The sequence below is a fragment of the Lycium ferocissimum genome, chromosome 11, assembly GCF_029784015.1.
Source record: "Lycium ferocissimum isolate CSIRO_LF1 chromosome 11, AGI_CSIRO_Lferr_CH_V1, whole genome shotgun sequence".
In the NCBI taxonomy this organism is placed as follows: domain Eukaryota; kingdom Viridiplantae; phylum Streptophyta; class Magnoliopsida; order Solanales; family Solanaceae; genus Lycium; species Lycium ferocissimum.
The window spans coordinates 35,344,855-35,416,943 of record NC_081352.1 but is presented as its reverse complement, the minus strand read 5'-3'; the positions used below and the strand labels follow the sequence as shown (position 1 = coordinate 35,416,943).

Here is a 72,089-nt window from a genome sequence, read left to right as displayed (position 1 = left end):
TAAAGCCTTCTAGTTTTCTACTCCATTGGAATTTTTCTAAATTCAACTTAAGAACATAAAAACTTCGTCGGGATTATTAAAGTTCATAACAAAGGACGCGATTTGGAAGCACATAAAAAACTTATCGTGAAAATTGCATTCTCTGGAAAAAGGAAATATATATATATATATATATATATATATAAACAGATTCTGGAAAAAGGAAAAAAAAAAAATATATATATATATATATATATATCTTCTGTTAATTGTTCTATTTCATTTGCCATTTATTAAACAGTTTGTCAATTATTGACAAAATAAGAATGGAAACAAGTGCTGATGTTAATGCTCCTAATGGAACCGCATTTGATGCTGGCGCGACCGATTGGTACCATCGTCGGGCGTGATTTGCGGGGTCGACAAATGTTGCATCGTCGAAGCCGTCAAGCGCCGCACACGCGATGGCACCTGGGCAGAGAAACCAGGGAAGTTTTCTCGGGGTATCAACTTCAAAGGATGGCAAAGAAAGAATGTTCTCTCCGTCGACTACTTCCAGGGTACGCAGAAGTTCACAAATGAAAATCCTCCTCGCTACTAAAGAAGGAATGCTCGAAAACCGCTTTTATGATTGCATCGAGGCTTGGAAGCACGCGGATTTTTTGTGCAAAGGATACATCCTTAGTGCGCTAGATGATGATGTGTATAATGTCTACGCTTCGCCAAAACTTCAAAAAGAATTATGGCTTGCACTCACAAAAGAAGTATAAAACTCGAAGATGCATGTTTGAAAAAATTCGTGGTCGCCAAGTTTCTTGACTACAAGATGACGGATAAGAAAACCTGCTGAACCCAAGTTCAAGAACTCCAAGTCCTTATCCATGACCTTATTCTTGCCGAAGGTATGGTGATCAACGAGGCATTCAAGTCGTCGTGATTGAGAAGTTGCCTCCTTCATGGAGAGACTTCAAGAACTATCCGAAACACAAGCGTAAAGAAATGTCGCCGGGAAGATCTTGTGATTCGTCAAGATCGGGAAGATAATAAAGTTGAAAAGAGTCGCGTGGAAATTCAACGTATTATGGGAGCGAACATCGTTGAAGAAGCTCAAGCCTCAAAAACAAGAAAAGGAAGAAACCTTTTGGAAAGAAAGTAAGCTGAGCAAAACAAGAAAAATTCAAGGGAAATTGCTATAATCGTGGAAGAAATTTCGGCCACAAAGCCCAAGATTGTCGTCTCTAAAAAGGACAAAGGAAAGGGACAAGCCAATATGGTGGAGAAGAATGATGACATGGATGATACATGTGCAATGCTATCGGAGTGCGATTTGGTTGAAACCCAAAGGAGTGGTGGCTTGATTCTGGTGCCACTTGGACATGTTTACTGTACCAGTAAAGAAGCATTTGCAACCTATGCTCCCGGCGGGACCCAAGAGGAACTGTTGATGTGAAATACTTTAATGACAAGGTTGAAGGATATGGGAAGATACTTCAAGATGACAAGAAGGTGCCGACTCTCAACAACGTTCGCGACGTTCCAACAATTAGGAAGAATTTAGTTTCAAATTTGGACTACTCGTCAAAAACGTTTAAGTGCGTCTTGGTTAGTGAGAAAATTGTAATAAGTAAGAATGATATGTTCATGGAGTGGCTACCTCACCGAGGGCCTTTTCAAACTCAATATAATGGTTGTTGACAAGATTAATAAGAATTCGGCTTCGTTTACTTATTGGAGTCAAATGATTTATGGCATGTTCGTTAGACATGTCAACTACAAAACCTTGCGAAAATTGATTAATTTAGAAGTATTGCCTAAATTCGAGCGTAATAAATCAAAATGTGAAATGTGGTTGAATCTAAGTTTGTTAAACATCCATATAAGTCTACCGATAGAATTCAGATCCTTTAGACTTAATCCACACAGATATATGTGATATGAAGTCAATACCATCTCGCGGTGGGAAAAAGTATTTTATAACTTTTATTGACTATTGCACTTGATATTGTTATGTGTATTTGCTTAATAGTAAGGATGAAGCAATTGACGCATTTAAGCAATACAAGAACGAAGTGGAAAATCAATTGAATAAAAAGATAAAATGATTAGAAGTGATAGGGGTGGAGAATACGAATCTCCTTGCGCAGAGATATGTTTAGAATACGGAATTATTCATCAAACTACGCTCCCACACACCACAATCAAATGGAATCAAGAAAGGAAAAATCGAACATTAAAGGAAATGATGAATGCTTTATTAATAAGTCTCGGATTTACCGCAGAACTTTGGGAGAATTTATCCTTGCCCAATTGAATACTCAACAGTGGTGCCCACAAAGAAAATACAATCTATTCCATATGAACTATGGAAAGGAAGAAAACCCAACTTGAAATATTTCAAAGGTGTTTAGCAAAGGTCCAAGTTCCTTTGCCCAAAAGGGTAAAAAATCGGACAAAAACTGTGGATTGTGTTTTTATTGGTTATGCTACAAAATGTAAAGAAAAGGTTACGCTTTTGTTCGCAAATTCGACAATTTCGAAATTCATGTTAATACGGTAATTGAATCGATAATGCTGAATTCTTTGGAAACATTTATCCGTATAAAATTGAATCGTCGTCAAGTGAAAGATCTAAACGATCATGGAAGAACCAAAGGAAAGTACACCAAGTGAAGAGGATCAAGGCGTAGCAAACGTCAAAGGACATCTACTTCCTTTGGACCAAATTTTGTGACATTGTTGCTTGAAAATGAGCCTCAAACATTTAAAGCAGCGATGTCATCTTCTGATTCAACATTTTGGAAAGAGGCAGTCAATAGTGAGATTGAATCAATTTTGAACAACCATACATGGGAATTGGTTGATCTTCCTCCTGGAAATAAACCGTTAGTATCAAAATGGATTTTTAAAAGAAAAATGAAAGCTGATGGCACTATTGACAAATATAAGGCAAGACTTGTGGTCAAAGGTTATAGACAAAAACAAGGTCTTGATTACTTTGACACATACTCGCCGGTAAAAACAAGAATAACATCTATTCGGGTGTTAGTGGCATCAATGCCAGATATGTCTTGAAATCCATCAAACGGATGTCAAGACAATGCCTTTCTTAAATGGAGAATTGGAGGAAGAAATTTACATGGAACAACCTGAGGGTTTTGTGGTTCCTAGTAAAGAGAGGAAAGAGTGCAAACTTGTTAAGTCACTTTATGGACTTAAACAAGCACCCAAACAATGGCATGCGAAATTTGACCAAACAATATTGGCTAATGGGTTTAAGATTAATGAGTGTGATAAATGTGTTTACATTAAAAATACTCCAAATCATGAAGTCATTGTTTGTTTATATGTTGATGACATGTTGATTATGAGTAGAGATATTGCCGATGTAAATGCTACGAAGCGTATGCTTGCTAGCAAATTTGACGTGAAAGACTTAGGAGTTGCCGATTTGATCTTAGGAATTAGGATCCATAAAACCCACAAGGTCTCAAAGATTATCACAAATACACTATATTGAAAGTGGTACTTGACAAGTTTAAGTATTTAAATTTCAATAGTGCAAAGACTCCAATTGATGTAAGTTTTGCATTTCAAAAGAATGAAGGTGAAAGTGATTCACAATTGGACTATGCACGAGTTTTGGGAAGTTTGATGTATATTATGAATTGTACACGACCAGATATAGCATGTGCTATTAGCAAGCTGAAATAAGCATTTGTCCCTCATAGGTGGTGGAAAGAAAAGTTCCCCTACTTAAAAGTAGAAGCACTCCTTGTTGCTAAAAGGGTCAAGAAGAGGGTCTCTCCTCGCGCCGTCGTCGTCGCTCGGCTTCGGCCTCGGCTTCGAATTCGGACCAAAATGATCTGATTGATTGACAATCTTTTTGGACCAAAATTCCTTTAATTTTAATTTAATTAATTATTTCCAGATCCTGACCCGTTAGTGACCCGGATCCGCGTGTCTGACCCGCGACCCGTTTCTTTCCCGGATTAATTTAAATTTCCCTCCGTTTTATTTTTAAAACGAATTTTTTTTTCCGAAAGGTTGCAAACCTTTTCGAAAAGCCGCAAACCTCTTCCCAACCGTTGCATTAATGGCTATAAATTCCGGCTAATATTCGCATTATTACTTATGAATTTTTCCGATACTTTTTCTATTCTTCTACTCTCTTAAAAGTTTACTTCGCGTGATATACCGCTCGTTAATGGTTCGCCCGATATCGTAGTTTTTGGTACCAATACACCGGTGAGTGAAATCCTTCTATCCTGGGAGGAAATATTCCACATTCAACCTCGGGTACTTGAGAGGAATAATTTCCTTAAGGACACACTGTGCATTCAGTGGGCTGGATTTCTGTTCCTTAAAAAAATATTTTCATATACTCTTTCTGATTATTTTTCCAGATTTTGTTTTACATTGGTTTATACTTTCTGATTTTGTAAAGTTACTAATTTCTGGAAATATTACTAAGTTAATGCAGAATACAGATTGGTAACAAAGATTGGATATGTTATTTATAATTTAAAAAATTAAGTAGTTAAAGAATTTTTTGATAATAACTTTTTAACAAAATTGAATATTTTTATTTTTATTTTTAACTGTTGTTATTTATAAATTAGTTTATGTCTTTTCTATTTCCTAATATGTAAATCTTATTGTAAAGAAAAATAGACTCATACTAACATTCATGGCTATTTTAGGATGGAGGAAGTAACAATTTTTCAAAAAGAAAGTGAGTTTTTCTTTATGTGGTGGGGGTGGGAAAATTGTGGAGAATCAAAAGGATGCTATTGACTTCTGTTGATATTTTTCTCAGATTTCCAAAAGTTTGCTTTTAGTTGGGTTTGGTATGTTTGAAAGCAACTGAAAAACAAATAACGATATTATTAATAATATAAAGGTGGGGCGTGGGGTTTTATTTCTTTTAGCCACTCAAATTACAAGACTTTTGGAGGAAGAGAAATGAATTTGTACCTAAAAGAGAAATATAAAATGTGGTAGTTGCATTATCCAATTGAGATACTGAGATCAAGCATTGAGTAAAAGTCATAGGATTCACATTCTAACACACTAATTATGTACTGCATAATTAAGTATTAACAGATCCATCTCTCTCATAGATATAGCTATTAGGCATATGTAATTAGCTTAATTTATAGTGCCTATGTCCTTCATTATTGATTTGGGATAATACTACATAATTGCTCTGCGATTCAAGGAAATACATAATTGGATGCTTCTAATATACTACCTCCGGTCGATTTTAAAAATCAAATTAGCCAAACAAATATGGTGCAAAATAAGTGTGTGCTTTAAAATAAACAAGAAGCCAATTTTTTTTTTTTTTTAATTTACTCTTACTCCAATAAATTATCTATATAATTTTCTTGGAAAATTCGATCAAATAATAGTTTTTAATATTGATGAAAGATGAAAGAATTTAAGTCCAAGAATCCTTTGACGGTGAGCAGTCTACATGGTAGGTGTGGAAATTGAATCAGGTAGCCACTTGTATCCCCCGTTGTTACGTCGTGTAATTAGGCTCCAAATTATAGTTGATTATGAAATTTTCCCTATTTAAAACATATCCACCTTTTACAAACTATTTCAACTTTAGCCATCTTGACAAATTTCCAAGCTAAATCTGTTGCTACTGCTTAAATTCAGGTCTGAAATCGCACTTTATTGCAGCCTAACTTCATACTCGAAGATTTGAAGTTCAAATTTTAAAATTTTAAATTCAGCTACGCCATTACACAGGTCTGAAGTTGGGCTCCATCAATGCCTAACTCCAAAACCATACTTCTGAATTTGATCTTCATATATATATATATATATATATATATATATATATATATATATATATATAACCGTGCGTGCACGGGACAACGCATTAATTTAATTACTCACTTTAGTTAGTCTTTATGGTTTGTATATTTTGCAAAGGATACCGCGATTCTCCTTAGTGAGCAGAAAGAGTATATGCCAAATGAGGGGACAATTGAGACATTACGTTAGATCTAATTAACAAAGAAATTTGTAGAATAAACTCACCAAAATTAATAGCAAAGCTCTAATTTAAACAGGAAAAATTAAAACAAAATCTCAAATTCGAGTACCAACTATATGAACCTACCAAAGTTAAAGATTTTGTTTCTTTTCTCTTATTTTTCCCCTTAATTTCTCAATTATTGTTAAAATTTGTCTTATTTTGGTTATGTCCACCTTTTTTTATATTTAGTAAGTTGACAATTTAAATATTCTACATGTCAAGTTCATAATCACAAGATTCAAAGGATATTTTATTATATTATACACATTTTTAATTTAGAACCACAAGATTCAAAAGTCTATTTTTATTTCTTAAACTCCGTGTCTAGTCAAACTTAGACACTTAAATTGAGACAGATGGACTATATGTCAAATGAAGGAAATAAAAGGATAATTAAGACACTGTGGATACGTAGGGACTTAAAAAGTAAATACACAAGAGGTAAAATTAATGTTAAACTTATGAAATGTACACATGTTAGTCCTTGCTTAGAGTATGATTTCATGTGCTTTCTATAATAGAGTAATAAAATGAAGTGTAGAAGTAAAGAAGTATGATAACGTAAAAGTGGAATACACGTGTACAGAAAATATGTGACAAACCAAGTAGTAGTACTTAAACTGGAAAGAAAAAACGAAAGAAACCAAAATGTACACATATTAGTCCTTGCTTAGAGTACAATTTCATGTGCTTTCTATAATAGAGTAATAAAATGAAGTGTTGAAGTAAAGAAATATAATTGTCACACCCCGAACCATGGCCTGGGCATAGCATGACACTCGAGCCTTGCTTGCATGTGTCCGAGCGAACCTCATGGCTTGCTTGTCAACATAGGCATCAAAACAATATAATCTATATGATGCAATTTAAATGAATCATGAAAATGTAATTTGCGGAATAAAGTCTTGAAATTATCTCATAGCATGAAAAATCATGAAAACGTAATAGTCTGCAAACATGAAAGCATAACTGCCTCTGTGAACTAATATCTCGCTTCTATGAAACCTCTAAAACATGTCCGAATACAAACTACCAAGACATGGACCGGACTACCATAAACCGAATACTAACGGTACTTCATGTTGAACCCCGAGATTAGGGCTCACCAATAAGTCGATAATCGAGGTGATCCCATCGGCAGTGTATGCTCTCGAAAATCGGCATCCGCACCGTGAAGGCGGACTGTGGCAAAAAAAGACGTTAGTACGGTGAATAGTACTAGTATGTAAAACCTCTCCCCGAAATGAAGAAATAGGTACACAACATAGGTATAGGACATGAACCGAAATCGAATGTAACTTGAACATGAGCATGAAACGTGAGTAAAGTACAAAAGCAGTAAATCAATGGAAATACATGTATATAAACCGCTTGTAACGCGGGGAATGCTATAGTATAACCTATAACATGATCGGTACTTGCGTCTGCCAGAGCAGTAACACCAACACACTTGCCGTGGATATGAGATTTAAGTAATAATAAGCATGTAAGGATCAAACCGTAATGAAGGTGTTGCCTCATTTGAGACAACCCTTATCCTACGGTGGCTACGTAGTTTCGAAGGCTATCCGAGCACTTCGGTTAACTAAGCAACTCCCAAAAACATAAACATGATATAGTTGGCTAAGAAGCCCATGATCTTCGTGAAATAACTTGTAATCATGATTTCACGAAATAACTTGTAACATGATTTTATGAAATATCTTGTAATATGGTTTCATGAGATAACTTGTCATGGTCTTGCAAACATGTTCTTGATCCATGAGTAATAACAATAGTTCATAATTATATATATAATTGACTTGAAAACATGCTTGTAACTTGCTAGATAAAATCATAAAGTTTCATATAAATATAATGAGAACACATGAGGAAGAATTCATGATTCATGGATTAAGTTAGGGTTCCTAATAACCGTAATGGAAGATTAGGAATACAATAACGAATATAGATACAAAATTCATGTACATAAATACATAAATACGGGCTACCAATATGTTGGGTTTAATGCCCTAGGATTTGAACTTCATGGATATCAAGAAATGGAGCATGGGAAGAACGCAGAGAGATTCCCACATATGGATGGAAGTTCTACATACCTTAATTGCTCCAAAATCTTGAATTAAAGACTTGAATTTTGGAGAAGATTTCCTAAATCTTGATTCTTGAACCTTGAGATGGGTTTTCTTGAAAAACCCTAGATTAGGAACAATGATTTCTTGCTTAGATTATTAGAGTCTATATGTTAGAACCGAGTAGTAAGGGTTTGGATTGACTTACCTTGATATTTTGGATTGTTGCTAGGGCTTGAAATTGTGAATAATGAAATAAAATAATCAAGGCTTGAATTTATACAAAAGTGAGGCGGAAATTATATGGACATATTATACGGTCCGTATAATATGACCATATTTTATCATGGCTGAAAAATGAACGTCAGTTCGAGGTTTCATGACGACGACTTATACGGTCCGTATAAAATTATATGGGCCGTATAAGTAGTTCGTATAACATGACCGGGAACTGACCGCTCTATACTCCTTCGCAAAATAGCCATAACTTTTTGTATAGATGTCCCCTTGACTCCTATAATATACTGTTGGAAAGGTATTTCAAAAGGCTACAACTTTCATTTAGGAAGTTTTCCCAAATTCCTAATTAATAAAGGGATTATGGTCATTGGAAGTAAGACCTTCTACAAACTCACTTGCAAACATGCCCCATAGAGTAGCTTCCAACTTTGCTTTGCCCAAAGACATTTCTTATGACTTGATTAGTTTTCAAAACACTTCCTATAACCCTCATATTGGTTCCATTATATTATCATCTTATGAGTCAAACCTTCGCCCGATGCTACGAGGTGTTACAATAATAACGTAAAAGTGGAATACAAGTGTACAGAGAATAGGAGGTTGTTAAATGAAGTGGACCCACAATTGGAAAAAATGAAAAGAAACCAAGTACAATTGAAATAAGTCCAAATTTAGTGTACAACTCAGACAGCTTTTTGTACAATTTGTTGTTGCTGTAAAAGTCAAAAGTTCTTAAAGAACGTGAAAAGTCAAAATTGAAAAAGTAAAAGTGCACGGAGGAAATAAATGTGTCGGAGAATTATAATTGAAGCACATACGTGTATACATGAGAAAAGAATATTACTTGCCCACTTTCACTTTTGCACGTCCGTTAAGAAATCATAAATAAAAGATGTATTTTACTATCTTACCTCTATCTTTCTCCAATAAATATATTCTAATCAAAATTGACTATTTTCAAGAACATTTAATACTAAGGGTAAGATGGCAAAAAAATTAATTAATTTTATCTTAGTTTTGCAAATGAATAAATAATTTGGACATATATTTTTAGTAATGTGGCCAAGTAATATGGGACAGAAGGAGTTCGTACAACTCAGACAGCTTTTTGTACAATTTGTTGTTGTTGTGTTCGCCTCTCTTGGACACTTATATATATTAGAATTTTTAGTAATGTGGCCAAGTAATATGGGACGAAGGGAGTACTGCATTTATTAATTCTTAAGGAAAGTGAAAAGTGCACAAGTAAAATGCACGGAGGAAATAAATGTGCCAGAATTAAAATTGAAGTATATATATGTGTATACGTACGAAGAGAATAAATATTCGATGCGACATACAAGTACATAAAAAAGTAGTTGGTCAATCAATCAAGACAATATTACTGAAAGTGTAAGTTGTTATTATTGTAACGGGACTTGTAATGGGACCCACAGATTTAAAGGATAACTCCAACAAATGCAGCGAAAGTCTCAAATATAAAAAGCTAATGGGACCCACGCATACCAAAAAGCTAAAGTATAGCTTTTGGCAAACACAAGTAATAAATCCAACATGGACTTGGTTTTTTGTCCAAGAGTACAAAAGTGCATCTACAAAGCAATTTAGTACAGTTTCTTTAAAGCACCAACAACTCAAGAAAAGGAATCCGCGACTTTTGTAGGACAAAAAAAAAAAAAGTTGAACCAAACTAATACAAAAAAAATATATAACATAAATAGGATTCACGCACTAATTTAGTGCGTGAAAGGGACCAAACTGCAAAAATAACAGTTTGGCACCTACTCACGCGTAAAATTTGTGCGTGCTAATGAGCCTACATATTTTGTCAGATCTTTGTCTCTTCTTTGCTCTCTTTCCTTGCACCATCTTCAACCATTCCCTTCATTTTCTTCTTCTTATTAATTACTTTTCCTCCTCTTTTTTTTATTTTTTTTATTTTTTTTTATTTTTTATGGTGAACAAATAAACGGGTCCTTTTTTTTAAGTTGAGAATCAAAGAATATTGAGAACACATATATTTTTTGACGTTTTCGCACCTTTTATTCTTTTTAATTCTTCTTCCCGTTATTATTCTGACCACAGATGTTGGTCTATCTAATACTATTTGATTTATCTTTCTTCGTTTCATCGTGTATAGTTCATTTGGGGTCCTAATCAAAATGACTCAATAAAAAATCAAGTGAACCAAAATACCCCAAAAAAAAAAGTTACGGAGACTTGAGCTCGTTAAGAATCGCTTTTTAGCGCAGATTTTTACTACGCTTAAAGATTTTTTTTTTTTTTTTGCGCCAAGCGCGGTAAGATTTTTTATGCAATAGAAGCTAGCACTGAAAAAAAATTTGGTAAACTTTTTTTTTTTGAAAAAACTTTAGTGCTTTTTTTTCATACTTTGACCATCGATTAGTCGTGTGTCGAGACTCGAACGTTAATATTTTATATAAACACGATATTTTTTTAATACATAATGTAGAGCCCAATACGTATCAAGCGATACGATAAACGTTCGGATAGTCATTTTAGGGGTTGAAAGGTCCAAGTATGGAAAAAACACTAAGTTTTTTCAAACAAAACTTACTGCACCTTTTCAACCCCCAAAATGACTAACCGAACGCCTATGTATCCTTTATGTATTGGGCCTACATTATTGTACGCGAGAAAAAAATATCGGGTTCTATATAAAATATTGACGTTTATTGAGTCTTGACACACGACTAATCGTTGGTCAAAATATGAAAAAAAAACACTAAGTTTTTTTCAAACAAAACTTACTTCGGGCACCTTTTCAACCCCTAAAACGACTAACCGAACGTCTATGTATCCTTTATGTATGTGGGCCTACATTATTGTACGCAAAAAAAAATATAGAGTTCTATATAAAATATTGACATTTAGAGCCTTGACACACGACTAATCGTTGGTCAAAGTATGAAAAAAACACTAAGTTTTTTCAAACAAAACTTACTTCGGGCACCTTTTCAACCCCTAAAAATGACTATCCGAACGTCTATGTATCCTTGATGTATTGGGCCTACATTATTGTACGTTAAGAAAAAAATATCGAGTTCTATATAAAATATTGAAGTTTCGGAGTCTTGACACACGACTAATCGTTGGTCAAAGTATGGAAAAAACACTAAGTTTTTTTCAAACAAAACTTACTTCGGGCACCTTTTCAACCCCTAAAATGACTATCCGAACGTCTATGTATCCTTGATGTATCGGGCCTACATTATTGTACGAGAAAAAAATATCGGGTTCTATATAAAATATTGACGTTTCGGAGTCTTGATACACGACTAATCGTTGGTCAAAGTATGGAAAAAACACTAAGTTTTTTCAAACAAAACTTTGCACCTTTTCAACCCCTAAAATGACTATCCGAACGTCTATGTATCCTTGATGTATTGGGCCTATATTATTGTACGCGAAAAAATATCAAGTTCTATATAAAATATTGACGTCTCGGAGTTTTGACACACGACTAATCGTTGGTCAAAGTATGGAAAAAACACTAAGTTTTTTCAAACAAAACTTACTTCGGGCACCTTTTCAACCCCTAAAATGACTGTCCGAACGTCTATGTATCCTTGATGTATTGGGCCTACATTATTGTACGCAGAAAAAAAATCAGGTTCTATATAAAATATTGACGTTTCGGAGTCTTGATACACGACTAATCGTTAGTCAAAGTATGGAAAAAACACTAAGTTTTTTCAAAAAAAACTTACTTCGGGCACCTTTTCAACCCCTAAAATGACTATCCGAACGTTTATGTATCCTTGATGTATTGGGCCTACATTATTGTATGCAGAAAAAAATATCAGGTTCTATATAAAATATTAACGTTTCGAAGTCTTGACACACGACTAATCATTGGTCAAAGTATGGAAAAAACACTAAGTTTTTTTTTTAAAAAAAAAAAAAGTTTACCAAATTTTTTTCTTCAGTGCTAGCTATAGCGCAGTAAAATACTGCGCTATGTAAAAAAAAAAAAATTCTTTAGCATAGTAAAATACTGCGCTAAAGCAGTTAAGCTTTCATCTCCGTAACTTTTTTTTTTTTGTTGGGGTATTTTGGTTCACTTGATTTTTATTGAGTCATTTTGATTCCGGACCCCAAAATGAACTATACACAGTGAAACGAGAGAAAGATAAATCAAGATATTAGATAGACCAAGATCCTAGCAGAATAATAACAGGAAAACAAAAAGAAGAATTAAAAAAGAATAAAAGGTGCACCATCAAAAAATCTATATGTGTTCTCAATATTCTTGGATTCTCAACTTAAAAAAAAAGGACCCATTTATTTGTTCACCATAAAAAAAAAAAAAAAAAAAAAAAAAAAGGAGGAAAAATAATTAATAAGAAGAAGAAAATGAAGGGAATGGTTGAAGATGGTGCAAGGAAAGAGAGCAAAGAAGAGACAAAGATCTGATAAAATATGTAGGCCTCATTCACGCACAAATTTTGTGCGTGAAAGGCCAAACTGTTATTTTTGCAGTTTGGTCCTTTCACGCACTAAATTAGTGCGTGAATCCTATTTATGTTTTTTTTTTTTTTTTTTGTATTAGTTTGGTTCAACTTTTTTTTTTTTGTCCTACAAAAGTCGCGGATTCCAAGAAAAGCCAAATTACCCTTGAGGGATGAAGCAGACTGCTGTTCCGCACGATTTATGTTGCTTGTTCGTCCCATGTTCGTCCTCCAGCTCTCGTTTATAATATATATATATATATATATATATATATATATATACACCTTTCATATTAGTAGTCGCACTATCGCAATATAAGTTCTTGTGCTTTGATTTCGCTACTATCCGTTATTTTCTCGTACTTTGATTATCTTATTTTATCCGTGATAGCTACGCTCTTTGCAAATCGGCTTCATCATGGCTTATTCGCTTTCGTTATTTTCATTTCCATATCGCTTTAAATTTCTTGGCCTTATCTGACTTCTTTTTATGCTTTCTATTGAGCCGAGGGTCTTTCGGAAACAGCCGTTCTACCTTGATAGGAGTAAGATCTGCGTACACTCTACCCTCCCCAGACCCCATGTTGTGGGATTTCACTGGGTTATTGTTGTTGTTGTATATAAATAGCGATTCTAAAAGGCTTAATACATAGTAGCCCCTTAAACTTGTTAGAATATTTCATTTAGAGACTCAAACTAAGTCTTGCTCCAATTTGAATACCACAGCTACTAATAAAGTGTTCCCATTAGAAACTTCGGTTCAAATTTTGGAAAAAGCGTGTTTTTATTCATCTATTAGATAGTTAAGTCAACAAATGTCTTTACCCCTCAAATTGTTGGTCTTTAATTTTTGTCCTTCGCTTAAAAATATGGTTGAAAATACCACGAGGTTCTGGTTTTGAACTCCTGTTCGGTAAAAAAAATAAAAAAAAAATAGAGACACACAACAATTTCGCGAGGCAAGCCTTCGCGGAAAGTATGCCTTAAGGCAGAGGTTTGTCAATTTGCCTTAAGGCAAAACTCTACCTTATAAGGCAGTTTTTTTTTTTCTTTACAAAAGTTTGCTCGAATAGACCTAGTTCTACTACGAAACTTTGCCTTGCAATTTTTTTTTTTTACTGAGCTGGGCTTCGAACCCAGAACTTAGTGGTATTTAGGCGAAGGGCAAAAATTAAAGACCACCCCCGAATAAAGGCAATCATGCAAATTGCCCATAATTGTGTGCATTGTCCTCAATAAGCAATAAAACCCCATATACTTTCTACTTGAGGTTGATGCGTATAGTTAGAGGAAATGATATTTTTATGTGATTAACTTAACTACTTAATATAAGAATGAAAACACACAAAAAAAAATCAAAATTTGAAGAGAAAGTGTCTAATTAAAACATTTTACTAGGAATTGAGGTGTTAAATCAGAACATCGCTTAATTCAAGTGTCTGAATGAAATATCATGACAAGTTTAAGGGGTACGACGATGTGTTAAGCCATGCTAAAAACATTTTTTTTGTGCGGAATGCCCTTCAAAGGCACTAATCTTTAATTTTTGCCCTTCGCTAAAAAATCCCTTGGTTCCAGTTTCGAACCCCCGCTTTGTTAAAAATTTTTTAAAAAAATCGCAAAGTAGAGTTTGGATCCGCAAGACAGAGTTTTGCCTTCAGGCATGGCAAAACTCTACCTTACGACAGAGGTTTGCATTAAGGCATTTTTTTTTAAATTCAATTGAAAACTTGTAAAACTCTACCTTAAGGCCTAACTTTTGCCCTAATAGGCCTAATTTTGCTACGAAACTCTGCTTTGGATTTTTTTTTTTTGGATTGAGCCAAGGTTTGAACCTAGGATTTCGGGGTATTAGGCGAAGGTAAAAAATTAAAGATCACTGCCTTTGATGGGAAATCGTGAAAATGACTCTCCTAAAAACTGCTATTTGTGCACTTGGCCCATGACATGTGTAGATCAATCTTGTCATTTTGTATCTGGATTAGCTGCTGGGAAAGTTACATAACTACTAGTAATGAGTAACATATTTCATAATCTACAATTATTAATTATATTACATAATTTACAACTATTAATTATATTATAAATATAGGGTATACATGATTCTATACCATAAATCTAGAATGTTGCTATTAATAAAAGGCTAAAATTAAGGAGTTTCAAGAATTAGTGATAACGAAATTAAATATATATATATATATATATATATATATATATATAATATATATATATATATATCAAAACACATTAAATACTTTTCTAAAAATCTCCAGCATACTCAACTAGCATTCTAATCAATAATCAATAAACAAGTATATTATTATTTATATGATATATATTATACTACAATTATTTGAACAAGTATATATATTATGTATATTGCACTATTATATACTATGTATAATATTATTTGTTATATACCTTATACTTTTTTAGGTATATTTTAATGTACTTTTTTTATATCATATACCACATCTTTTCATCTACTTTTCTTAATATTAATAAATTTAAATAATTTCTTTTAGCCAAAAAGTTTGTCATCAAGTGGGAAAAAAAAAAAGAGGAAATAAAAGGCAAAAAAAATTCTTTTTAAAATGGTAGATGGAATATGAATGTGAAGTTGATTTTGTTTTGTTTATTTGGAAAATTACATTCTCTCTCATGGCCTTTTCATAGGTTTTTTTTTTTTTTTTGGGTTGGGGTTGGGGGCGGGGGATGATTTTGAAAGAAAAAAGAAATTAAAAAGTGAATGTGCATTAATGGTAGTAACCCCTAAAATTAAATATTATAGATATTTGAGGAATGCAAAAGTTGTATTTTTGTAATTAAAAAATTAAAATAGTTGTAATCTTTTTAATTACCATTTTAAAAAGTTGGTTATTTGTGTGATTTTCCCTTAGCTGATGGACCTCGGCCGGCCCAAGTGTAATCTTCAATTTTGCAAACCATGAGTTATGCAAATATGGACTTTCACTAAATGGAGTCATTTGATCAGATTACTAAATTACTAATTTGGGCCTTTCACTAAATCGAGTCATTTGAAGATATGATTATTTGGTCTTTCACTAAATGGAGTCATTTGATCTTCCACATGGGCTTCATGAGTAAGCATCCGGACCATGTCGCCTCAGCTCAGTCGAGTCCAAATTCAATTTATTTTCACTAACTGTTTCCAATAAATTTTTCAATTGTCCATGAGGTGGTCTGCAGTCTCAGATGATGTGGTTCATTAAAAGCCCACAAATCTTTACCTCCAGTCACCCAAAGTCCATTGAAGAACTCTTTGTTCCTTTGTGTTTCATTAGGCTATTTTAAAACTAACACTTCAAGTTGCACTGTATCTTGAAAATATCGTGGAGGTTAAGCATATCTGAATTTAAATATGGCTTTGAGTAGGTGCGTCAAATGGACGGTTGACCTAAATTTGGATGGGTCAAGGGTTGATTGACCCTCTTAAAGTTTACTCGGGTTGAGATGGGTTGGGTCAAAATGGAATAAATAATGGGTAATGTTTTAACCCGCTCAATTCTTACCAAGTGGCAAGTATTATCTTTTAGTTGGTAATCTTATAAGGGAATTTTATCTAGTGTAGAGAACATATAAGAGATTTTATATTTAGTAACTAACTTTAGTTTAATTACATCTAGTAGCTAAATGTTGTATTTCAATTGCACAAGGTAACTAATTCAAAACCCATATTCTCTTATTCCATTGTATCAATCTTTTCCCTCAACCCCCTCTCTCTCTACTCCCTCTACTCTCTCTTCTCCGTCAGCCAGCCGCCGTCGGTCATCTTCTCCGTAGGAGATAGCCACCTCCGCCACCGATCATCTTTTCCAGCGTCTTCGATCGTGTGTATTTTTCATATCTCCAACAGAAATTCTTAAGACCCAAGATCGATCGTGGCGGCGAACTTCCCCGTTGATGATAGTGAGAAAGAAATAGTTGACGGTGGACGATCCGGACGACGGCGCTATTGCCGGATCTGAGTGTATTTGCTCAGATTTGAGTATTTATAATTGTTGTTACTTGGAATGTATTTGTTTTTGTGTTGAATACATAGAAAGAAATGATTTTTGGTTAGATCCTGAACGGACGACGGCACTGTTGTCGGCGATGGAAAAATCTTCGTCGGTGTATTTTAAGATCTGAGTATATTTTATTTCTTGTATCTCAAATCTGGGTGTATTTTTTTCTTGTATCTCAAATCTGAGTGTATTTCAGTGTATTCGTTATTTTTTTAAGTGTAAAATGGAGTGTTTTTTTTAATGTATTTTTTGCTTGTAATTCAAAGGAGATTTTGTTATATACAAATGAATACAGTGAATTTATTGAATACAGCTAAATATCCCTGTATTTTCTTGCATTTATGTAGTTTGAATACAACTAAATTTAAATACAGTGTAAAAGTTGTTACGAATGAATACAGCCAAATTGAATACAGCGAAACACAATCAAATTTGAATACACTTTACTGTAGCTACGAAATGTAATTAGTAAAAGTGTAGCTATGCCTAAAAAAAATCCCCAAAGTGTAGTCATTTGTGTAAGTTGCCCATCTTATAATTTGTAATTAGTATAAGTAACTGAAAAAATATCCCTATTTTAATGATATAACATAACAAGGTTTTTAAAAAGAAATTATTTTGATGACTCATGGGCCAATTTGGGCTACATATCAGCTCAATTTTTACATACACTAAATTGGATAGTTCAAAAAGAACCGAGCTAATAAATGAGGGGGTCATTAATCGGCTCAAACTTGAAAGAAACATATTTTTATGGATTAATTTTACCCCCTGTGAGAGACTTGATTGCTCATTTGGATGTTAGTGACATGAGATGTTACAGTTAGACCTCTTTATAACAGTATTCTCATAAAACAACACCTCTCAATAACAATCAAGTTTTCTGGAATCGACTTTTATGTTTTATTTACCTCTCTATAACAACTTTTCATCTATAACAGTAACAACCATCTTTAAAACAGTACGTTCTTTATAAAATTACCCCATATAGCAACAATCTTCTTTTTTTGGTAATATAGTGATTAATCGTCTTTATAGAAATAGAATCTATAGAATTACCAATAATAGGTGTAGAGATTTTGACCAAATATTTTGATACTTATATACTACAAAAAAAAAGGGTAATTTGCGGAGGTTGAAAGTTGCAATTTGTAGGGGTTTTAGCCTCTTCAAGCAATCAGTAGAGGCTAAACCCTCGCGAATTGCAACTTTCAACCTCCGTAAATTACCTTTTTTTGGTAGTAATTATGACAAAGAATAGTATATGAATATATATTTCCATCATTAAATGTTTTTCTTTCGTCATACAAAGTGTGATTAAGCTTAGGATTTAGATTTTATGCATCTTTTTTTGCCTATTACAGCGAAATATTATTTAAATGGCAATATTATTATAGGTGTATAACAATCATTCGCTATAGCAGTCAAAAATTTCGGACTCAACGATTGTGTTATAGAGAGGTGACTGTATATGATGTCCAATTAAATCGAGAATATTAATGATAAATATTGTTGATAAGTTGCGCTTATGTAGGTTGATATATGAATGCTATGCTCAAAGCTCAGGTTAGTGGCATCTTACTAGCTTAATTAGGTGCATCTGCCTCATTAAACTATTAATCGTTTGCTGATGTCTTTGCTTACACGATAGAAACACCGTACTATTGCTATTAATACCCACACGATCGATAGATTTGGATTTTTTATTATATGTGCTATACTTTCTGGAAAAATATTCCAAACATTATGACTTTCTCTGGGCTGCACTTTAATAATGCAGTGGAGCACTCTTTAATACCTTGAACACAAATTTACTTTGATCAGAAATGAATTTAATTAAGAAGACTTTTGTACTCTTTTTTCCCAGTACAAACTGAGGTAGGATTCAAGAAAGTCCTAAGAGCTTTGTATTTAATTTCATATATAAATATTGCATAACACGACAAAATTTTAGCAGCGTTTTCATTTGCCTCTTTTCTAATCATATATTTAATTGGTTATGTTCTTTTATTCTCCATGGACTTGTGGTACGTAATTGGATGGAATTTATGCCAACGGTTAGGGCCATGATATCTGGAGAGGAACAATAGAACAAGCATCTAGATGACCAACTATATTAATCTAATATTTAAAAAAAATTCCAAAACTTTGTGTACTGAAAACTAAAAATAAAAACAGAGAAAGGAAGGAATTTGTGGTACTTCTTGGATACTATAAAAACCATATCCAATTGGTATTTCACGAAAGCACAATGATGATGATGATTGCATAGATGCCATCTTTTTGTGTTTATTAAGCTTCTAAGTGAAGCTAATAATGTTTGGCCGGACAATTTTCCATATAGATAATTCCAAAGTACATCATGGCAATGCTAAAAGTAGCCTATCACTAAGATTGTGAATATGCTAGTGTTAAGAGTAAAATTATAGTACATCATGATCAAGTCTAAGTTACTATGATAATCACTAGCTAAAACCTATTTAACACATAGTTTATTTTCCTATATCTTCTTTTAGAAAATCAAGTCTCACTAAATTATAAATATCGTTTTTGCGGCAAACACACATATCTACTTCTCCCTCCATTCCCTCCATCCCAATTTATTTTACGAATATTTGTCTAGATATGAAATTTATGAAATAAAGATTTTGGTTTGCTCCTTCTCGATTGATTCTCGTGTCTTTCTTCTTATTCTTTTTCTATTTTTATTTTTCATTCTTGAAATAAGAGTTAAAATAAAGAAGAAGGGAATGAGGAATTGAGTTCTTGTTTTTTTTTTTTTTTTTGGTTAATCATCTAGTATTCGGAAATCACAAGCTCATCTAATTTAAATTCACGTCGTATATAACTCATTTAAGGTGAAACACCCTACAAGGTGAAGAGATGGTTAAGTTTAAGAGATTTTATCCATCCCATCACTTCATGAGGTTGTAATTCTGACTAATCTTTTTCCTCTCATTGAAGCAGTTCAATGCAAACGTTTGAGGAAAAGCAGAAAAAACATATCCATGGCTCCTTCACCTAACATCCCTCAATTCGGCAATATGTAAAATGGAAAACAAAAAAAAGGTCGAAACGCCTAAAAAGTTCCACTAACTTATTCCAGACACATATAAACAAATGAAAAGTTACATTTCCAATTATTCCTTCATTTCTTTTGTTTTAAAGTAATGGTAGTGGCAACTATAATAGATATACAAACAGCTAGTGCTAAAAGCTCCTTTTATCCCTCATTTCAACTAAATTCAGCTACAAACAAAATTCCTTTTTGTAAACTAACTAGCATAATGAAAAAAGGCAAAAATAAAAATCTTTTTTTATCATCTCATTCCCTAGTCGCATACAGTGGTACCAAATATTGGCCAAAGCTGCATCATTTTGCCTGTGCTGTTCCTTCAATTCCTTTGTAAGGGTCACTTCTTTTTCCTTCTCTTTTTGCATTCCCTTTATTTTTTCATCATCAGCCTGGACCTGAATATTACCAGTAGTACTTTTAATTATGTGGCCCCTCCAAAAAGAAACTGTTTTGGTCCTCTTTCTCATTTCATCCCCACTCGTCTGAGTTTAAGTTATATACACTGTCAGTATATATAAATAATTGTTTATACTATCAGGTCACATAAAAGATATGTACAAGTAAGTCTTCTTATAATGTGAGATCTAAAATCTTGAAAATAAGACAGTTCACCTGCTATAACAGATATAGATGATCTAATGATGTAAAAATCTATTAGACTGACGGTGTATATAACTTAAATTCGATTAGGGATGACTTCTAGTGGAATAATTTGTGTAATATATATCTGTTGTTGGCTTGTTGTCTAGGCCTGTTGATTTATCTGAAAGTTCCTCCAAAGGTAGGAGTCCAAAAATCAACTGTGGTTTCATGAGTTACAGGAAAGGTGCTAGAAACTGGGACCAAACATAATCCTCGACTTCTAAGATCTTGCTTTCCTCCCTCTGGATTCACATTTGATTTATCACCACTCTGCACAATATGAAGAAAAAATGAACTCTTTATTTGCAATACGTAAAAAAACATTCAAATTTAACTTCTAAACAGACAGCTTGTGTTGAGGAATTTTTACACTATTAGGTTATCAAAAGATAATTATAGGTCACCATTCATAAGGTATGAGGTTATTGACCTGGAAAATAAGGCCTGCTATAACAGGTTAAAGTACACGGTTAATACAAAAAAAATATTTATACTAATAAATATGTATACTAGTATGTTATCTTTATCTGTTGTTAGCAGATATACATGCCTTATTTTTAAGATTATAAATCAACTTTTGATGAAGAATTACATAGAAATCTTTTTTGAATAAGTTGATAGTGTAAAATTTATTTATATCAAATGTATATACATGTTAAATTTATAAGTTAAATATACAACATTAATAGTCTTTGTTTTAATTTGCACTGAAAAAATAAAAGTAGTTTTACCTGCTGCATGGAAGCTCCACTTTTCATGTATGGTGTGCTTAAGACCTGTTATGTGACACCAAAAAAAAATAATAATAATTAATGCGTAAGAAGTCATTCACTATAAATGTAGTATTTTCTTAACCTAATTTCGTTGAATTGTTCCTTATGGATAAATTAATTAATTTTAGTGGTTTCAAGGTTCTAATCAATTGTTTGAAGAAACTCGGATCCAACCTGCACTAAATTAAAGGAAAAGACCAATTGGATAAACAATTAAAGCAATTAAACATTAGGGCTCTAATGATTAACAGACTTACATTAACTTGTTCATGGAGGAACTTTATGTACTCGATCGCTTCGGAGAGCACAGAAGCTGTATCAGTCTGGGGAAATAAAAAACAAACAGTAATTTAATGTATGAAAGTGTAATTCTTGTGAATTCAAAAGTTAATGACTAGTCACTCAATATACAGCACATATAGTCATAAGTAGGGTGTTTGAGTAAGCTTAGAAGTCTTATAAGTTGATTCAATTAGTCTATAAATACCTGTTAATTTATCTACGTGTTTGGTTAGTACACAAATATGTATAAGTCAAAATTAGTTAAAAGTTATAAGGTGGTCACCCCAACTTCTTACTTTAAACCAACTTATGATTTTTCAGCTTATAAACAGATTGAATAAATCTTTTTATATTTTGTCTCTAAATTTTTTTCTATTCTCAAAATATTCTTCTCAAAATTAAATTCCTAACTCCTCTCCATTTCATTTCATTGTTCATTCTTCTCCTTGTACAAATACTTTTTAATTTATAACTTTTGTAAATAACTTTAAGGATATGGTAGTCATTTTATAGTATTGAAACTGCTTATCTATACTTTTCTTTATCTAACACAAAAATTGCTTATTATCAGTTTTAACATTTTTATCTAAATACATATGAATAATTATTACATACTGTTTATTCGTAAAATCATATAATACCAAAAAATAGTTTTCAATACTAATGCTTATCGGCTAATTTTCAATCAGTTAACTCAAATGGATTGTAGTATTTCTGTTAAAGTGTAAATAAATTTGGGCCAGTTTTTGTAATTACCTTTCCAAAAGGTGAGACTAATTGTTGAAGCGCAGTGATTCTGTCTCCCATTTTCTCTTTCCTCACCTGAAAAAAGAATCAGAAAACATATTCTCATCGAAGGCTATATGATCGAATAAAAAACTAATTAATCTTTTTTTAAAAAAAAAATCACATCCATCATTGGATGTGCATCTTATTTCTTCCAGAAAAAACTTACATGATGCACCATTGAGTTCAATGGAACTCTACAAAAGTTGTCAGTACAAAGACTACCATATACAAATAATTAATCTACTGTCCCATTTTGTCGTTAAAAAATTCATGTGAACTTATGCAAATACCTTAAAAGCTGGCAATGGAGATGGCGCTTCATTCCGTGGTCTCTTATTTGATGTTTCAGTACTGTTAGCTTTCTTTGCTATTGTGCTTGTATTCCTGACTTCTGCTATATGCTGTTGCATGAAAGGCACCACTTTTAGTACTAATGCTTGTATTAATTTACCAAAAGGAGAAAATCAAAATCCACACATTGTATACAAAATGAATTGCAGTTAGTATTACTTTCTATGTCCTATTTATGTGGTACACTTTCTTTTTAAAATCTATTTCTGAAAAAAATGTCATATTTTGTATTTAGAAATAATTTAACTTTTAGCATTTTCAGTTTTTATATTTAATGAAATAATTTATAATCATACAAATATCTAAACTTATTTTAGATCACAAACTTTTAGAAGTTCTCTTTTTTTTTCTTAAATTTCTTGCCCAGAAATAAGGCCACGTAAATTGGAATTGAATACTTCCTCTGCTCCATTTTATATGATACTCTTTACATTTTAGTCTGAATAAAATAAAATAAAATGACACCACTCCATATTTAATAACTCTATAACTTTAATATTATTACTCTACTTTTGATAACATGCCCTTTTTTATCCAAAAAAAAGGAAAAGAAAAGATAACATGCCCTTCTAACTACAAAAATATCATCACATGTCTTGATTAAGACTATATCAGTTTTAAAAATAATTTGGATATATGACAAAAATCATTCTTTCGTCTTAAATTTCGTATTGAGTTAAACACCATCACATAAAATGATACAAAGGGAATACAACTTATTCCATTACGTACCTTTGGTTTCTCATCAACCATTGGATTGGCAAGTTGCGGATGTAAAGAAGGGATGAAACTTGATCGGACAGCGTTCGCGGCAGCTGACGTGGCATTCCAAAAAGGAGTGCCACCGGAGAAATGCGATGATTGGCGGTGAGGCGGCGGCTGTGGCAGCGGCCACTGCTGTTTCGGAGGGTCTGATGTTCGGAGGAATTGAGGAAATTTAGACCATGAAGAAGATGAAGAAGAAGAAGTAGGCATTGCATCAACTGATGTTGGAGGAATATTGACATCACAATTTGATTGGTTATTATAGGAAGGATTATAATATAACGATCTACTAGCACTTGTAAAATGATTGGATTCTTGCTGCTGACTATTATCAGAAATTAATAGCCCTTGTAACATATTTGAAGGACTTCCATAAGGTGCTGAATTTTCAAGATTGTGACCACTAAATACTTGTGATTGATGATCTAAAGAAATGCCCCGGTTCATAATTTGTTTATTATAATCATTCACTGAAGAATCATCAGAATTCCCATGATATATTTTTTGCGTGGTACTCCAATTATGATCTTGTTCATGACACGTTCCTTCCTGCTGATAATTTGCATTTGAACTCAACCCTTCTTGAAGTATAGAACGAAAACCACTCCCAGATTTTTCACCTCTGCTGCAGGAAAAAAAAAATGAAATTAGAATAAAAAACCTAAATCGAAGCTTCATATGAGATGACTGGAATAAGCGACGGAGCCAATTTTTACTAAGGTATGCAAAAATTAAAGAAGTAAGCACACCAAGAAATAATAAGGGGATTCAATATCTGTTATATATATGTCAAAGATAATTTTGACCTTATATGCAATATAATTTTCTTGCAAAGGGGTTCATCACCCTCTAGCTCTACCACTTAGTAGAACATCTATTTAATCTTGGTCGGACATGCAATAAAGATAAATATGCAAAAAATCACTAAACTTTCAATAAATATCAAATTCTGAACTCATAAGTTTCAGAGAAGACTATGATGTTCGGCAATAAAAAAAATTAAATTGAACATATCAAATTTGGATCATGAATGTTTCCGACAAACTATACTCAAGTCCTGACACCGCTGCTAAGTGGTAATTCAAACATAAATTCCACATCTTCAAACCAACTAGAAAAAGCATAAACGCTGCAGAAAATACTACTTACAAGAAAGGTTGGTTCCAATCAAGTCCTTGAGGTGATAACCCTAAGCCCATCATTTGCAAATTATGATCAGCAGATAAAACGCCTCGCCCTACGCCTCCGCCTCCACCACCTATGGAAGATTCAGTGGTGTAACTTCTTTGGGAATCAGCCGGAAAAACCATAGAACTATTATCGGATCTTGCCTTAATGTCCTCAATTTCTGTAGGCCAAACAAAGTTGCTTCCCATGCTACCTAGTGTGGCACCGGATGCTGAAGGCGTAGTACATAATGATATTCCACTCTCAATAAACTTATTCCTAGACGATGATGTTGTGGTTGATGAAGATGTTGATGATTCCCACCAGTTTCCTCTACCTAGTTGAAATTCTTCTGCCATGGCGACTTATTGAAAAATGAAAAAAAAAAAAAAAAAACAAGAAAACAAGAGAGAAAATCTTTTGTGTTCCAAATTGTGGTACTAATAAATTACAATCACCACTTGAATTGAATGTAGAATAGAGCTTGATTCTTATTCTGGAATTTGCTTTGCTTCTACTCGATTGCTTGTTTGTTTGGCTCTTATTTTTATAAAAGAAAGCAGAAAAATGAAATGACTTCGTTTCGCTGCAAATCACTATTTATAGTACCCCTTATTCAAGTTGGAGTTTATGAGAGTTCAGAAATGACCAAAATAATCGGTTGACTTTTGGTGACTGATTAGACAAATGAAAGGGTCACGCACCTTTTTAGAAATCAAATTTAATTTCCTGCTTAGCCAAACAGATTTAATTACTTTAGTATGTTTTAGCTTTGCAGAATTAGCTTATGTTTTTATTTTAGTAGTATTATCTTTTATAGTCAGCAGCACTGATGTTTTTTTTTCCTCCCACTTTAACTTTTGACTTTAAATTATTTTCAATTTGAGGGTTATGTATTTGCTTCAAAAGCTAACACCATGCCAAATAAGCTTTTTCATAGACTGTCGAGTCAATATACCATTGATAGCAATAGACAAAAGTTTACACGTCACACACCACTATAATCTTTGGCCAATGTTTATAATTTATAAAAATCATTAATTACATAAAGCTCAAGAACTGCAATTAAACTAGAACTCTATCATTATATTCTTTGATTAAGCCACACCAGATTTTTTTTTTTTAAGAACTATATGAGATTATAAACATAGACCGTGCGTGGATGTGGACTAATTTTTTTTTTTTTTTTTGCAGCAAAACAAAAGGGGGATAAATTAATAAAGCTACCATGGTTCTAGAAAAGGACTAGTTTTTTTTATTTTTGGGTTAGTAGTGGAAGTCAATGTCGTCAAATATCTTTTGCCACAAATTTTAGTTCACAAAAGCCATCATCTAAACTATGTACTAGAAGCAGCTCCTGAATGCTAAAGGTGGTTGAAAACATGAGAGTTGAGACCATTTATTAGTAAAAAGTAAAATATACTACTCCCTTAGTTTCATTTTACGTGATCTTATTTAATTAAATATAAAGTTTAAAAATAAATATATATTTTTTTGAAATTTGTAATCTTAAATATGCTATAATATTAATATTCTTAATGATATATATATATATATATATAAGAATATAGTGGTAAAGGTTTAAATTAAATTTGCTTTTAAATTGAGAAAGAAATCATTATTTTTGGAACATTTTAAAAAGAAAATAACATCACATGAGTAATTAAGAAAGAACACTTAGGCTCTTATGTGCCCTCCTTGGCCGGAGAATGTTATTCTAGTTAGCTTTTGGCAGCTTTGGTAGGTGAATCTTGTCATCATCTACGTACTATTTAGAGTTTTTTCATTTGGTGTTGTATCCTTATTATAGGCCACCGATTAGTTCGAATTTATATATACTGTGCACGATCTATTAAAAGGAGAAATACTTTATACCTCAATATGTTTACTTTATCAGAGCTCAAATTCAAAACTTATAGTTAAAGGGAAAAATTCTATCCATTCCGATAATCTTTGATGATTACTCCCTCCAAATAAAAAAAAAAGTTCATTTAGCCTTCTTTTTTTAAATTCAAAAGAAGTGTTCACTTATTAAATCAAGAAACAATTAGCCTTATTTTTTTTTCAGATTTGCTCCTATTGAGTGTTATGTGATCAAATCTCCATGCCTATTTAATTAGGGGTAGTTTAGTCAACCCACTTTTTTTTTCCTTGGAGTAAGTAGTTTCTTAAGGGGTGTGCAAATGACTAAGTGGACTCTTTTGATCCGGAGGGAGTACTATTTAGAGTTAAATATTTCTCCAATATGTGCGGCGTATTTAATGACTGCTCATCATCGATCCTTAATTATAATGGCATTCATCAACCTCATCAAAACTAAACATGTTAGAGAGTCATTTGTATCTTTCCGATTGCCATCATCAATATCACAAAATTGATAGATTAGCTTATTGTGTTTTCAAAAAGGTACGATCCTTTTTAAACGTAAATGTAAATGGAGAAGTGTCCAAGAAGATATATGGTCTACTTGCCAGGTATAATCATGTCCCTTTTTCTAGTTCAAATTAAATAATTACGATGATGACACATCAACCCACAACAGTTTGTTCTATGAGTAGCTATGTCCCAAATTTATCTTCGAAAGGATTAGTACATCCGGACCCAAAATGAGAACACCCCATCCCCACGAACAGATTCACTACAAGAAAGTATAGAAATCGCAACAAAATTTTTTATATTTAGCAACAACTTAGTTTTATTGTTGACAAATAATTTTTTTGTTGCCAAAGAACTTAATTTTGTTGCCATATTGTTGCAAAAAGTACTTTTGGCAACTAAAAAAAAAAAAAAGTTGTTGCACGTTGTTGGAATAAATAAGCGGGTGGGAAAAGTTAAATGCGAACAAAATATATTTTTTTGCCAAAAGATATTTTTTGCAATAATAATCAATCTATCGCAACCAAAAAAATTTTGTTGCCAGATATATTTTTTCTTGTAATGATTTAAGATTTAAAATTTATGAATTTCTATAACAATCGCAAGTGAATATATAATAATAATTGAATTTACAGTCAAATATTTAATAAATTTCGTAATACATATACTAAAGCTCAAACAAAGGTCATTGAGTTCACGTGAACCTACCTATAATGTATGGTAGACGATCTCATCCCCAACAATTCAAACAAGAAGAAGGCAGAGGAAGAAGATGCAGCACTAGTTTGACGTGATGAGATAACTCGCCTTGAATATCGATCTTTCTCAGTTTGTTTATTTATCTTTTAGTTTCAAACGTAAAACAAGAGGTTTTGTATACGGAAAAAACTGGGGTCAAGGTTCTTGACCCAACGCCCGAAGGTTCGGGCCAAGAACGAGGAGCAGTAGATCAGTTGAGCTCGACTAGCCGGGGAGGAGCGGTTCGGACTCGGTCATTCGGACCCAGCAGAGTCCGAAGAGTTACGTTTCAGCTGATGAAGGTCCGAGAAGACCGGCCCGTTTCGGTTTTCTCTCCGCACGATGCGCCGTGCAGCTGTCAAGCTCGAAATTCAGGGGATCTCCATGTCAAATACAAATACTTGTACTATAAATAGGGGGTAAATCCTCATAGGAGGGGCATCTCATATTTTACTTTCTTTTACGCAATTACACTAAACCCTAATTCTCAAAGTTCTGTAAGCATCAAAAAGTCAATAGAATTCTCACAAATTGGTTCGAAGTGATTGAGCCTCAGGCCGTGCCATCCGTTGCAATATTAACTGAAGCTATCTCTTACCTTCTTATTCTTAATCATATCTTTTATTTCGTTATTGTTATTCTTCTGCCCTATATACGAATCAAGTCGCATATCCTTTAAACCACATACAAATTCAATTATTACCTTTTTAAGGGGTAAACAGGTTTGTTAATAATAGATATCGCCACCAAGTGAGAATGTGGTTTACGACACTTTTGGATAATTAGGTCAGGTCAAATTATCTATATATCCGATATGTTATCTATCCCAATCTTATTATCTGCTTCACATATGGGGCTAATGTACCTAAAAGGCATAATCATACAATGGGGAAAAGAAGAATATATTTCTGGTATGTTGCAATATGGGTGTGGCCAGATCTTAAGAAACTAAAATACTACTCCAATCATTCAGAAAAACGGAAAAGTTAATTAAGTTTCGTGAGGTGAAGGTAGGGGTGGGTTGCGCCGGGGGAGGGGGGGGGGGGTTGTTCCGGTGGCCGGTGGTGGAGGAAGACCGGTTACCGTTCTAGCGCTGATCACTGAGTAATTGGTACTATGGACTCTATCCGTTCAATTTTTACTTGCCACGTTTCTTTCTGGAGAGTCAAACTATATGAATTTTGGCAAATGTTTTAATATGTGTTTTTTTCATCAATATTAATACGAGAAGGATGACAACTTATAATATTTTTTATATAATTTTTATCATTTAATTTTTATATTAAATTTAAAATATTAATTTAATTGAATTCAATTTAATTCTGAAGATTAATCAAATTAGCGATCGAAGAGCGTGACAAGTAAACGTAAACCGATATTACCGGCAGTATTTTACGTATATTGACTTTCTCCTTTGTTAAGCTAGCATGTCAACGGTGGGTCCACGCGGCTGGCGCGCGTGCAGATATAGTGGGGGCCTCGCTGGAGACCTAAGAGTCAGAGCCTGAGAGCGACGCAAAACATTCTTCTTGTAATCATTTCATTCATCACTTATCTTGTTTTTGAATTTGGATTTCACCAAATGCCTCCTAAATAAATAAATAAATAATAAAAGTCCTTCGTATTTCATCACGCAACGTAGTCTTACACGAGTTACAACCCTACTTATAATTAGTTTCTTTTTCATTTTGCCAAATACATGCATACATATTAGATACAATGTTATTATTAAATCCCTTTTTTTAGTGACCGACCTATAGACTATAGTTTAGTTGATACGCATCTTTTGCTTACTTCTCATGAAACTTTAAAATCATTAAGTGTCAGTTTAGATAGTTAATTAATCAGCTTCAAGTCTGCTTAGACAATGATCACGTCCGATTATTATAAGGTAATGCTTAACTCTCCTTGCTTGCACTTATTCTTATTGAGAATGTTTTATTTTTATTATTACTAATAAAAGACCGCTAGACATACTGTCCAGTGGTATAAATTAGCCAAAAACAAAAAACAGATTATTAGAATATTTAATCATAAGGATGTGTTAAATTTAAAAGATTTGCTATTTGTTACGTACGTGCCACATGTGTTTATAAGTACAATGACCTTAAATGTATGTAGCTATATACGATATTACTGGGCAGGTGTCCTGCAGCCACATAATTGAATGATGTTTAATTATTATTGTAATAATTACTTTGGTTCATAAAATAAAACGACCAAGTTTACTTTAAAACACAACAATCGCATTCTATTTAGGGCATGGGTGGAATCATAATTAATCACTTTGGAGCATACTAGGTTCTTTAATTTCTTTCGGGTAAATTAAAATTCTAAATCATGACCATACTATCTTACAATATCAATTTGATAAACTTTTAAACGTGGTTTGTGTAGTGTGAAATTAAGATATTGAGAGGTGTCATTACTAATCATAGACATTTATAGCAAATCGATGAAGGTAATGATTCTTAGTTTTTGTCTTATTTTAATGGTGTTCTGGTGAAGAGGCAACTTGATCAACAGACATAACTAGGTGGACAGAGTAATAGAATGTCTCATGAAAAAGATATTTACTATTCGTGTTCTTTGGATGGATAAGTCATAAATGTGAAAGAAGCTTAATTAAATAAGAGTTTAGATAACACATATCATTAGCGTAAATAATTTTTATATCTTCACATCATCTTTACCTGTTATAGCATGTAAAATGTATTACTTTCAAGATTTCATTTCACAATTTAGGGAGACTTACCCATGTAGATATCTTTTGGATGACCTAATAGTGTAAAATTTTGTTTATACTCACGGTTAGTACAAAACTTAAGCTCATTAAATAATAAGCTAATTTTATAAAAATTATAAAATAAAGGTGTACCTAAGAGTTAAAATGGCATTTCACTTTTTAATTTTTAAATTCCAACAGTATATTATGAAGCAAATGGGGTACAATAAATCATGATAGTAATGGATCTATTAATACCATCATTTGTTTTTGGATATCATGACTATAGTTCCTTTATAAATCGGCTGTCGGAAGTTATGTAGAATCCGCAGTATTTACTAAAACCATCATTATTTTTGGAGCTATTTATCACAGTACTTAGGTATCCTAGATAAACATACCTAAAAGAAATAATTACCGACACGAATAATATGAAAGTTGCAGCCACGAAATTAAAATTGGAATCGCAAAATTATTAGTGATTGCAATTTCATCATTCACCTAAGTGGTGAATGAAGGAAGAAGGAAAGGCCTTGTAGCTAGGAGATCAATTTTATTTAGTTTTTTATAGAATGGTGAAATAAGAACTTCAATACAAGGCACATGAAGGGAATAAATAGTTGTAGTTGCACTATGGAACAAAGAGAGAATGGTGATGTATGTGGTGACGCCAATATGAGGTGTGAAAAAAGACAAATCAAGTGGAAAGGCCAGTGAGATATTATATGTATATACTAGTAGGTCGACAACATGAAGTGATGGTCTCTCTTCAATCCCCATCCTCATAAACCTTAAAGGGTCATTTGATACGCGGACTAAATTATCTTGGATTATAATTTTGGGATTATAATTCTGAACTAATTTTTCTCATTTGAGAGATGGAATAAAATAACTCCAAAGTTAAAGATAATATGGGATAGACCACCTTATACCATGCCCCAAACGACCCCTAATTAACTAAGGAAAAAGCAGAGGTATTTGTCAGGGTGAATAAGTAAGAGCGACCTTTAAATTCTTTTAAAAGAAGAAGAAGAAAGATCGAACAAAGAAATCTTTTAGAACATGGGGGGTCCAAGTGGAGGTAGTCGCATCCTTTACCAAAGGAAAGCAATTTGAAGTACTCTTTCTCTATTATTATTTAATTGAATAAGAGCTTTGGACCAACGGAAAAGTTATATTAACATGATCTATATATATGTTACGGATTTGGATATGAAGTCAGTCATTAATGTCTGTATTAGGATAAATTGTCTACACTATATCTTTTAAGGCGTTCCTCTAAAAACTGTGTGACGCGAATACTTCATTCAGCTAACTTCCCTTTTTCTCTACTGATTAATTAGGTCCGCATGTTAAGTTGTCAAGAAAAAATACACATTGAATGATGAATTCAAAATTTAAAATCGCGTGGTCAAAACTATTGGGATCTTATTATATGTAAACGTTCTTTTCTGTATTAATTTACATGTATATAATTTGAACCAAAACAATAAATACAGTTAAATTCACAGAACTCATTCTCAATAGGCAAAAGTTTCTTTCAACTAATTGATAAATGGCAATTGCCCAACATAGGAATTAAGTATGATAAAATAAGTTTTTTGTAAGTTAATGGATTTTGTTCGTCATCGAGATGTATAACGATAGCTCTTCCATGAACTTCTGAAGAGTATTTGTGATACTGTTTTGTATAAATAGAAGGTCGTCATGTCTATGTCCCTTTTTCTTTTTGTAATTATTTTACCTTTTATATACGTATAGTAGGAATCGAGCCAAATCCTCAATATATTTACACCGAACTCATGATCAATGAATCAATTGAGTAGTAAATTAGACCATGTACACTTCAACTATATGTGGTCACCTTTAGATTTATTTTCATGTACAATCAAACCTCTCTATAATGATGGCGTTTGTCGGAGAATTTTGTGGCTGCTATAATGAGGTGCTGCTATGTATGTATACTGACATTTCATGTTCAGATCTCATTTATGTTATAAAAAAAAATACGCAAAAAACTATTTTTATGTATCTTTTATGTTATAAATGAAAAGAAATGCTTGTTAATTTTAAAATCTTAATTGATTTTCATATTTCATTAATTAAAAATTAAAAAGAATAATAAATTACTCATAAATTCATAACTAGTTGTGCCATACCGATAAAAGATTATAATCTAAGGAACACATGCATTTGAAATTAATTAAAAGTTTTAATATTTAAAGTTTGATGTAAGAATTCTACAATTGTAGGTTGTTTCGCAATTTTTGGTCTCTTTGTGATAATGTAATGCTTGAACTGACTTAGATTTTTGTCCAAACTTTCAGCAAAAGAGAATTCAATAGCTTTCCATTGAAGGTTGTCTGAGAGCTTCTTTTTTTATCAAGCAATAATAGTGCTAAAATCTATCCAAATAGCCAAATTGAGATTTTTCTGAAAGCAGAAACAAAAATACACATATAGTGTTGGCTTTTGTCTAAGAGTTTAACCATTGACTCTTCTATCTCACCCCAACTATCAGTAGGTTGAGGCTCTTCATTAGCACTTTCATTGTCACCTTCTGCCTTTGTATCTCTTGTTCTTTCACTCCAATAACTCGTGCAATAATCTCTTCATCACTGTAAGTTTCAAGGATTGGAAGTGTTGCGTCAAACTCCATATAAGTGGTAGCATCCTTTGCTTGATTGGTTTTATGAGATGGGATTTGGGCTATAATTTTTTTCCTTTAGATATTCGTACTTGAAATTTACTATGTGCAATACATTAATGATGATTACCATAAATATTTTAATATCTTGTATACATAATACATTCTTATAAAATATTATGACGCAATATTTGAGTATGTCCGTTATAGAGAGGTAATTTTACGAAGAGTGTACCGCTATAATGAATGTCACTGCTGTTATACGTAGAATGTTGTTATAGAGAAGTAAAATATAACATGAAAAATCGGCTCCAGAGAAAATCAGACCGGTATACTGAAGATAAAGAGTTATAACAAATGGCAATTATAGAGAGGTTTAACTGTATACAATTGAACTAGTGTCATTTGGCCGGTGCTAAGCCCGGGCCCAAACCGACGTTAATGATTAAATTTTTAAATATCTTTTTAATTTTTTTTGTTCTTACTTCTTTGTTTTGTAACATCAGTTTGACACTTTCAAATATGCTGTTATACGATGAAATCAATAAAATTAACTTATAAATAAATATAAATTATTAAAAGCCTTGGTATTGACAGATACTTTTGTAGATGTTCTTTCAAACTAAACCACACAAAAAAATACCAAAAAGTCAATGAAATTAAATTGTTGTTACTTTAAGCTTTCTTTTTCCTTCCAAAAGATGCATGTTAAAATAACTTATTTTCTTAATTTAATGAACCATTTTATGAAATCTACATTGAACTGACTTAGATTTTTGTCCAAACTTTCAGCAAAAGGGAATTCAATAGCTTTCCATTGAAGGTTGTCTAAGAGCTTTTTTTTTTTTATCAAGTAATAATAGTACTAAACTATATCCAAATAGCCAAATTGAGATTTTTCTGAAAGCAAAAACAAAAATATACATATAGCGTTGGCTTTTGTCTAAGAGTTTAACCATTGACTCTTCTATCTCACCCCAACTATCAGTAGGTTGAGGCTCTTCATCAGCACTTTCATTGTCACCTTCTGCATCTGTATCTCTTGTTCTTTCACTCCAATCACTCGAGCAATAATATCTTCATCACTGTAAGTTTCAAGGATTGGAAGTGTTGCGTGAAGCTCCATATAAGTGGTAGCATCCTTTGCTTGATTGGTTTTATGAGATGGGATTTGGGCTATAATTTTTTTCTTTTAGATATTCGTACTTGAAATTTACTATGTGCATGACATTAATGATGATTACCATAAATACTTTAATATCTTGTATACATAATACATTCTTATAAAATATTATGATGTAATATTTGAGTATGGCAGTTATAGAGAGGTAATTTTACAAAGAATGTACTGCTACAATGAATGTCACTACTATTATAGGTAGAATGTTGTTATAGAGAAGTAAAATATAACATGAAAAATCGGTTCCGGAGAAAATCAAACCGGTATACTGAAATGTTGTTATAACGAATGGCAATTATAGAGAGGTTTATTTCTGTATACATTGAACTAGTGTCATTTGGTCGGTGCTAAGCCCAAGCCCAAACTGACGTTAATGATTAAATTTTTAAATATCTTTTTAATTTTTTATTTTTTTTTGGTTCTTACTTCTTTGTTTTTGTAGCATCAGTTTGATACTTTCAAATATACTGTTATACGATGAAATCAATAAAATTAACTTATAGATAAATATAAATTATTAAAAGCCTTGGTATTGACAGATACTTTTGTAGATGTTCTTTTAAATTAAACCACAAAAAAATAACAAAAAGTCAATGAAATTAAATTGTTGTTACTTTAAGCTTTCTTTTTCCTTCCAAAAGATGGATGTTAAAATAACTTATTTTCTTAATTTAATGAATCATTTTATGAAATCTACATTGAAATAACTTTTTTATGTTAAACTTAACTATTTTGTCCTAAATTGTATAAGATATTAATATCCCATATTTTGCAAAATATTTTATTATTAAAAAAAAGTAAAATATATACTTCTTACAATTGACTACAGTTTCTTCTCAAAAAAATTTATAATACATACAAAATTATATTTTATAGTTCCTCTTTTAATATGTAGTAATTTATTAGATACATTTTACGTCGAAAGTGTGTGCACATATTTAAATGACATGGTAATTTATTAGTGTCTATAATAAATTCTTAAGGAAAAATATAATTTAAAATAAGTTTAAATAGTAATATTTTCACATAAAAGAATCAAATAAGTATGAGTGTGCTTTGTGGGGACCCTTCCATGGCATCTTTATCTTTAGTGGCATAACAAAGGTCTTTAGAATTTTTAAAATTTACCAAAATGTGTCAAGATTTGTGTCACGCCCCGAACCATGGCCTGGGCGTAACACGGCACTCGGTGCGCTGGCTTCGTCGTGACCGAGCGAACCACATGACTTTCGAGTCTACATGGGACATGTCGATGCGGAATATAAAGTAAACATGCATGAATTGTGAAAACATGGAATTCAATAATCATAAGCCTGAAAATATTATTATTATTATATCATGAATGCGGAATTATGGTAATGTAGCCATTAAGGCCAACTCAACTGAACATGACAACTAACTAGTCTATGAAACCTCTGACACGAATACGTACGCTAAAGCATTCACGGGACAAGGCCCTCGTCATACCTTAAATGCATAATTGACATAAATAAGTAAAGACACAACCCCCGAATGAGATGGGGCTCACCAAAAGCCGATACGAGCAATGTCCTAACGAGCAAATCTGTTGTCCGTCAATCAATACGTATCGTGAAATGCGAGGCCCCGGCAATAGGGGACGTCGGCATATTGAATGTCTGGTATGTAAAAAATCGAAAGAAATAACATGAAATATGGAATAACATGATAAGAACCGAAACCGAAAACCGGACATGAACATGAGCATGAGCATATATATATATATATATATATATATATATATATATATATATATATATATATAATATGATAAGTAGGGAGAGCATTTCATAAACCGACCACGTGATATCACCACGTGGGTACGTGGAGTCCGGTACCTAGCGGGACTAGCGAGCCCATACCTTGCCGGGGTATAAGGTGGTAACGTGCCCGATGGATCCATTCGGTGTAAAATTAAGGAATCGTCCTAAGCGAGGCGGAGCGATCCTTGTCCTACGGTGGCTACGTAGTTTTGGGCTATCTGAGCCGTCTCGATAATCCGTGCAACTCCCAAAAATATGAACATAATATAGTTGGCTAAGAAGCCCATGATTTTCGTGAAATAACTTGTAAATAACTTATAATCATGATTTCACGAAGTAACTTGTAACATAGCTTGTATCATGGTTTCATGAGATAACTTGTAGCATGGTTTCATGAAATAACTTGTATTTAGCATGTATATTTCTTGTATCATGGCATGAAAGTAATTATATGATTTAATTGCCTGAAAACTTGTAGACATAAAGGATATTCATGAAATAATCATTCTTAGTCAAAAGCATGCATGCAAGAACCAATGGAATACAAAATATGGGTTTTCATGGATTATAGACAGATTCTCAATAATCGCAATGAGTATCAAGAAAACAATGATAGAGTAATAGCAATTCAACAGAAAAATACTAGAGTTTTCTCCAGCTTTTTACAACTCCTGATTTTTATAGGGTAACGGGATGGATGGATTTATTCTAGTCTTTATAAATGATAAATCTTGTAGAATACAAAGGTTCTTGATTAAAATATTTACCTTGGAGGAAACCTTAGGAAACTAGATTGCCAAACCAAATTCTTGAAGTGTTTCTTGATTTTTCTTGATTGCAAGAATGAGTTTCTTGCAAGATTGAAGTGTCTAGGTTCTTTAGGGATGGAGGTAGAGAGAAAAAGAATAGTCTCTTAGGGTTTAGAATAGTGTTAGGGACGTTTTTACTTCATACAATAATAAAATAAGGAGTCCCAATTAGAGTAGGAAAAGGCTAAAAACGTAACCCAAAATCTGAAAATTCTGCTCCGACCAGTGATAGTAAAAGAGGCATAACTCTTAGCGCAGAGCTCCGTTCGAGCTCCATAAGATACCTTTGGAAAGATATTCCAAAGGGCTACAAATTTCATGTTTTAAGTTTTCCAAATTATCAACTAATCAAGGAGTTACGGGTTCCCGAAGTAGGCTGGTCAACCACTTTCGTAATACGTACAAACTTTCAAATTTTTCTCTAAAACTCTAACGTTACTAGCCTAACATGAGTTCTAAGATACGAGATGTTACAATATCTCCCCCTTGGGATCATTCGTCCTCGAATGGTGGGTCTTGGTTAGGTATCGGACTGGACATGGCATGAATACATGAACGTGATGAAAATGACATGAAACATAAGAGCTTGACATGATTACATGAAAACATGGTCATGGATCATGAGAACTGAATACGTGATTACATATAACATGTACATAGGAACATGAAACTGAGTAGCACCTACATGAACTAGAATCATGAAACCATTGTCCTCGATTCATAAATAATGATTAAGAGTTACTACTAACTCTAGAATTTACGAAAATTATGGGCAGGACTTCCTTCGTAATTCGGACTCTCATGACATTTCTCAAATGCTCGTCAACTAACTAAAGTATCAACATAAACCTCGGGGTATCTTAATACGTATGATGTGGCATAATCTTAATTACCGAAAAACATGAATACGGGGTTTGCCCGAACACATGATTATTGGTGAATGATTACATGATTACTATACATGGGGTTTGGAAGAGAATTTGTAGCCATGAATGACATGAGTACTGGAAAATAGGCACGAACATGACGTGATTACCTGGACGTGAGGAGCATGACGTGGGACATAAATACATGAAGACTGGCTGGCATAAAAACATGAGTGCTAAACTTTTATAATAGATAAACACGTGTAAACATGGACATCAACATGAGATCTGAATGTCGAAAACATGATTGTTACAACATGAGGGTTGAATACTGAGCGTAGGTAGGATTTAAACACTAGGAATATGATTCTAACATAGGTATTCATAAAGATCTAGCGTAGGCATGACATGATACATCAAATCTGAGTAGAATACTTTTGAGATAAGTACCATAGAATATCTTAAGGGATCTCACTATGAACTTGGAACATACCTTACTTCGAACCTTACCTTGTTCGCTCTGAAACTTAGATATGAATATCTTGGCTTACCTTGCTTATTATTGTAAGCGGATCATTAAGGAGTGAGAGAAGGATCATTTATATGAATCGGACACTTCATCTTCGAAGATAGACGTGGCATGGGTACATCACCGAAGAACATAACATGGAACATGTATACATGGAAATGGGACTAATATGGCATAAGACATGAATACATGAGTAGCATGGCATGGGGCATGAGAGACACGGCATTTACATAAGTACTTCGAAGCTACATACCCTGACATTTAGACATTAGGTCATGAATATTGAAGTGTGAATAAAACATAAGTGTGACTTAAATGGAGTATAAGTTGTAGGCTTCACTCCTGAGTACTTAAAGACATAGGGATGGATAAGATATCACTTTTGGAACTTAACTATACTTACAGAATGGGACATGGTTCAACATAGTTTACTCTTATTACTGTAAGTCGACACTCTCATTATAAAATAAGACTCATGAAGGAAAGGATCATAGGCATGAATGCTTCGTTCGTCAAGCACCTAAGGCATAAGTAGAAAGTCACCTTAAACTTACACAGGGCATAAGTACTTCGAAAAAGAAAATGACATCCTTTGTGCCGAGCTACGAGCTGCTTTAAAACAGTAACCAGAGGAACATAAGCATGAGTTACGTAGAATCTTGGGTAGGACATCCATCTTGACTTACTCTTATCATTACCTACCAACCCCACTGTTATGCTATTTCTATATGTGGATGCTCAAAGAAGTCCGTCGTGGGCATGAGTACGTGAGAACGTAGGTAGCATATCTTTGGAGTTGAAATAAATCATTTACCTAAGGCATTTTTCCCTTGTTCAAGGACCGGTGGGCATTCCATAGGATTCTTAGTCTTTCAACTATTGTGTTACCTTTTCCTCAATCATTATCAAAATCAACATCATATTCAGAAAGCACTTAGAAGCTAGAACGTGGTCATGGGTATAAAAGCACGATAGATACGTGAGACATGAATGCGGTCTTTAACCTTGGACATGAGTACAACCTGATGTGAGAAACATGAAAGAACATTCCCTTGCATAGCTTACTAGCGTATGGAGTCTTAATTCTTGTATCTTAAACATGGAGTGTAAAGCTTTAACAAGGGCATAAGATAGGTATGCTAGGCATGTATAGAGTACGTTTGGGCATTAGTACTACATAGTGCATGAATTATTCTGGAATTGGAAACGTTACATCTTTAAAACCCTCTGTTCGATCTAGAACTTTATCTCATAACATAAGTACCTAGTACTTGATCTCAACGGGCATAACAAAAATCGTCTTCTATGCACCTTATCTTGGTCGTATGAAAGCGTGATCTTCTGACATTATCCTCTGATGCCTATCAACTTACGAAACACAACATCTATATCGACACCTTATCATATTATCTCCCCCTTAGTTCAAAAGTAGACGTCTAAAGCCTGTGGATCCCTTAAGTTAGCGATAAGTGGTCATCTAGTGGTTCCACTAATTTCCTCTAAAATACTGACGACTCATTTATTTAGCTTACTTCAAGCAAGTCTTACTTAGTGGGAAAATTGTATTACTTAAATGAATGGGTTTCTAATGTACATAACTGGCATAACCTGGGGAAAACTCTTTTCTGATAATTCTTAAAGGCTCTTCTTCTATGACTTGTTTTAGGCCACATAATTGGCATAACCTAAGGACATTGTATTACCCTTAATGAAATGATTTACAGACACACAAATATCTATGACTTGTTTTAGGCCACAAGTTTCAATGTCCTTCTTTTCTTTCTTAAACTTCGTGCCTAATCAAACTATATCATATAAATTGGGACGGAGGGAGTACATTTTTCTACCGGATAACTAATTTAATGTATTTGCAGTTTAATGATATCTTATTAATAAATTTTATAATTATTAAAGTTTCTTCATCACACAATTTGATGATTTTTAACGAAAACTTTACTTATGAAGGAGAAAGTGAAGTAGAAAAATTAGCAAATCTCAAAGGGATACAAGTGATTCGATATCCTAAACTAAGATGATAAAGTAGGATAATTACAACTTGCAAAAATCATAAATCAAAAAATATTTTCATATTTTTGTGAATTTGTGAGTGTGTGATTTTATTTATAGAGAAAAATAAATCTGTTTTGATACTTATTAAATTATGCACTCATTATTTTGTGTTAAGGGTTTATCTTTGGTTAAATGTGATTTTTAACCTTAGTTTTAGACTAAATAATTTCTAAAATTATACGAAAATCATTTTAGTACAAATTTTTTTAAACACATGAGCTCGGTAAAGTATAAATATAATGTAACAGAAATGCCTGCATGTAAGTAAACAAATTTTCAGAAATTCTCAAATTCAATAATGCAAGTATAAAATAAAAAATGTAAGAATCTACAACCAACGAAACAATAACAGGAGGAAAAAAAAAAGTTGGAGGATAATAAGCAACAAATGAAAAAGGAAAGATAAGAGATCGGCAAGAAGTAAGAATATCTAGTGAAGAAATGATTGTTTTTTTACGATAATAGATAAGATCAATAGAAGAAAGTGAAAGAAGAAATAAGGTAGGTGTTCGACAGCTTTTAAAAACTAGACCATAAGAACAAAAAGTAAAGTTGACGTAGGGATCTAGTAGCTCAGTTGGTTGGCTATTGAGCTTTCACCCTGTTGGTGAGGGTTCAAATCCCCATGTTGTAATCCCCTCCCGCATTTTCCCTTCCCCTACCCCTATGTAATAAAATAATTTTTATTTAAAAAATAAAATTAGAACCTAGAAGTAATTAATTAAAAAGTTTAACATTAATTTGAAAATTTTTGTGAGGACTACAAAAGACCTTGATTCTCTCTTATACACAGTATATAGTACTTAGTAAGTAATATGGAGTATGACAAGTATAGCATATTATTATAACCTTAGGTGAAAAGTAACACGTGCAAATAGAAATACACGTACGCCCACCTCCCATAGATGTACTAATCTAGCAAACTATCATGAAACTTCCATATTCAAACCATCAGCCTTTTAATATTACATGATTTTAGTAGAATTACACTTACCTACCATGCGTGCTTTAGACGACTTGTTTTTCTACTCATTGACCTTTTCTTCTTGGTTTGCTTTTCTTGCGGTGAATAAATGCATCAATTGGTAACAAGTAATCTACAAACTAAATAATTACACAAATAGGAAAACAAGTAACTCAAACTAAATATCAGTGATAACACCATATGTCTTCCACATCCTTTTTTATACCTTAACTACGATTAATTAATAGGTATTTTTACCTCATTGATTAATTACTTAACCATGGCAAAATACATCAGTCTGGTGTAAACACCAAATATGGATGAGTTTTTACCTTTTTGTATAGATATCCCTCTTTTATTTTTAATAATAAATAGAATTAAAATAGTAATATTGTATCATAAAATGTTCATCAAGGCCAGTGCAACTTGTGAGTTACCCTGCGATTTTTCTATTTAATTTATGTTTTGAAGTCCTTATCAATTAAATCTATGTAAAATTGACATATTATTGACCATATCAACTTACTTTAAGAGCAATGGCCTCAAATGCACCCCCATAAGATTTTTATTTGGAGAAGAATTTAGTGTTGAAAACCTGCTTTTGGTATTGACGTTTGACTCACGATTTCAATGCCTTGTACGACTGTCTCCGTTGAATTTTTGGTAGTCTGACTTTCAATCTACTGAATGACTTATTTGAATTTGCCAAGTTTAAAGGAAGTCCACCATATTTTTCAACCATTAATAAGTACGTCAAATGTGACCGAATAAAAATATATTTTTGACTACTGGGAGGTGTCCTATCATCAAATGTATTTCTAGCCTCATCGATCTCAGGTGGGTTTGGACATTTTGTATTGACTATTGGTGTTTTATTAAAAATTTATTACCCTCGCATATTATGTTAAAAATATCTCACATGTCAAGGTTGACTTTAAATTTTTATCTTTTTACCCGTCATGCCTAGTGTATGTGGAAGTGAAATAGAAAACTGTGTGATAACTCTGTTACATCATTCGTTATTTCATTTTATATGGTATTTACTAATTTCTTATTTGTCCGTTCCAAAAAAGCCACTTTTTTAAATTTAGATTCAATCTAACTTATAAATAGAATTCTCTTTTTATGCTAATGGCAAGTTTTTATTTTCACACGAAAAAGTGGACATATTTAAGGAGAACTTTTTGCAAAGATAGGCTCTGGTTCTTTACCATGCAAGGCAAATGATATTTTTGCCCTTCGGACATAAGCCCATTTACCTTAATGTGATACAAAATCATGACAATCCAGTAGATTGTGAGTCATTCAAGAGGACAACTAGCTAGGTTGTTGAAAATAGCATGAAGTCTTACCGATTTATCATGACTTGCATATCAAAATTGCCGCGTCGCTTTACCATCTTTGTAACTTAACTTGAGTGTATTTTAGTCTGGGATTTCTCTATTCCCAGACGGAGCTTAACCTGAGTCTCGGTTAAGAACGACGATTATCTTAAGAAGGTCGTTTCTGAATAGTTGTAAAAACCATAGACAATTTTCAAATACTGCCGCTAAAATAGTCTTTCTCTATTTAAGATCACAAGTTTCAAAAGTTTCATTTCTTTCTTGAACTCTGTGCCCAATATGGGAGAGTGCATTATTTTGCTGTTAAGAGTACTTTCTTTACATCCTATTTTACGTTCCTAATTAAGAAAGCGGCTCTCGACCGTGAACTAATTTAGTTTTTATTACAATTCCTAAAACGTGAACATTGAGAAATGAAAACACTTATAATGACTTAATAGTTCACTAATCTTAACGTTTTCTTGAATTCTTCCTCCGTAAGCTGCGATTTAACACATTGTTTAAATTAAATAACGAACTTTTTATTTTACAGGCTTTTGATAACTTAGAACACAGGTGTGGTTGAGAGGCTTACCTCATTGTTGCATCATCATAACACATGTACTCCGTTCAAAAAGTACAATATAAAATACGCAATTTTGTGGGTCTCCTATTTTATAATTAAAAAATTAACTGGCAGGTTTTCTTTTGATATATCAGTATGCACAATGCAACTTTCTATAAATCATGATGAAAGTTTATCACAACTTTCTACATTTGTCATGATTGATTTAAAGGCCATCCGGACATTTTGTTCACATTAGTCCCAAATTCCTCTGGCAACTAGAGAAACTCCACGACTGTGAAAAATACAACTGATTTGTAGAGAAAAAAAAAGTCAACCACTAATGAACAAAATACTTAGACGAAGGCAAAGACAATTTAACTATAAGCATTTTGGTAGTTCAGATGTATGTGCTTCCCTAGTTGAAGACAAAGACAATTTAACTATAAGCATTTTCCTAGTTCAGATGTATGTACTTCCCTAGTTGATTCATAGATAACTTAGGAAATTTTTTTATCTTCAAATTAAACGTCATGAACTAAAGAAACAAAAGAAAAGCAGGTAAGCATTATTGTTGCTCGTAAAAATAAAGATTGAACGGTTGGGTAAGACATTTATGTCATACTCACGTAACCACAGAAAATGTAGGCTGTATTTCACTTAACCTTATAACCCTTTGAAATTGGAAAATAATATCCAGTTGCCTTTATAAAGCCAAATCACCTCAAAAAGAAATTATGACACTTCTTATTATGGGATTATAACACTATTTTCCCAAAAATAATTACAGAATAGCATCGCTTAGGGATTAGGAAAGTTACATTCTTCGTCCTTTTTGGTAGGAAACAACATTATTTAATTTTCTGTAAGAATTAATAAACCCAATAGTAATCTTACAGATAAGCTTTTATGAGGAAACTATTTAACTATTTAAGTCATGTGATAAATTCAGTGAACTAAATTTGTTTGTACGATGAAAAATTTATCCTATTACCTAATGCAAAATTTAACCCATTGGGGCGATGGAAACTTTTTTAAAAAAGGCCATGTGATGCAAATGATCTGGAGGAGACAGATTTTTTATTGCGAAAATTACAACCAAATACCATTCGGCCATTTATGTTGCAAAATATGTTTATAGCATACAGGTAGTGCATACTTTATATAAAATATACATACACTATACATATAATATACATACCTATACACAACATATACAGCCGAAGTGTATAGATGGTGTACAGTTTGGTCATGTCGGTAAACTAGTTGGCCAGCCAAAGGGTACATTTATGTAAGTTTCCCTCCTAGACGTAAAGCTAGGCCCAGTTAATGCTGTACTTCTGATGAACTTGGCCTCTTTTATCAGTTATTCCATACGTGAGCCCACCTGATTCAAAGTCATGCGTATCAGTTAGATCATAAAGGACCCAATCCTGGACGTAAAGCTAGGCCCAGTATCTGGGGAAATGGACAAATGGCCATTGTTCAGAAAGCTAATGTTGTTGTTCTTGATTCTTCATTTTTCTTCTTCAAATCAATAACACGATGAAAACAGAACATTTCATAATGTGATCAGTGCCAATATTTTTTTAGCTCCCTTGTTATTTTCTTCCCGTTGACTCTTGATAATATCACACCTCTGAACCCACTTCAAGACTTTTGGGGGTAGCCGTGTTGGTTGACTTTAAAAAATTGAGGGTGTGTTTGGGTCGATTTACCAAAAATCAACATATTGGGCTGCTACTCCCTACTGGACTTTGGGCCATGAATTTCAGGCTTTAAGTTTCACCAAGCTGATTTATACAAATGTTCCCTGTTTAGGTCACCACTTGGATTTTATCCTATTCTTAGAAGTTGTGCAAATATAGCCTAAAAATGGATGGGCTTGGATACAGTTCCCTTCCGATAAATTAACTTATTGGGCTGCTATTCACCACTATACATAGGGCCGTAAATTTGGGCTTAAGTGTCGTTTTGATCTTTTTTTTTTTTTTGCGCGGATTGGCCATCGTTTGGGGTGGTCTTCAATTTTTTCCCCTTAAAATTGGTAGCTTTTAAGTTTTGTCTATTGCCAATATCTCGAGGTTGTGGGTTGCCCCGCACGGTTCAAAAAAAAAAAAAAAAAAAAAATCCAAGGCGCCTTTGCGATTTATTTTTATTTTTTTTAGCGAAGGGCAAAAGTTAAAGACCAACCCCAGCGAAAGACAATCCTGCAAATTGCCCGTTTTGATCATGTGTTCTATTTGAAGAAATTAATTTTACGCATATCCCCTATCCTCTCCCTCACCACTCCCCCTAAAAGGGAAAAAAGAAACTTTTGTAGATGCTAATGACAAATTGCATAATACTAATTTCAGTTTAAATGGGCTACTTCCTTTATCCATTGTCTTATATACTACTATCTTTTTTCCTAGTCCCTCTTTCGGTTCTACATTTTTGTTTTGTGATTCTATGTGAAAAAGTTACTTCACAAATGTTATCAAAAGTACATTCAAGCATGTAATTGTACTATAGAAGTTATTTATAAACGTTTTGATAGTAATGATTATCTTTTAATTTGAAGTGAGGATAAGAAATATGAGGTGCAGAAAAGCAAACAGAGGCTTATAAGACTTACACCATACATAAGTTCTACGCCTACCCAATGTCAGCCATTACTTGCATTGTGCCTTTTCCTGAATACAAGACTATAATAGGCATCATCTCTGTGTAGATGACAAAAACTAATAATTGTACTTCATCACTGTATTAAAAATAGCTGCCCCAATTTTAATTTGACCGTTGTAGCCAAAAAAAAAAAAAAAAAACTTCTAGTGACGGCATTCAATTTTTTTTCATAATAACGTCCCTTCAAACATAGACACAGCCAATACTTATGTTACACGCCGCCTTTGAGTTCCCTATTTCTTTCTGCAAAACCCTTGTCTCCACGTTTCTGTTATATTTTGTTTCTGTTCATTGTATTTTCCATTAAAAGACTGATCATTCTTGGGATTAAATGGACAACTAAAAATGTCCTATAAAAAAATCATAAACTATAGCCAGGTCAAAGCACAGACTATTGTGGAGTGCTTGAAGTTGTGAAGACATAGCAGGATAATTTCTCATTATTAAAATAGTTTATTCATATTAAAATAAAATCCACTAAGCTTATTAGATTCAATGTTGTGACTAGTATTAAACATTTTTTCACTACAGAACATAGACAACGCTCTAATTAATTAAAGCTTGTGCTCACCACTTAATGCAATATGGGCCAGTTTTTAGGCCATCAAGTGGCTATGTGAGACAAAAAACGAAAAAAATACGTTACAAGAATGAGGATTTTCCGGACTAATTTTGCAAGAAAGTTGTAGGAAATGGTTTGCGTAGGTGCAACTAGGGGTGTTCACGGTTCGGTTTGACTCGGTTTTTGGTTAAAACCAAACCAAACCAATTAAGTCGGTTTTTTTTAATATTCAAACCAAACGAAACCATTATAGTATAAATTCTATCGGTTTCGATTTTTTCTGTTTTATCGGTTTGGTTCTGTTTTTTCGGATTTTAAGAATGTATTAATACAAAGAACCTTTGAATTAAATGGTAACTAAATAGGGCTTTGACGTGATCCATTCAAATCTAAGAATCTTCTTAATTATTTCATTTAGCTTTATTTAGGTATAGGCCTATGGCTATGGGTATGGGAATTACAAAAACGTAACATCTACTTTTCGTGATTCTGGTTATTCTCCCTACATATAGCCTTTTGATATTACGAACCCTCGAATTTTTGTTTGCTAGACTCTAAAGCGACTTTCTTAGTCCTCAACTTGCAAACTTGATGACCAAGAATAGCCACTCGAATCTTTTTGCAAGACAAGCTACCATCGTTTTTATGAAGCATTGAGAAGAAAGCACAAAAATTAAAACGGAAAATGATAAACAGAAAGACAAAGTCATCTACCAAATCTTTTTAAATTTCAATTGCCATTTTCTTCCCTTTAATTTGTTACGGATAAAATGCTAGTTTATTAGTAGTAATTCAGATGACATGTAAAAGAGGGAACTGTAAAACTGGATAAGGGGAAAATTTTTATTTTACCTTTAGCAAATTTTTATTTTATTTTACCTTAAACTTAAATGGGCTACACTTTTCTTTCTAATTATTTGAATTTATATTGGACTTGGTCTGAGCCAAAATTTTGAAGAAGATATATATATATATATATATATAAAATAATATTTTAAATATGTATGTATCTATCGGTTTGGTTCGGGTTTTTTTGGTTTAACACCAAACCAAACCAAATGTTATCGGTTTTTTTAAATTTAAAACCAAATCAAGTCAAACCAAGCCGGTTTTCGGTTTATTAAATCAATTTTACTCGATTTACCGGTTCGGATCGATTTTTCGGTCTCATTTGAACACCCCTAGGTGCAACGTCTCTAAGTACACTGTGGATGACGAATTTGGGCCCGGTTAATTGGGCCTGGTTTTATGAGGCCCGACAAGAAAGCATGACAGATGTAAACCTCATGTGTGGGTGGGGTTTAAGAATGAAAACTACGGAAAGTGTTCCAAGGATTAGTCAAATTCAACAATCTGTTTTCTTATTTGCATTTAAGGGGGGTGTTATAGATGGTGGGTGGGAGGGCCACACGTGCTGATGTTCAGTGTCTTGTTAACGGCAGACACGTGTGAATGTGACATCTAAATACGTTAGTATGTGACGCTCCCTCAAACACGCTTTTGTTTAACTATCTGGTATCTAAATTTCACTTATCTTACTAACTCAACGATTTAACTCGAATTCTTGTCGATAAGCATGTAAATAGAGGGTAAAGTCGACATACTAAAAAAGTCTTCTTCTTTTTTTCAAATACAAAACTAGAAACTATATATTTAAGTGAAATTATCTAAACTATCCCATCAAAGAAATTGGGATTAAAAAAAATGAAGAACTTCAAATATAAATGGATATTCAAGTGACTAATCGCTCTTTTAATCCGATGACACGGAGTGCTTGCCATAGCATTGAGCGTGTTAATAGAGGAGTAAGCGACACATACTTAAAAAGAATCTTTTTTCAGAGTACATATCTAGAAATTATATATTCAAGTGAAAAGATCTAAACTATCCCAATTGGGATAAAAAATTGAAGAACTTCGAATTCAAAAGGAGATTCAAGTGATTGATCACTCTTTAAATCCGATAGTTTGGAATGCTTGACTTGCCTTAAACAACCCTCTATTCAAGTATTTTCAATATGAAATGACGACTTTTTTGCTTCTCGATTGGTGTCTGAACAATGGTGCTTGCGTTACGGAAAAAGCACGCCCATATGGTCCGGCCTGCACAAGTACACAACACAAAGCCCTTCCACTCGCTTTGTGAAATATTGGTGTGCCATCGCTCTTCCAACTTTCGCCCATGCACCCATAAATGTGACATTTCACGTGATTTTGCGTCCAAAATAAAGAAATGTGTTATATGTAGTGTTGACTTCCTTCTAAATAATCAATTTAGCTGATCATTAATCTATACTAAGCTATTATTTAGTACGGTGCTATTCTTTCTGCTTCGTCGACAGTCGAATTTTTTGATGTCCCACTTCATTTTCTTATATTACTCTTGTTTCTTTTAAAGACGAAATTGGTTGGACATTTAATTATCTGTAGTTTATCTAAGCTAAATGGACTTGACTTCTTGTTTGAAACATATCAAAAGTAATGCTTCAGAACACTGACTTTTTCTATTGTTATGTTATAATGTTGTTGTTGTTGTTGTATGTTATAATGACTGAAAGAGTGATGTCACCAAGATTTAAACTCTAATTAAATTTTACTTTCCCTTATTACTAAACTGAAATAAGAACTATAAAACTTAAAAGAAAAGTTCTCTTGATTTAAAATTATATCTCATGTGTTACCTACGTTTTGACTTTCTATATCCAACTATAGAAATTGATGCAAAAAAACCGAAGTAAATTTTTACCAATTTTTCATTTTTGAGGTTGATTAAATTTTGCTCTACTAGACAGGAGGTGTTAGTAATTGACGTTTTATGTTTTTGAAAGAAAAAAAAAAAAACTCATTTGTTGTTTTACGTAGTATTCGCCCTACTATTGTTCAGTGGTGCTTACAATTATTTGCGAAGGCATTGTCGAGATTTAAAACGCGTCCTTAGTTCCTCCTCGATAGAGAATTACATTGACAGCTAATTTTTGTTGCGGAACATGCATTTCTAGTTGTAATCACTGAAATGTACCGATTCAGTTATATGGATTATGAAGCCTGTCCGTGCCGAAATTCAACCTTCATTGAATATGTATTGATAGCGGTAATAGTCCAAATCATAGATCCAACTAATCGGCAACTGCAAGTTAATGTGCAATAGATATCATAATATATATACTACTTCAGTAAGGATCTTTAAGATTCTCAAATAATGGTACACAAGATCTTTACCAATCATCAAATTTATACAGTTTCGGATTCCATCATGTGACCATCTCCTCTATTCTGCTCACCCTTAATAGCAACCATAAATAATTGCAGTAAAATTCGTTCGCACTTTGTTTTCTTCGATTTTCTTCATCCCGAGTTTTTCTTTAAAGAGTAAATAAAGAATGAGAATAAACTCAACCAAGGTTTGCATTGCGCGAGAACGATTGTGAGAGACGGAGACAAAATTTCAACTGTAATGGTTTCTGAATTTTAGAACGATGACTTCAAATGCTGATAATTGGATTCTAAAATTAATATTGTATATATAACAAAAATATTCAACACAAATACATTGTTTGAGCAAAATCTATTTGGTATGGTCGAATCCGTATCTAGGCTTCTACAGCCCAAGTTGTATGAGGCAAAAACTCCTCCTACTTATTCCCTGCCCCTAACGGTGGTGGAGAGTCCCTTTAATAAGAACTACTCCTATCATCTGACATTGTTTTACAACGAAAGAGAGCCATTTATATGTGTGAATAATACGTTTTTTCTAAAGAAATATGTATTTATACATTATGCCAATACCACTAAAAAGTTAACACTAAATAATAATTTAAGATTGGAAGCAAAGCTTTTAAATGATCACATCACTCATACAACGTAACTAACCCGAAAATCGAATTTTGATGATAGATCGAGTCGTTTACTCTGTAATGCTGACAATCAAGACCATGACAACTGGAGATTTTTTCATGAATATCCTGTCATTTGTTCAGTCCAAAGAATGAAAAATACTTTAATTGATATTTATTAATCTAGAACTAGAATTTGGTAGGTAGCGTGTTTTTCTCACTCATCTCCCGACAATGGTGATCAACGTCTTTGTGGTTAATAGGAATAGATATTATCATAATCTTGAATGGTTGTTTTATTACTTAGTTTGTTTGTTTTGACACAATCAAAAAGAAGCCACAAAATTATTGTCCTCGCTAACTTTTTTAAGTGAAGGGAGTGCGGCAAGAGTATGGTAATGCGTTAAATTTGGACATAGGAATAGGATGATGATTAGCCAGTATATCACGAAAAAGCAAGATTTAATATTTCTATGACAACATTTTATCATCATAATCAAGTCTTTTTTAATCGATTTTGTATCTTATGTTATATTAAATATGTTCTTTATAATAATGTTTAGTTATTGCAACAAAAAGTATTTGAACAAACGGCGTGTTTATAAAGAGATTTTAGTGTACCAATAATGAAGGGTGAATGTTGCAATCGCCAAGTCACACTTATTCTGTAGCCTATTGTCTCTCAAAGTAACGCTACATTTCAACGTCATCCTTTAAAAGTTTCCTTCTTTTCTCTGGCTGTTTGGCTCACACCTTTTAATTATATATAATCATCCGATATTCAGAAATTACTAATTTGATTAATTTAGATTCACCTCGAATAGACTCAATTAAAAAAAATGCTCCTATTAAAAGGTCATCTCCTCAAAAAACTTGAACACGAAAATCTTAATTTAAAATAAAAGGATCTCAACCATCTCACCATACCTGTCGGTGGTTTTCAATCAACTTCATCCACTCTCACTTTCACAATTATTGTTGGATGATGATGATAACAAATTGCCATAAAAGAACGCTTACATCGCCCTACCCTAATTAAACATGTTATGGTTGTCACCATCTAATTGTTGCTTAGCTAACTTTTTATTCCACTAAGATACTTTTTAACCGATCTTTAGGAGGATCAGTTTGTCGTGCAATATTATACTAAATTTCATGTAGACCTGGACTTGCTTAAATAAAACATACTAACACTTGTGGAGTAATAATATGAGATATTTTTAAGCAGAAATATTGACTATGAAATTTTTATTCCGATACCGGCGATAAAACTCATTTCTATCTTTCATCCCCATTTGCAACCGGGGAAAAAAGCAAAAACAGAACTTTTGAAAGAACTTTTTACTAGTTTTAGTAGAGGTAGCCATAACATCACAGTATGATAAAAAAAAATACATCAAAATTAATCACCTATAATATCAAACTACAAGTAAATGCACCACTCACTTCTACCTGGTGTAGATTATTAACTGGTGGATACAGACTTTTAGTCACAAAAGTAGCTTGCTTAATGCGTTAAAATAGTTTTTATGATAACTGCAGTCTCTACTTTTTATTTACTCAATTGATATTCTAGGCTAATAATTATGCTTGAAGTACGTATATGCATCAGTCCACCAATGTGCATTACAGTAGTTGTTAGTAAGTCTGTAACTCTTTTTTATGTCCCATTTTATTTGGTTTTTCTTTTTACTAACAGAAAAGGACTAGTTGAGGCTAATTACACTTGATATTTCTTTGACTACTAGGACTAATTGCACCTAAAACAATAATAATTATTACTACAATTGAGATGTCTTTGACTCCTAAACATGGTACATCCAATTTAGACCCTTCATATCTGTTTCTATTATCCTATAAAGTTATTAATTATTACTAATCAAGGATTCTTATATAACTAGAACTATCCTCATAAATTGCTGAGTACTAATTTGTTAGAATTAATCGAATTGACAATATTTATATCATCATATGCTGGGGTTGAAATATCGGCGAAATACTAGTAAATTACTCCATCCGGATCAAAAAGAGTGTCCACTTAGTCATTTGCACACCCCTTAAGAAAATTCTAATTCCTAGAAGAAAAAAAATAGGTAATTTGACTAAACTGCCCCTAATTAAATATGTATTGAGATTTGATCACATAATACTTAATAAGGGCAAATTTAAAAAATTAGGTTAATTCTTTCTTTATTTGATAAGTGAACACTCTTTTTGACTCAAGAAAAAAAACTAAGTGAACACTCTTTTTTATCCGGAGGGAGTATGATATTTGATTTATAAGGCTGTGAAGAAAAAAAAAATCAAATTTAATTGAGTGGCTGGAAATTGGAAGCAAAATCAGTTGGCGTTGCACATGTGAAATGTGAAATGGACGTGGATTCGTGATGTGTGATTGGATTCACATCTGGGTAGGGTCCAAAATGTGATATACATATTTGAGCTTTAGATTTAGATATTCTAGGATGGAAATTGCATCAAGTCAACGACACGTGTCAATATCCTAGAGACGGTCCCCCCTCATAGAAAATCTCCCTGTTTTTCTTTGATTCTAATTTTTATTTTATCCCCGTATTTTACGCTTTCCGGGCAATGGTGATTTTTTTTCTTTTCTTGAAAGACTATGCTTAGCTCATGTTATTCTTTATCCGTTTGGGGCAAATATTCATTTGCTACTATTATCAAGGAAAATAAAAAATATATTCTTCAGCATATATTGGAGAAATATATTTTTCTTCTTTTTTCCCTTTTTGAAGTGAATTTATTCTATTAAGAAAAGGGAATTTGTTCTGCTTTTGGCTGGTTTATTAGAGCCCGTTTGGCTTATTTATAAGTTCTTGCACGAAATTCGCTTTTAAATTTTTTTTTGAGTGTTTGGTGGCCTAACTTATAGCATTTTGTCTTAAAATATTTCAAAAAAATAAGTTGGGGCAGAATCCAACTTATTTTTTTTAAAAAGTTTTTTTGCTTTTTAAATCCGCCCTTAGACGTTTGGACTTCGGATAACATTTGGATGAAGTTGAAAAAAAAAATGAATTTTGAAACGTTAAAGCTAAAATTGTGGTTGTACATAAATTTTCATATATGATCGGTTTTTTTAATAATCTCATGTGATGCTCCTTCGTTTTATTTCTTATTTTGGATATTATCGTATTTTGTTATTTATCCTGCAAGTGTGACCCTTTCTTCTTTAATTTGTTGGAATTTTTTTTTTTTTTTTTAAATACAACAAAATCAAAGCTGAAATAAAATCCATGATACAATGCCATAATGGTAAATAATGAAGGAAATCCATAATTTACTGTGGCTGTTTCGTTATTAAACTAAAGAAGATGATCAAATAAAGCAAAAAGTTTACATGTCAATATACGAAAAGTGGCATAGAAGTGACAATAGATGCAAAGTGGTCCATCGTTACCCTCGATCCCCTTTCACCCTTCGTGCTTCCACCTCCTTCCTTTTTTAAAGCATCTTGTCTTTAGGTGACAATGCGGTTATATTTATAACATTTGGGATCATCCACTTTTTTAACTTTATTAGATCGCTTAGATTCTGAAAGGTTAATAATTTTCTTGATCAACAACTCGTTGAAAAATCAGGAAAAGGATACACATTCGCTTTTAATACCTTCAAAATTGGTTGGTTGGCCTTTTCTCTTTATTAGTGGGATAGAATAAACTTCATGAACTGACTTAACCAGGGCTATTTTATATTATCTTAAATGAACTTACATATTTAGTCTTGGTGAATAAATATCAAATGTAAAATGCTCTTGATTTTGTACGCAGACTAGATGACTCTAACTCAATAAGTAACTCTTTAGTTGTAGGCTTGTAGCTCTACCAAAAATGCTAGTATTTTAAACTTAAGAAAGGAAAAAAGAGTTACATTTCTGCGTCATTTAAAGAGTCCCATTCACAGGATAAAGGAACCAACAATAGAATTTCAGACACTTAATTTTTATTTTTTGTGTTAAATCTACATGATATACTTCATTCCCCCTGTTTTATTTTATCTTGTCCATTGTTTTGCTAGGGATGAAGGATAGGATGAATTAAAAATGCTGTGTCTTTTCCATATTATCTTAGTTCACATCTCAAAACTAGTAAAAATCAAAAATAAATTATGAGTAATAATTTGCTAAACATAGTCTATTATAGAAGTAAAAACGGAATTACAAATTGGGTTGTGAAATTAATTTTCTATTTCCTAATTTACTGATACAGAGCTGAGCAAGATATTTTATGTTAGGATAAGAGTTAGGGACAAATCTTAGATTCAAGTTTGATGTATTCAGCTGTTAACTTTGTACCATTAGATCAATTATACTTTTGAAATTATGAGTTTAGAATTTGATATTTTAATGTTTTTTAAATATATATTTATATTACGAGTTAAAATACCGGAACTTAAATAAGCTAAGGTACGAGTCCTATGCAGAGAGATGCTAGTAGATAAGGCAATCTCAATAGAAATAAACAACCCAAAAAAGGAGGGAATATGGGTCATACTCAGCGTGTTCCCATGGTGCGATTTGAAGAAAATCTTTGGATTTGTTGCAAATTCAAAGAGAAGACAAATATATATGATGATGGTGATGATGATGATACAGTTGGTTGCACCTCCACTACAGAAACAACAAAAAGAGCCCAAATTAAAAGACTGCCAACACAACCCTCATCTGTCAAAATCCAAATCCCCACCAACAACGTGAAGTAAATTGATAAAAACTCATTCATCGTTAATTAGAGATTTCATGTTCGAATTCTAAGTACGAAAACATTTTTATTGGGAAGCGGTTTACCTCAATATGAGATTTTTTCAACACGATGGCATTTAATCGGACTTCGGTGTGAAACCAAAATATTTCAAATCCCCACCAACTCGTACTGGAACGATAAGCACTCATTCATTCTTAATCAGAATTTTTACGTTCGAGTTCTGAGTATAAAGTTGTCTTTATGAGAGAGCGTTTTATCTTTCAATGGGTGACTTCCGGCACAAATTCGAATTTAATCATGCCTCAATACTAATATCGAACATCGGATGTGAAACAAAGAAAAGTCTAATTCCCCACTCTCTCTCCCCACATAAGGCAAGAAAGAAAGCTTTTAATGAAATTGAAAAGAAAAGAGAGTAAGGAAAGCAAGAAAATCCCACTTTCATTTTCTTAGTGAAAGTTTGTCTCAGGACTTGTCCCTCTCTTTGCTCTGGCGTTGTCTTGAAAGCATTGGCCGCACTGCAGAGACCAGAGACCCCTTCTGCCACTAATGTTTTTTGTTTGCTTCTTTCTACACAGAGGCTAATATTAGCCCAAGCGAACATTTTCTGAGTACAAAAATCATCATTATCTTATCTGTCACTTTATTCACTCCTTATATATAAATACCATGGACCAGTAATTGCTTTTTCCACTATCTGCATCAGACCCTTTGTCTTTTAACCAGTTTTGTGAACTTTCCTTCCATGACCGCAGCATTATATGAGCCTCTTAGCTCAGTCAAAGATGCCCAATTTGTTTTTGTCGCTCTTTTACGTACCCAAATTCTTGCAAAGAACTCAATGTGGTCAGATAATCAATAAAAAATACCGCTAGGATTTTTCAAAAGGGTTCAAACAAAAGGCTGTTTAATCGTCAATCCGTAAGATAAGAGACTAATTCTATGTGTTGGTTGTTATGCTTTGAATATTATGGCATAGAAAAAAAAAATGGAATAACGGTACATGTTTTTTGTTCAACCTTAGCTAACAAGATACGAGTAATAAACAAAGTCATTGACAAACGATCTTCAGACCTTATTCTTGATATACTAATACAAAACTTTGAGATAAAAATATTATTAAGTAATCATTTCTCATACTTATTAGAATAGTAGTAGTCAAATTTAAATTTTTAAAGAATAATTAATATAAAGACAACTTAGTAAAATAGTCATTTAATTTATGTTGTGTTAGGAGAGGTGCAAAATTCAAATTGGATCGGCCTTATGATAATTTGAAGACCATGCCTACTTTTTCAAAATTTCAAGAATCTCAAAGGACAATGCAATGTCCTTGAGGTGTATCGCCAAAAAATAGCGTCATATTACCTATAGCCCCAACCAAGACCCAAAGTGGATAGCACCAACCAAATTTGAGGTGTTGGTTACAACTTGCTGGTTAATAAATTTCCTCGTATTTTTTAATAATAATACTACCATCGCAAAATAAGTAAGTCATTGTTGGTTTCAGATTGGTTTAAATATGATTATCTGTTATCTTACCATACGTTTTTTCTCATCAAAAGTTATTTTGGTTTTTAGTCAACACTCTCACTATTTCATCTGGCTCCCTAAGTTCTATTCTTCTACATTGAGCTATACGTCAATCGATCCACTTTATGTAAGAAATTGACTGGAGCTGAGTTGGAGATATGTAGCACTTTAATCTTTTAAGTTTAGTTTCACGAGTATTAAGATTAATTTAAGTGGTAGCTGAATTATAAATGACACAAAGTTGGTTTACTTTTTCCCTGAAAATAATGCTATACTACTACTACTAAACTACTAATGGTAGTGCTTTTGGATCAGAATAAATAAACTTAACTTTCTCCGCAGTTATGTACTGCCGTTTTGGGACGTGGCTCATGAGAGTTCAGTGGGCAGGATTCCTGCCCCAAAATAAGAAAACAATATCCATAAAATGTGTGCTCAATTTGCAAAGAATAAAGACTAAAATAAAAGGCAGCTGTCACCATGAGAGGTTGCAATTTATGAAAGGTAGAAGCTTTTTTTAGAATAGGAACTGTTTTCTTTTTGTACATGACTAATTTCAAGATTCTACCATAATGGACGACAGGTTAAATTCTACAAAGCATTAATACCAAGATTTACTTAGAAAAAGTGGGTAAAAAAAATTAAAAAAAAAAAAAAACCATAAAATTGGTTTGGGTCAACCTAACCAGGATGATGATCTTAAATCTTAATAATCTCTAGCACTAAAATGATCCTCAAAAGAAACTTGTGCTAGCTAGCCCTCAATTAATTTTAGTTCATGTTGTTCCATTGCTTGTGGCCTGGAACCCATTTTGGGCATTTTGGGCTGAAGTAGCTTGACACAACTCTTGAATTCAATAGCTCAACAATGGGTGCAAATTTCACACACCTTGGTGTCTTGTACTGGTTTATTGAAGCACCTAAACTTATAGCATAGTCCATTAACTTGTCAAATGTCCCATTTTCCACAACCTTGATTTCCAACGGGCCGATGGACTTGTCCGAGGCCCGGCCCTGGCGGTAAACACTGTTTAGAGACTCTTCAATTGTGAGACAACAATCTTCAAAAACTGATGGAGGAACTGGTGTTGAGCCATTCACATTTAGCTCCCAGTATAGGACATAGTGCCCTGGAATTGTGTTTGTATCAGCATAGCTTGTGTATTCTGTCACATGTGCATCAAATGGCATCAGATGGGTAACAGCATTTTTCACAGCATTTTGTAGCTCTACTTCATCCGTCTTGTCTGCATCAATGCTTAAGACCACATTTTTACGGCAGATAAAGTTGAATTGTGGCGCGTTGTTCTTGAATCCAGCAACCCGTAGCACATCACCTACTCTGTACCTGTATAGTCCTGAAATTGAACCACAAAAAGGGACATTAGCAAACATGTCTAAACAAATTAATAGCCAAGAAAAGTTAATTGACATTTGAAATTAATTACCTGCATATGTGGTGACAACAAGCTCATACTCCTGACCAATCTTGACATCAACTAAATCAACCAATTCTTGCTGCTCTTTCTCATTAAGTGCTTTAGGCATGGAGATAGAATTAGTGACACCATTGTTTCTGTGAACAGGCAAGAATTCAAAGTACCCCATGGTAGGAATAAGTGTATAAGCAACCTCACTAGGCTTGCAAAGGGGGTTCAAATTGACACCAAAGTAGCACTCTGAGGAAGCATACATAGTGCAGACAAGTGGAAGGCCATTACTGTAATAATCAAGAGTGGGTATATATTGTGACATAGTTCCAGTCACAATGACATCAATATACTTAGTATTAGGCCACAGCCTAGTAATAATCCCTTTCCAAGAATCTTTACTGCATTCAATTTCAACAAAATCAGCTAACTTTGGGTCAGGTTTAAGGATTTTAAACACTGATTCTCTAACAGAGGGGTCGGTAATTTGGCTGTTAATGGTTCCGGTTCTGATATCATGACAAAGAAGAGGCCAGTGCTTCTCGAGGAAGCGAATAGCACGGATAAAACCGGAGGCAAAAACGGCCCCAACACGAAGTACTTCTTTGTTTTGGAAAAGGCCACAAAGCATTTGGGAATACATACTTTGGTAAGAATCAGAACAAAGAATTGTTTCATTTGGGCTTGTGTAATTTGTGTATGGATCAGGACGCCTGTTTTTAAAATGGGGGCTTTTATAATAACTTGTTAATACAGGGCGAGCTGGTAATCCACCTGGTGTCTTAGCCTCTGATTTAATGAACAAAAAATACATTCCTTTTCCTTTTTCAAGGTCTGGCACAAATTGACTCATAACAGGCATTAAAAGACTATAGAGTTGTGATCTCCTTGCAAGTTCTTCCTCAATTGTTGGCATCAGTTTTCTTTCCCCTCCACTAGTCCCTGAACTGCACATCCCAAAAAAAAAAAAAAACATTTAGCATAAATTAAAACAAAAAAAATGCAAACACATGCAGTAACGACAAAATCAAGAAAAAGGGGACTAGGGGAGTATATTTTTGAGTTTTTGTACTTTGTTATAGTACACCTTTATACTATTCAGATAAGGATGGAAAAAAGAACAAGGAAATAAAAAACAGACCTTGTTAAAAATTCAGAGATGGGTTGAGAGCAGAGGATTTGAGATTTATCACCATTGGCTATACGAGTAATATCAGTAACAATATCCTCATAGGTTATAGCCGGCATGATTTTCTTGAAAGTTTCTCTATCAGTATGACCATTAAGGCCATGGCGTTGCAAATACTCAACATGGGCATTTTGTGTGAGTATTTCAGCAAGAACTCTTTTTTGGACATCATCAGCATTTGTGGTTACTTCTTCAATAAACTGAAGAACTTCCTTGTTGTTTTCAGAAACAACACTATTTTCAGCTGCGTTTGGTGCCTCAGGCATGGTTCTTTAATTTCCTTTACAAATGAACAATTTTTTTTTTTTTTATCACGTCACTGTGTGTTACACAGAGAAAAAGAGAGTTTGTTACAAAGAGAAAGAAATATAATTTTGTTTGGTGTGGGTTAAAGTTCATTGTAGAAGGGGCTTTATATAGAGGGATGTTTGATTGAAGGTGGCTTGTGCCTTGTGGTCCAATTTCTGTATCTCTTAAAAGTGCAGGGAGAAACAAATACTGTACCAAAATCCCAAAAAAAATAAAAAAAAATACGTACATTATTTGGTGGCTGGATAGGATTTGGTGTTAATTGTTGATATATACATGGGTTTTTGTGTCAATTTGCCTATGGAAAGTTGAAAACATGCTTTTGTGACTGGCAAAGCCCTACAAGTTTCATGCCTCCGTAATGCTTCTTCCATCCACTTTTAATTGTTCACTGTTTTAAAATAAACGTTTAGTTTTACTTTTCAATTTGAAATATTAAGAGATAATTTATCTTTTTATATCTATTTTACCTTTAATATTAAGGGAATACAATTCATTTAACAATGCATTTTCCAAAACATGAATTTATTATTTTCAAAAGGTAATATAGTAAACTTATCACTTTATTAATTACTCTATCCCGTCCACTTTACTTTTTGTCCTTACTATAAAAATAGATGGTCTAAAATAGTTGACAATTACTAGTATTAATTTACATTACCCTTATCAATAAATATGGAGAAAGATAATGTGGTGAAAATGAGAGTAGAATTAAATTGAGATACCCCCCCCCCCTCCCCGCCTCCCTTATCATAATTAAATTGAATGTCCATTGTTCAAAGCGAAGGGCGAGTTTAATATTTTAAGTAAAGTTGGGGAGGGTAAATGATTTTCACCTTTTTAGAAAATCAAGATACAGTCAATTACTATTAATTTTCACTACCCTTATCAATAAATGTGGAGAGAGTTAATGTGGTGAAAATGAGAGTAGTACTAAATTGAGATTCCTCCCCCTTTATCATAATTAAATTGAATGTATATCGTTCAAAATTGAGGGTGAATTTGATTTTTTAAGCAAGTTGGGAAGGATAAATGATTTTCACCCTTTTAGAAAATCAAGATATAGTCAATTACTACTCCCTCCGGATAAAAAAAAGAGTCCACTTAGCCATTTGCACACGCCTTAAGAAACTTAGCCATTTGCACACGCCTTAAGAAAATACTAACTCCTAGACAAAAATAGGCAATTTGATTAAACTACCCCTAATTAAATAGGCATTAGAATTTGATCATATAACACTTAATAGGGGCAAATATGAAAAAATAAGGTTAATTCTTTCTTGATTTGCTAAGTGGACTCTTTTTTTTTATCCAAGAAAGGCTAAGTGGATTCTTTTTTTTATCCGGAGGGAGTATTAGTTTCCACTACCCTTTTCAATAAATATGAAGAGAGTTAATGTGGTGAAAAAGAGAGTAGTATTAAGTTGAAATTGAAAAATAAATAAGGATGATTTAGTTAAATTAGACTTTAGTTAATGTTTTCTTAAGGGAGGTGCAAACAAAAAAATGACAAGTAAAATGTACGGGAGTGAGTATTTAAGTTTAATCTAATCATATTTATTTGCAGCAGAGTTTACTAATTGTTGTTGATTAGTCATTGTCGCCTAATTTGGATCTTTGTTGTACAATTTCCGGACGCCTTATCCGTTTGCCCCAATTTCTTTTATGTGAGAGTTAATTAAAGTTAGAAATGCATTTTACAACTAATTTTTGGGCTTTAGTTCATAAAAATCAGTCGGCTTATCTTATCCCTTTCAGTTTATAACTTTCCGCAACCTTTCCTTATTTAGACATAAGGCTTTCCTTGCCAAGATTAATTATATATGGCTCTTGGCGTCAATTTGGGCTGTCAAGTTATCTTTTCATTTTCATATATGTTTATCTCTCACTCATTTGAGATTCCCTTAGCTTTAAAATAGAAACTAGACTATTCTAGAGCGCACGGAAAACCTCCTTACATAAAAAAATAAAATGTAATACAAATAGAGTTTAACTAATATGCATACAAGTTACAAGGTAAGAGATTTTTTACGCTATTATAAATGCAGGTAATTATGCATAAAATATGAAAATAATAACACAATAAAATAATACATTCTACCTACTGCAATAAGTTAAAATATACTTTAAGTCAAAGAATAAAAATTGAGCAACAAAACCTTTCAATTCAAGATTTAAATTTTATGAGTTACAGATACCACTGAACCTATTGACCATTCAATTTACCTGGTCAAAATTTTATATCTAGGGCATTTCTTAAGACATCTAAATTATTGGAATCAGTCAGTCCCGTATTTCTTTGTGTTCATCCGCCATGTGATGGAGTGTATGGGTTAGGTATAGAACAATGGGCTGTCACTTTTTCAAAAAGCATACCAACATGACAATCCTGCATATAATTTTGACTTTCATACGCTAACCAACCAAATAGAATTGCCTTTTCAATCTTCTGTTTTTCATTTTGAAGAGGCTATTTATAACGCGTCGATTGTTTGGATATTTTTGACTGCTATAATGAAGTATATTATTATAAAGAATATATAATATAACATAACGCAAAAAATCCTTTCAATATAACACTTGGCCGTTATATTTAGATATGTTATTATGGATAAGAGGATTAATGTTATTTTAGAGGTCTGACTATATTTTGAAAAATAAGAATATTCAAGGTAGAGTGTCAAGTAGGGGATATACACACAATTTCATATGAATGACAGCACACGGTGTGCTTGTCGTATTTCGTACAAGGAAACCCTGGAAATTTGTTGGGAAATAAAGGATGAGTATTGAGCTTTGGAAAGAGCTATATTTATACATATCGACAATTTAATTTACTAAGAAGTTGTTTATTTTTAGAACATGAATCGAAATATTTGATTCAGAACTAACAAAATTTAACCATCTTACCACACTACTAGGGGATGCCAAATTTACGTAATACCTTTGTCCCAATTTATATGAAGGTTTATCTATTTGGTTAGTCAAACAATTTTTTCTTTGACTATCTCTATTCTATATATATATATATATATATATATATATATATATATATATATATATATATATATATATATATATATATATATATATATATATGATTTATTAATTATATAAACTTATATTACTTTTTAAATATGTAAATATTATTATAAAATATTCAAAAAATCTATATTTGAAAATAAGTGAAAAAAAGCTGTTTAACACTCCAAATAAATGAACCGGCCTCGTATAAAATGGAGGGGAGCATACGTTTTCTTCGTTACTACTTCTAAAGAGCAACTTGTATAAGTAGCCTATAATTACTTGTCAATTTAAATTATTAATAATTAATTAATGTCCTTGTACGGATGTGGGCTTCCCCAGTACTTTGTCCAAGGTGGAGATGACAGCTGGACGAAAAACACGTGCGGTATGAGGAATGTACTGTTTGCCAATTGACAGCTGGTTCCCACGTCAGTTGTTTGACACGTGTAGGAATAGGAGTCATTGGTTAATTGGTTTTGTGGGGATAGTTTCTAATTAAAACACCTCTTTCTTCCTCTTTCACGTAATACTACCAGTATTAGTATTAGCGTATATACATACTACCATATTTTAGTTTTCTTTTTGTCATTCGATAACTCTTCTTTTTGTTCGCTCCTTTCAGCAATTTGAAAATAATTTTTAACAGCACGATTTTGCTGGTCGTTTGATTGACAACATAAGGTAATTATATCGTCTCAATATAAATTTTGCTTAACTAGTTGGAGTACAATATTTAGTTTTTAAAATAAATATTGTAAAATTCTCAATATAAATTTTGCTTAACTAGTTGGAGTACAATATTTAGTTTTTAAAATAAATATTGTAAAATATTAAATCAATAATAAATAACACAACATTGTGTTTCTTGTATAAAATTCTGAATTACTATACATCATTTCGTTTTTGGTATTAAACTCCACATTGGTAATGCAGGTTTTAATTCTTAAGAGTTGATGTATGCTGTGAAATAGATTGTGGTATATAGATACAGCTATAGACCATACTTGGATAATAGTATCTAACGGAAAAAGGTACCCTTAGCAGGAAATTCTTGCTTAACGATTCTTGTATTTTTACCAACTGTATAACAATTCCTGTTTACAACATAATAATTCATGCCTTTCATTTTTACCTAATTAGTCATGCCCAAAACCAGTATTTCGGGCAGCAATGTCCTTTCTCTTCCGAAATACACATGGAGTTTGTCAACACGAGCTTTATATATATTATTGCAACTAGAGATTATGCCTTATAATTTCAACTCGTCATTGAAAATAAAACAATTTTAAAAAAAACAAAGAAAAGTGAGTGTGACTTTAAATACATCCCTAAATATTTGATTAGACCTAAGTTAGGCGACAATTGAACAAAAATATTAGCTAGCTAGCTAGCTATGATCACCTAATTTTAATGAATGGATAAAACCTATTCAAAAATGTCAAAGGCTCCAAACTCGTATTCATATTAATTATTCTATGAAATACTATAAAAAGAAAGCAATTAAAAATGTGGGACATAGATGCTCTAAAAAAACAATTTCAAACTGATAAGTAACATAGACACCTTGCACCGTCAAGCAAAATTTGCTTGAATAAAAAATCTTGTCTATTAACCCTCCAACATTAGGAAGCACCAATCAACATATTAATTGCAATAATTAATGTGAACATTATTGAAATTTCGTAAATTAAGGAACAATGTTGATTGCAAAATACCAAGCTCCGATATTGAAATAATGTTGCTTTAATCCAAGAATATAACACAAAAAAAGGTCAATGTAGATACACCAATTCCAACTCTAGTTGCTCATTGGTGCTAAAACTTCGTAAAGAATTAAATCAAGTGCGTATAAAATTATGAGACTACTTCATTAGTTGTTTATTATTTATTATTTGTGGTTTAGTTAGAAGTTGTGATGTTCCCTTTTCTCATTATTGATTGTCAAAATGTTAAACCTAACCATATAAACTCATTCAGCAGTTTTTCTTTGGTTGTTGCCGTCACTTGAAAAATAAAGAATAAAACATGAAAAGAAAAACTGCACGGCGCTAGATTCTTTATTCTTATAATCTTCGGAAAATTTTCATTGTTGCTTGTTTCGATTTTGCTCCTTCGTATTAGTCAAAATTCTCTGTTATAATTCATTAAATTGTGGTTGTCAATTTTACCATGACCTGTCACAACTAGCTTCTTGTGTGTATAGGCAATAAAGGTAGTGCGGTGTACTAAGTATTTTGTGTTTATGCAAAATCTGAAGAAATGTCACATCTTAAAGAAGGTGTGATATAAAAGCCTAATCCCGACACAAATACCCATTCAAAAAGAATCCAAATCGATTCCATTAAATTAAACCCATAACCTACAAATTAAATAAATAACTTTCTTGTCTATTAACCCTCCAATAAAAGACCAATCATGTCCCTTATGCATAAAGTAAGTTCTAAATAAACTTCCATAACATGGGACAAAGTTACACCCGAGAAAGTGAATTGAAAGGCACAAAATTTGTTATGGCATGTAAAAGCAGCAGAACCAATGCAAACTCATGCAATATAATTAGGGTTTTTCTACGTTTTCTGGGATGAAAGGAAGTAACTCCATTGGTGATTTTGTGAATCCCAAAAACACTTTGTACAATTATCTAAGACTCTGCACCAATTATTGGTGAAGAGCCCCAAAATCCCTCACAACACGAAATAATAAAAATAAAGAAATTGGAACAAGTCAACACGAAGGCCAGCTAATCACTTCATCGCCGAAAGTTGCAACTGGCAATTTGGTTTTTCAACTTATTTTTTTTAATTCATATCAAAATGGCTTTTTAATTAAAACAAATTCAAATCTATCAATTTTCTATATTTTCAACCACATGAATGTCTTCCTCTTTTTATCTTATAGTATTTCTGAATTAATGAAACTAAAAAATTAATGAAACAGAAGTAGTAGACATACAAAAGCAAACGAAAAAGAAAGAAGTGCTTAGTTTGTATGGACAGGTTATCAACACTTGGTGTGTCCTAATGCATTGACTAGTCAAGGGCTGACTAATGTGGACGGTAGCAGTTTAAAGACAAGTCAACTGATCTGATAGATGGTATGTAGACAAGTTTGGACACAAAAACAAAACCATATACGAGCACATCCGATAAACCAAATTAATCGGTAGATGTCTTTTTGTTTCTAAGAAAAACGAAAGTTCGACTAAAATTTTAGGAGCGCTTAATGTCACCTTTAGGAACGAAATTTTGATTAAAACATGGATATGATTATGGTTGCTTTGAAATGAAAAAGCAATTAGAAATTTATAGGGTTGCTTTGTTAAAAAATACGTGTTAAATTGTATATTCAAAAGTTGGACGTATAAAACTAAATGTACCTTTTTCTCCGTACTAAAGATCATATTTAATTAACAGTGGAGTAACAAATAGAGTTGTAAGGAAAAATTTGTAAACAAAGTTATTGAGACTTCTAATTTTTTAGATTGTCATATTTTTGTTTTGATCATTTGATATCGAGAATTCACTGGTCTGACAAATTTATATTTGTGCCAAGTGGGGCACATTAAGGGCAAAATGTTCTCTATACGAGATTTTTTCATTCTCGAGACTTCAACTCAAGTACTATGATTAAGGGTGCATGGATCTCTTTTATTTCATTTAAGGGCGTAAACAAACTCCCAAAAAGAATTAATCTAATTGCTGCACATCCAGCAGCAGGGGCGGAGCTAGGTAGGCTCCAAGGGTTCATCCGAACCCCTCAGCGAAAAATTACAGTGTATATACAAGATTAAAATTATTATATATATATATATATATATATATATATATATATATATATATATATATATATATATATAGTACATGTTGAACGCTTATTTCTCGACTTGTTCATGTATTTACTTCTTCATATTTTTGAACCCCCTATGTATATACTGATTAAAAATAATAAATAATAAATCCAACGGCTTATCTGCGTGAGAATCCCAAATTATATAATGGGATTATATCGAGAGAAGAAAACTAGAATTGGGTGGGTGCACCAAGGCAAGTAGGACCGCGATGCAGATGGGGCGCTTAGTGCTTGGTGTTGGGAGTATGTGAGTCGAGGATTTTATGGGAATGTTTACGAACAAAGAGAAGAAATATAGGAAAAAGAATGTATGTATTGAGAATACAACACTTGATTAATATTTTTATGCTATACTTTGTAGGTTGATAAGGGAGACACAGACAGTAATGCAAATCTTTCTTTGACCGTTGACTTCTCACCCTTTTGAGATATTTTTCTTTATTTAGTCAGTAAATCAATTCCTGAATTTTTAACATCTCGAGAACAAGGAGTTTGAATTTTTTTAATATTTTATTAAAAAAATATTATTATTATTATTATTATTATTATTATTGGGAATAAAATAAGAAATCAAAAGACGTGAATGTGTAGTGTTTAAGTTGGCAAGCCCACTGGGAATTATCATCTCTTCCTCAAATCCTTGCTCTCCTATCTTGTCCCCCATTATTCCAGCCTTTCTACTGTTTCTACTCTTACGTATCTTCTTTCATTAATTTTAACTGTGATATAAATATCATATTCATATATGCTTGTTGACTATTATTTCACTCTACGATTTTAAGATTCTTGAGCCGAAACTCTCCTAAGAAATAATATTGTTAAAAACTTGTTTTTTTAATTATTATTATTTCATAGTTAAATCTTAAATTGTAATTATTAGTAGTAATAAGTAGCAGGAGCGTTGTGAATTTTCCGGCAACTCCTAAATGTATAGCTTCGTAGTGGATAAGAACGTTGACTAAAAGAATTTGCGTTGGCTGTATGTTTGTGTTCAGCTAAGCCCAAAAAAACCTTACACCATTAATGGATAATTTGGTTCAGAATGGTTATAATTAGGATTATAATTTTGTGATTATAATCAGGATTCTATGTCAACCTTATATAATACTGATAATTTGAACCCTTTACACGTTCATTTTTGTATTATGAACTTGAATATATTATATGATAGATAAACCGTAAACGTCAAATGAAACTAGCAGTGCGTGGTTGTCAGAGAGGGTGATATTATTTTTTGGGAGCTGGCAAACTGCCAATTTAATCTTATACAAATACACTATCGAGTGCATGTCAAGATTCTCTATACCCTGTAAAAACCAGCTACTTTAATTTTTTACTTTTGTAATGTGAACCAGAATTAATAATAATGGTAGACAAGAGGAATCGCCTTTGTGCAGCATCGATCACCACATAGAGGAATTTTTCGACTCTGAAAAAGAGATATCTGATGGACTGATCAAAGTGTAGTACTTCTGTAGTCATGATTTGCCTCATTGAGATGACATCTTCATCATCTTCAATTAGAGAAAAGTATATATTGGTATAGTCTAATATGTGAAAACAGTAGTACAAGTATTGCCCCCTCAATCCTCAAATTAGAATAACTCTTTTCGGCTTGATTAAATCCTTCTCCATATTGTATTTTTTTTTTTGTTTTGATCTTAACCTAATAGTATAAAATTGTCGATATATAGAAAACCTTAAACAAAAATCAGGTATGTAGATACGGAATTATGACTTGAAGAGTTGAAGTGTATGGGTTCGGAATTATAGCATTTTAAGTTACTTATAAATAATACTCATTATGTTCCAATTTATGTGGCACAGTTGGGTTTTCGAGAGTTAAATAATTCAATTTTGACTGTGAATTCAGCGGGCATAGAATCTTCAAGTTTTTTGAAATAAAATTTACATATTTGGAAAAATTTAAAAGAATCTTCACAATGATTTAAATTCAGCAGGCATAGAATCTTCACAGTGATTGACAATTCAAAAAATTTAAAAGATATATGAAAAAATTATGGTCAAAGAAAGATTTGTTTAAATCTCGAAATCCAAAAGGTGTCACATGAATTAAGACCGATAGGTAAATAAAGATATTAAATTAATTTCTTAAGAAATGCAGGATTTAGACCAAATTAAATTTCATCGGGAGAATTCGGTTAAACTAGGTTGAGTTTATAAATAAACGAGTTATTAACCCGCCCAAACACATATAAGTTTGGAAAGGTTGTGTTTTTATGGACTAATATTGTCACCGATCCCTACCGGAAAGGAAAAAAACAGGAAGGGCGAAGGAAAAGTTTGTATTTTCCCATGCAAATTTTCTATAACGTAAATGACAAAACGCAAGCACGTGAAGTACAAGTTGCTCAAAGGAATATCTTGATATACCAAGTTGGACCTATAATTAAAATGCAGCACCACGTTTGTAGAAGATCTTGTTGCACGAGCAAAGTCGTCTGAGAAATTATGTGTACAATACATCTAACAAATTCAACCCGACAGCATAAAAGAAGAGACCATTAATTTCCTGGCTTAATTCTCGCTTAAGAGACCAATTATGTGGTCCCTAATTTTATGTTTCCCTTTCGGTATGGCATGCACTATTATTAAATTTAGGTAATCTTGTTTAACTGCTAACTCGTTTCCTCAAAGTGGTAATCACTGCAATGTTAAGCCAGCATCCTGCTTAATTGTGACATTCTTTTCGTCTAACTATTGCTGTTTAAGAATCAAGTACATACCTCGGACTTCACTTTGATTACCTAAAGGTTCAATCTAGTCAAAATTGTCGACTCTTTCTTCTTCTTTATCACATGAACAAATCAAACAATGAGTCTTGTGTCGGTAGAAGAGATAGAAAAATTATTTTTACACGTAATTCTCTTAATTAATTATAATAAGCAGCAACTCGGAATTATGTTATTCTTGAATCGAACACTTGAAAACGCATTTTTAAGGGCGTTTGGCCAAAATTAATTACATCCACTATCTAATATACAAAAATATACACTAAATATATATTATCATAATATACAAAAAAAAAACATACATTGCTGGTTATTATTTTAATGGGCGATTGTAGAGTGTAAAAGACGCTTTTTTTACCATTGGTGTTCAGATACGCTTTTAAGCCCAAGTTTTTGGTATTCATGCCGAGAAATCCCACTTTGGGAGTAGAGTATTTCCAACAAAAATTGACTCAATTTTCAAGATTCGAATCAGAAACCTCTGACCAAAAATGGAGGGTGCTTACCACCTCTTTCCAACCTTTGATTGTCTTGTAAACGCTGTCTTTATGACCCAATCCTGTCATTCCAATAAGACTAGAATTCTATTTTTCTCTCACAATTGATCGCATCGTTGGTTTTATTTCTCAAATTGACAATCTATGTAATTTTACTTTTATCACCATCACAATATTTCTCATTGTTAACTTGAATATTAGACTTTCCAAATTTGAAAGCTACAAGTTAAACTCTACTTTCTCTTTTATCATATGTAACTGATCATACCGCTTTTAGCTAGGAAGAGAGATTACCGCAGCTTTCTTGCTTTTCTCTTTTTCTTATTTTCTTGTTCTTCTTTTTTGGCTAGTTACTCATGAGATCACTTTAAGTCTATAACCACAAGACCCACAAACTTTATTGACTAAAAGGCTCGTATAGACCTATAAATAGCCCCAATTATATCCTAGAGGCTGCTGTTATTAAACGAATTATTTCAGGTGCACTTCTTTATCAGATAAATAAGTATGGTCAAATCATCAATGAGGCTTTGGATAACTTTTTAAAAATTATAGAGAACATAATGTTAGCGTAGACTGAATGAATACATAGTTTGACGATGTCGGCAGTGGCGGATACAGGATTTCCGCTCAGAGTGTTCGGAAAAACAACAGGACCACTTGCGCACTGGCCTTTTGCATTTGTTCAGGGTGTTCAAAAGTTAATATATGTACATGAATACAGAAAATTTACCCTAAATATATACTGTAATTTTTTGCCCAGGGTGTTCGGGTGAACACCCTGGGCCATGACTAAATCCGCCGCTGGATGTCGGAGATTAATTATATTGTACAAAGGGGTACTTTCTGTTTACTTCACAGCCGAATATTATTGTAGAGAATTAAGATTGCCCTTGTATAATTTTTAGTTGCCGGAAGATTGACTAATTTAGGAAATTGGACATTATTATTCCTGTTGTCATCGAGTGGCTGGCTCTACTGAAATTGCATTACATTCATTCATGGTACCTAGACCTAATATTAAATTTCAGCACGAACTTCATATGTTTTCTTTCTACTACACTTGATAGTTTCTTCCCTTTAACGTATCCTATAGTAATGTTCCATGCCATGGCTGGCTCTACTGAAATTGCATTACATTCATTCATGGTACCTAGACCTAATATTAAATTTCAGCACGAACTTCATATGTTTTCTTTCTACTACACTTGATAGTTTCTTCCCTTTAACGTATCCTATAGTAATGTTCCATGCCATCTTTTACAAAGACACCCCTTTTTAAGACATGCAACTACTGAGTCAAACTAAAAAGAAAAGTAAAGGTTAAAAAGGATTCCACGTTGTGTAAGAGAAAATCATACAATGGACTTTGTCCATTCATCCAAATAAAGCAACCAAATAAGTAGATAAGGGTGTTAGGTAAGTAAAATTATTTGTATGTGTGGGTTGGTTGGTGTAAATAACGCCCACTAGCCATTTTTCGGTCATATTTTCGGAAAACAGCCACTATCGTAGAGTTTCATTTGAAGTTTCAAATGATAGAAGTGAAACTAATATCGTGTTTTTCAGCTAGGAAATTTGAAATTACAGTTGTTGTTTTCCGATTAAGTGAACTATAAAATGATTGTTTGGGAGTTTTACCTGCGTGTTGGCATATCAAGTGTTATTCACCTAGGTGTCAAGAAGACATTTCCCAGTAAGTCATATTGGTGATATAGCTTATGATGCAACATAATCCATATGCGATTCGTACAGAGTACATATAAGTGAATGGTACTTTGATTTGTACCAATTTCCGGACATATATTGTCCTTGAAAGTAATAGAAATTGAACCTATATATCAAATTCAACCAAGAGAAATCTTGACCACAGATCACAATGTGTTAGGTATCAAATTTGGGTCGCGAACATTACCTGGTGTTCCACATTGAACTAAACTCGATATATTAGGTGTATAATTAAAGAAAATATATCTAATATTAAGTAAAGGAACACATGGTCAAATCGGTGAGAGAAACCGTTAGGGGCTGCGTTTATTTTCTCAGGGTCTTGGGATCGAATCCGAGCTCCTGCACGTTTTATGCTCTTCTTTTTTTCTAAAGCAGTCTTTTAACTTTCCTTTTTATATTATTCCAAATCCTTTTTCTTCTATAATTCTAATTACCCAAAAGTAAAAACGTGTTTCTTTTTTTATATTACATCTAATTACTTTTTTTTTCCTTTATTTCTAATTACCCAAGTCGCAAAAGGCAAAAAAAATCAAAAAAAACCACATAGCTAATACTAAACTCATCCTCTTGAAATCTTGGATTCGCCTCTGCTTGAGAGTAATATAAATTAAACCTATATATCAAATGCAACCAAGAGAAATCTTGACCACTTTCCTTGACAATATTTTAATCTTAAGTCATATATGATGTGATCACAAAAAGAAGAAGATAAATAAAATTACAAAGCCG

The 72,089-nt window shown here is 32.7% G+C and overlaps 2 protein-coding genes across 3 annotated transcripts; both read right to left on the bottom strand.

The window, feature by feature from the left end:
* Nucleotides 1-19,973: 19,973 nt before the first annotated feature.
* On the bottom strand, nucleotides 19,974-25,265 carry LOC132036940 (transcription factor bHLH123-like). Of its 2 annotated transcripts, none has more exons than XM_059427352.1 (7): nucleotides 24,671-25,265; nucleotides 23,489-24,146; nucleotides 22,696-22,806; nucleotides 22,373-22,438; nucleotides 21,592-21,657; nucleotides 21,293-21,337; nucleotides 19,974-20,831 (listed from the first exon to the last, which is right to left on the bottom strand). In XM_059427352.1, the coding sequence occupies exons 1-7, from the start codon at nucleotides 25,045-25,047 to the stop codon at nucleotides 20,679-20,681; spliced, it is 1,476 nt and encodes a 491-aa protein (XP_059283335.1). In that variant the 5' UTR covers nucleotides 25,048-25,265; the 3' UTR covers nucleotides 19,974-20,678. The 2 variants fall into 2 exon arrangements, with proteins under 2 accessions (XP_059283335.1, XP_059283336.1); XM_059427353.1 differs by having other exon boundaries at nucleotides 23,489-24,143.
* A 31,804-nt stretch (nucleotides 25,266-57,069) lies between these two features.
* Nucleotides 57,070-59,596, bottom strand: LOC132036244 (indole-3-acetic acid-amido synthetase GH3.6). Its single transcript, XM_059426525.1, has 3 exons — nucleotides 59,147-59,596; nucleotides 58,024-58,952; nucleotides 57,070-57,933 (listed from the first exon to the last, which is right to left on the bottom strand). Exons 1-3 carry the CDS (start codon nucleotides 59,458-59,460, stop codon nucleotides 57,347-57,349), a joined length of 1,830 nt encoding a protein of 609 aa, XP_059282508.1. The 5' UTR covers nucleotides 59,461-59,596; the 3' UTR covers nucleotides 57,070-57,346.
* Between the last annotated feature and the right edge of the window lie 12,493 nt (nucleotides 59,597-72,089).

Coding starts and splice junctions, on each gene's coding strand:
- LOC132036940 (XM_059427352.1), bottom strand. CDS start 25,047: ATGGCAGAAGAATTTCAACTAGGTAGAGGAAACTGGTGGGAATCATCA. Junction 22,439..22,695: donor CTCCATTGCCAGCTTTTAAG/GTATTTGCATAA, acceptor TTCTTTTTTCAG/GTGAGGAAAGAGAAAATGGG. Junction 21,658..22,372: donor TAGTCTCACCTTTTGGAAAG/GTAATTACAAAA, acceptor TTATTTCCCCAG/ACTGATACAGCTTCTGTGCT.
- LOC132036244 (XM_059426525.1), bottom strand. CDS start 59,460: ATGCCTGAGGCACCAAACGCAGCTGAAAATAGTGTTGTTTCTGAAAAC. Junction 58,953..59,146: donor ATCTCTGAATTTTTAACAAG/GTCTGTTTTTTA, acceptor TGGGATGTGCAG/TTCAGGGACTAGTGGAGGGG. Junction 57,934..58,023: donor TGTTGTCACCACATATGCAG/GTAATTAATTTC, acceptor GTTCAATTTCAG/GACTATACAGGTACAGAGTA.